Here is a 72,089-nt window from a genome sequence, read left to right on the forward strand (position 1 = left end):
AAGTTGCCTATAAATAAACAAACCGAAACATATGTATCCTTGTTGAGGCAAGTGGTGATAATTCAAAACCAGACGCATCGTAAGTACGGTAGCTATGTAAAACATGTGCAGATGGATTCATCAACAGTGAATACTCTGGTATAAGTTGATCATCTACATAATAAAGTTGTCTGTCTGCCCGTCTGTCTGTCTGTCAGTGTGTCAGTCGTCTATATACGCCCACACTGCCGGTCCGATTGGGCTGAAAATGTGCATGGAGGTGGGTTATCATCCGGGGAAGGACATGGGCAGGCTGGAAAGTCCTGGAACCACCTGGAAAGTCCTGGAAACTACCTGGAAAACACCTCACACCCACACCCCAGTTTGGATTGGGCTGACATTTTGCATGGCTGGGTGTAATGATCTGGCGAAGGTCAAGGGCACGTCATCAAGTCCTGGAAGCAACTAATAATTTAATTTAATTTCCAGCCAAGCAAAAGGCATGGTGGTATTGCACAGAGGGAATATCCGCACTTCCGCTGACTTGCTTTGTGCCTATTTGACCCGGCCAACGCTGAGTACATTGCTAGTTTTACATATATTTGTGCTTCTGTGGTGAATGTCGGCATTAACATGATCATTGGACTGTCATGAAGTCAAATTTCTGCCATAAAACTATACTGATACATATCCTTGCACATTTTAAGTGGGTATGTATACTCAAATGTTTGGGTCAGTTGTGTCTAATGATTTCAACAACAATACATGTTTTGATAACACAAATGTGGCAGAAGATAAATTACCTTCATTGGCCTGGCCTCTGTGAGCTCGAAGTCTGAAGATCCAGGACTATCAGAAAGAATTACTGAGACATCTTGGGCTGGGACAACTTCTTTACCCTGGGAGCAAGTGTATATGCGCAGAATTCGTAGTTTTGTCTGCTCATACAGCTGGTTCACTGTGCTTTCTAATGATATTAGGTTGTGACTAAAATCACGAATATCAAACTTTAGGTTTTCCATCTGTCCTTTGGTAGAACGTCCATTTGGAAAAAACAAGCCTTTCTCAATATCCAGCAGCTCTGCCATAGTAACCGTTTTCTGGACAGTCAGGTGCCGTACTCCACCTCCCTGTCTTGTTCGCACCTGGTGATAATCACCATGATCAAAGTGGAGCCATCCCATTTCAACCCGCCGGTTGTCTTTGGCTGCATGTGTATTGCCAATACCACTAGGTCCTGCTATCTGACCATCGCTGGCAGGAGTGCTCCGGAGTCCTCGTAGTCTGTCTCTTACTTTCTGCATCAGAGTAGACTTTGCTGCTTCACCCGACTTTTCGCTTGTCACAGTTCTTTGCCGACAAAATGATCTGAGTGCAAGTCTGTCACCATATCTCACGATATACTGTCCTAGCTGCTCCTCAGTCATGACATTTATGACGCCGATGTCGATCTGGAGGAGAAAGCAGGGCACATGTCAAAAACGTTTGAAAAACGTACCATAAGTTACCTGGCAACTTAGAGCTAGCAAAAGCAAGCTAACATAGCCTATTGCTATCGTAATTTGGCTAACGTTAAAAACATGTTACCTTCAGAGCATGCAATGAGTTAACCCCGGCGGGATCATTTAACGTACCCCATCATCTGTTAGTTGGTTGATGACACTATCAGGTATATAGCGTTTTCACCAATTACCAGGCAACTTATTTAGAGAAAGCTATTCGGTGTCTATTCGGTGTTGTTGCGGCTGTGCATGCAAGGCTCTATGTCTAGTCTGTCCCTCAAGAGTTGGCATAGAAGAGTGAAGCTTCTATCCACCTTATTTTTGAATGCCCCACTGTAAAAAAAGAAGCGTGGGTACAAGGTCCGGTTTAACGTGACTCATTGTTGCCGCTTGCCATTTCCTTTGTTATACTCTGGCTGCAGACCCGAATTATAAACCGGAAGCTGGAGTCCGTTATAAAAGTAATAAATATAGTCACGTTATAAACAACTAACCAACGCTGGAGGTCCGTATGGAAACTCGAAATGTGTGTTACTCGAAATGGTTAAAAGTTAAATCAATTTGGTGGCGTTTTACTGCCATGTAACATAGCTAGCTAGCCGCTAACATTAGCCACAGTTAGTAGCCGACTACCCACAATGCATTACGTTATCCCAGCACCCGAACGACACGGTTGTAGAGCAGAATGGCTCTGCTGTAAAAGGGTAAAATCCTCATAGACGTTTTTTTTGTCAGGGGCTGGGTTATCTAAATTGGTTACACCGGAAATAGAACCCATACTTAATGTAAGGCAAAATGGCCGCCAAAAATAAGGTGGATAGACCAAATCACCGTGACGTCACCATGTAAACAACATTACTTCCAGGTACCACTTGGGGAAGGCGCCAGGTTTAAATGTGCGTGTTGTCAAATAAATGCTGTCAAAACCTCTCGTTGTTTTCGGCAGACTACTTTCAATTTAACTGTTCAAACGGTTGGTAAACATGCTTTTTCGACGTATCTAGCCTTTCTTCTGTGTTTGTTTTATGTAGTGTTAGCTAGCTAATAACGTTTGTTTACAACTGTCAAACTTGCTGTTTTTTGCAGACTCGTTACAGACAGAGCTACTGACGCCACGTTAATTTAATTTCGCTTCAAGTCTACCCCAGCTAGCAGATCATGGGCGGACCGCCGGCGGCAAGCCGGAGACCAATTCGGCGGGCCACCGTCAGCAGCCGCAGCGGTCGTGCTAGTCGGTGAAACAGCGGTCCGCCGGGGTGGCTCGCTGGCGGTCCGCTGGCGGCACCAGCTTACACAGCCAGCGGCCCTTGCACGGCACGCTGATGGCATGCCGCTGGTATTGCACCTCCCAGCCCCACTATACATTGTTATGCTAATACATGCATGCAGTGCTTATCCACTGGCAGGGCTCCCTTCCTCTCATACTTATAAATATTACTTATCACTAAATATGGTGGTAATTTCTGAGGTACTTGGTTAAAAAAGGTTGAGAACCACTTCAATAATGCACATAATTACAATGATTTAAATGATAACATGTGATTATTAATACAACAATAATAATTTAAAGGAGAACAGATCCGTGAACTTTTTGTTATTTTATTTATGGACATAAGAAATGAATCAAACGATGATGATTTGACAACTGGGCGTTGCAAATAGCAAAAAACTTGACAACTCTGTATATGTTGCATATTATGTGGGCTATATATTTAAAGAAAACATCAAGCCAAAAAATTATGTATAAAAAAAAAAAAAACATTTTGAATCACAAAATCTGCCTTAAATAGTGCAATAGTCAAATAAAACAGTCATAAAGATACAAATAGAAAACAAGCATAAAGTCACGCACAGCAGCACATCATAGATATTCCTACTTTTCCACCGTGTTCCAAAAAGTAAATTTTATATAAAATTGTGTGTCATTATAGGTGGGTAATTATCAAGGACTGTAATTATTGTAAGTCAATACTAGCAGGGGGAGTCCAGTATATAAATAAACAATAGTCTCAAGATTCAAGCTTACTTAATAGCCATAATGAACATGTTACAAATGAGGAATTTGTCTTTGTGCAGTATGCAGTGCAGCAATACAAAGTATCAGGTAGACAGAAAGGCAATTTTCAAATTAATTTGCATTAAAGTGCAAAGTAACAGACCTTGAAAGTGACATAGTGGAGTCCATGTAAAGATCAGGATCAGAGAGTTCAAGCATGAGTCTGTGGATGAGTGAAGTCCCAGCCTCAACTAAACTTGAGGTAGGCTGGCATGGAGTAGTTGAAGAGCAGGAAGTTCATGCGGTAGAGGTTGTACAGATTCTTCTGGTAGAAGGGGCTGATGTTGTGGAAGAACTGGACTGCCATGTCGCCCGTAGTCCTGGTGCTCTTGGAGGAGGCCGGGAAGGCGACCTGCCCCTCCACCCTGGTCAGCTGCAGCACGTAGCGGGAGTCCTGCTCCAGCGTCTCATACTTGCCCACCACGTTGTAGTGGATGAGGCAGGGGTGGCACAGCGAGTGCACCCGCTCCCAGTGCTCGTTGAAGGGCTCCTCTCGCTGGGTGGCCGGGTCCACAAGGTAGTACACAAACTCCTCAAAGGAGACGTCGTCGCCCCGCTCCATGCAATAATCATGCAACTTATAAGATGTATAAAAATAAATATAATCACCTTATAAAAGCAGCCAAAAAAAAGTACTTCAGTAATCAATTTGAAAATTCTGCAAACAACATCAAAGCTACTTGGAAAGTTCTAAATGAATTACTCCAAAAGAAAAAAGTGTCCAATAAGCTTCCCCCTAGCTTCTTAGATGGGAACACTTCCATCACCAATCCTTTTGATATTGCCTGTAAATTCAATGAGTTTTTTGTGAATGTGGGAGTTTCCATATCCAACAAGTCTGGAAATACCAACGTGAATCCAACTGATTATATACAAGGTTCCTTTCCTCCCGTTTGCTCTTTTGAACCTCCCGACAATGAAGAGATAAATGAAATTATAATGGAATTAAAAAATTCTGCTCCAGGTCACGATGGAATTAGTTCATCCCTTGTGAAGGAAGTAAGAAACTCAATTATCAAACCTTTATTGCACATTTTTACAATGTCCATGGAAACGGGTGTTGTTCCATCTGACCTCAAACTTGCAAAAGTCATCCCACTTTTCAAAGCAGGTGATCCTGGATCCTTTACTAACTATCGACCCATTTCTGTTCTCCCATGTTTCTCCAAAATTCTCGAAAAATTAGTTTATAAACGTATTATTAACCATTTGAATAAGCAAAATATCCTGTATGAACACCAGTACGGATTCCGCAAAAACCACTCGGCTTACATGGCCCTTCTACAGTTAGTGGACAGGATTCACACTGCTTTGGAAAAAAAGGAATTTGCTTGTGGTATTTTTTTGGATCTCTCAAAAGCTTTTGATTCGGTTAATCATGACATCTTGGTTTCAAAACTGTATGCATATGGTTTTCATGGCAATATCTTCGGGTGGCTTAATAATTATATTTATAATAGAGAACAATATGTTACTTTTAATGGTATAGAGTCGAACAAGGCTAAAATTCAGTGTGGGGTGCCTCAAGGCTCAATCTTGGGGCCTTTACTTTTTCTTATATTCATAAACGATCTTGCAGCAGTATCGGATACTATGTTTCCAATATTATTCGCAGACGACACAAACTTATTGATATCCAATAAAAATGTAACTGTCCTTATGAATGAGGTAAACATTGGTCTTCTCAGGTATTCCAAATGGTTTCAATCGAATAAATTGGCTTTAAATGTAAAAAAATCAAATTTTATGATATTTGCTGGTAAAATGAATTATAATTCGGAATTATTTAAAATATCTATTGATGGTGTTGAAATTAGTAAAGTCTCATCCACCAGGTTTCTAGGAGTCCTGATCGATGAGAAACTCACCTGGAAAGACCATATCAGCCAGGTCTGTAAGAAGATCACAAAATCCCTTGGAATTATTAGAAGGATTTGTGGACTTCTTAATTTCTCTTGTCTTCTAACTTTATATTACAGTCTAATATTCCCATACCTTTCATACTGTAATATTGTTTGGGCTAGTACCTTCCCCACTCATTTGCATAAACTTTTATTGCTACAAAAACGTTTTGTTAGACTAGCAACATTTTCAAAGCCGTATGCTGAAACTGCCGCGCTCTTTTGTAAATGTGGTGTGATGTCAATTTTTGATATCAACATTTTTCAAACCTGCATTTTCATTTTCAAATTGAAGTATATGAGTACTGACTTACCAGAAAATTGTAAATCATTTTTCATCTGTAATTCACAAATTCATTCTTATCCTACTAGACAAAGCAATAACCTTAATATACCATTGTATCGTACATCCAGAGGTCAATTTTCGTTAAAATATCATGGAGCCAAAATATGGAATTCAAACTTACATTTATTGACTGTTTCTCTATCCCTGTCTGTGTACAAAAAGAAACTAAAAGGTTTTCTAATGTCTGGTAAATTTGGCACTGAGTGAGCTATGGCATTTCTGAGAGAGGTCTAAACCACATTCTCATTTTTATTTCTCTTTTTATTCCTATTTTTTTTATTTTTTTTATTTTTTTTATTTCACTAATCTGAATTATCATTGCATTTAATGTTTGTTCAATGTTAATTGAGTAACTTGTATTATTATGTTTTTCTCTTGAGGTGAGATCTTTATATAAACCCGTAGTGGGTTTCTATCTCACCTGCACATGTTTTTTTCTCCAATGTTGTAAACATTTTTTATTTTGTTCTGTTTTCCTTTAATGTGCAAATAAACATAAACATAAACATAAACAAAGCCTCCGGCCAGGGGTCCGGTCGGTGGCGCCGGACTATCTTCGTGCCGTATCGTTTATGAAACGCCGTGTTGTAGCTGCGCGTTAACTTGTTGCGGTACGCAGACACCAGCCGCTCAAAGGGCTCGCGCACAAAGACGAACTTCAGGTAGGAGCGCAGGCTCTGACAGCGTGCGCAGGTTCCCCGGCACGTGGGCCTCGTTGGCGGGAATGGCCAGCGGATCCTGGTGGGGCCCGGCGACGCCCGTCAGGACCATGAGCACTCTCTTCCAGTTGGTGCAGGCCACCTTGGGCACGTAGCAGTACAGCATGCCATGCTGGTCGTCCACGATGACGTGCTTCAGGTCCTCGGGGATGAGGACTCGGCGTTTGCGGGTGTAGGAGCAGCAGGCCTCCTCTGACAGCTCGGCGTTTGCGGGTGTAGGAGCGGCAGGCTTCCTCTGACAGCTCGCGTCGGCCCTGGTGAATCACCTGTACCGCTGATTCAACCTACAAACAAACAAAAACAGAAAAGATGAAGAATCATCAAAGATCATGAATGAATGATCAACCCTAAAATAACAACTAGTGCACTTGTGGTCAATATTTGGACCACTTCAATGTTTTTACTTCCAAGAGATTCAAAACGGCACTTCACAAGGGTCAGAACTAACCTTAATGCATAAGTTAACCCAAAAATGACCCCTATGCCAGTGGAAGTAGCATAGTATTTTAGTCCACAAAGATTTGTGGAGTTCATCAGGATTATCCGGCATTATCCGGTAGCACCATGCCCTTCTCCCCAATATACTATATTCACAGGTGTGTGTGTGTGTGTGTGTGTGTGACTGACCGTACGAATTGAAGTGCTGCTGATAGCACTGATCAACAAAAACTGCTTGAAAGATATTATGGCGTGTTGTTTTCTAATGCAATCTCAGCACGGAAGGAGACATGATAAAGCAGCTTTGTGTGAGTTTTTAAAATGCCTACTGATGATGTAATCAGTGATATAATGAGGCACACAAACACATACACATGGAGGCATTGTGACATCACTGATGCAATAATATTTAGTGAGAGCAACACACACACACGGGCGTGCCAATAGGGCAGGCGAGGCCAAGCTAAATAATAATTTTCCATAAGAATATTTATTAAAAAATAAAATAGAAACCTTACCTTTAAAACTATCTACGAGGTCTTGAAGTTGCCACTCCGCCAATGTGTCTCTGACAAAGCTGTCCATTGACCCAACCTGAAACAAACAAAGGGAGCTACTTATTTAAAATAAAATAGCTATTTGAATGCCTTTTATGATGCTGCTAGGATGGATTTTTAAGCTGATACATATAACAGACAAATATCTGCTTCTCTTGCCCGATAAGGGATAAATAATTTCACATTTTTTTTATGCAGCTGCTGGACTCATGGCTCATCTCAAGCCTGTTTGGTCCAAAATAGAGCTTGCATCAGTGTGGGGATAAGGAAATAAAATAATACAAACGATTTACAGACTAACAGTCACAGACTGTAACGGTCTGTAACGTTAGTTTTGATCTCATCTTACATGGCCGTGCACGCAAACAGAAGAATATGCACGCAGTAAATTAACGTGAGCAGCAACACACTAACAATGGTCTGTACTCTGTAACGTTAGTTTAATCAATAAGCCGCGAAAGCAAACGGAATTATGTACGTTAACGTTAAACGGCCGAATAACACCGTTAAATGGTGTATTGATATATCCAGAATGAGCACAAAATAGATGTTTGCAACCGATGCCTTTTTACGTTTTACTCCAAGAAACGTGGATGGCCCATGCATTTCTTCACTGGGTAGAGTGGCTAACGCTAGCCTCTGCTACTTGTAGGCCTATGTGTAACACAAACAGCTGTCTACACGTCATTTAACTATTAGCCATCTAACTTGTTGTTATCTGCCTAACCAGCGAAATGGCTAATGGTAAGATCGCAGCAGAGCACAATAGGATTTACAAATATAGCGTTAAATATTCTTACCGATCTGCTTTTCAAAGAGCCCCGAAGTTTTCAGTGTCCTTTGTTGTCGTGCACGTCTTGTTTTTCTTGTGATGAAGTTGCAAGAAGGCAGTGGATGATCGCCACCAACCGGTCTGTTATTGTCCGTATATCGCTTTTATAATCAGTCCTGTGTTTTGTAGATAGGTGAAGACAAGTCATGGTTTAAAACGACTTTTTCAAAGATTGTTGCTATCAGTACTCTGGGCGCATGTTTGCTTCCTGAAATCCCATTCATAAAATGGCGCCAGGACACACTAGCCTCAATGGCCTGGACGCAGACACAACGTCACACTACGGCAACGCAAAAGTGCCAAAATTCTTCACTTCCCATCGTCACTCTCACCCCCCCCCCCTCCCTCCCAATCCCTCCCAATAATCTTTATTTCAAACTGTTCATTACACACAAAAAACAACATCAGACAAATGGATACAGATGAGACATGGGGGGGGGGGGATATATAGACTGCAGACCTGACCAGTGTGAGAGAGAGAGAGAGAGAGAGAGAGAGAGAGAGAGAGAGAGAGAGAGAGAGAGAGAGAGAGAGACAGACATCATCCTGCATCTGGCTGAAAAATATAACACTGCATACCCAGTGAATAAATGACCCACATTTATTCTTCTTGGACATCTACCTATTATTATTTGCACTATATTTATTTATTTATTTATTTATATTCCAGGGACAAAACAATTGTTCCACAGGTTAAATTAGGCTACAACTGGGTAGACACAGCCCTGTTGTGGGCTCACAGGAGAAGTGTAGGTTAGAGCTGACCAAATGTATGGTATGCACTATAAGCAGAGGTTCTCAAAGTGGGGTCCAGGGACCCCCAGGGGTCCTTGAGGGGCTTCCAGGGGCCCCCAGCAAAAAAATCATTTTTACAATAATTCCAATGATAAGTAACACAATGACAGAATGCATGTACGTCCAAGTATGCACACGACATGTGCACCTATGTGCAGTGAATATGCCACTGTCTCTGACTTGTCTTATCGCTCTACTGCCTTATTGCTTGTTGTGTCTTTTGTTGTTTTTGCACTCATATGCCCCGTTATATTTGTACTATGTTGTAAACGGAGTTCACAGCACAAGAATTTCACACGTGATACTTGTACTACGGAGTGACAATAAAAATCTTGAATCTTGAATGTATTTTGATCATGGGTTTCATACACTTTATGTAATAAAACAGTGAAACGTGTGACGACCACACAGTGGGAGGGTTGTCACAAAAGCTATCAGTTGGGAGACCCTGGGACAAAATCTTATCAAATGAGGCTCCGTCTAATTTGTGTCAGTTTAGGGGTCCTTGACCTGAAAAAGTTTGAGAACCACTGCACTTATAAGCTATACACCACTTTGCTTGGTCATTGCAAACAGTGTGCGAACTATACTGTGACTTTCGGGGGAAGTGCGCGTGACCCGGTGCGGACAGCTGCTTGCGCGTGCCTCAGAAAGGACTGCCTCCCTTCAACGTTCACAGTCTGATTCAGGCAGCAGCACATCCGATACAGGCTACAGTATCACATAAGCAGTAGCCGGGTAGCCCAATGACCAGACCACATCCTCCACGCTCTAAAAAGCAAAAACCACAGTAAGATCTCTTCTATAGTTTATCAGCACGCTCAAAGACACGGATACAGCTCTTGTCGTGTTCCACTTTTCTCTCCAAGAGAGAAAAGCGCGCTGCGCACACAGAGGGAGGGAGGGTGAGAGAGCACAGAAAGGCGAAACGGGCTCACTGCTCTCCATATACACTGCATCCACAAGAACATGATATCTCTGCCCAACACTTTTATCCACTCCATAACGCACATGTCCCACTCACTGTGAAGTTCCTGACGCATTCCATCTCACAAACAGTCCTCCATATGCGGGAGGACTCGGAGGTATTCCAGCTTCACGTCGTCGTCACTTTTTCCACATCTGCGTTTGAAGTAGAAGCGACTTGTTGCTGTTCAACTGACGGCTGCTTCCATTTCTTCGTGAATGTAAAGTTTGTCAAACTGCCTTGTTTTCTTTTTGACATCTTGCTGTTGTTTTAAATCTGACCTGCCCGCGTGAGTGACGTTTGATTTGCACCTGCGCCGCCACGCTTCGATGTGGTGATGATAAGAATAACATGCATGTCGGTATAGGGGCTTACAGTGAATTTGACAGTGATTGAGCACACTCTGAATCATACGATTAAAATAGCGTAATTTTAGGCATTATTCACTATGAAGGTACAGAAAAAGAAATAGAAAATACATGGGGTAATATATATTAGTCAATAATTTAGAGACCCCCCCAAATTTCACGTCATGTTTTCAGGGGGTCTACTATTTCTTTAAGGGGAGCCAAAGCCCCCCCCAGCTCCCCCGTAGTTTGCACCCTGATTGCAAAACCATTCAAAGTCCAACATCCATCCAGTTGTATTTTAATTTGCTCTGGTTTACGACTCAGGCATGAACTATTCAAGGAGGTGAATTTATAAGCTATTGACTTGATTTCTGGTATTCAAAGAACATTCCAACACAGGTGATTAGAAATGTTTGTCCACTATCCTAATGTGAGGTGTCTTTAGTCCATTCATAATCACAAGAGAGAGCAAATAACATTTCACTCGGACATGAATAAATAAATAAATGAATAAATAAATGTTTTTTAATTCAAAGACTGTAAATATAAAAATTCGAGAGAACAACAGAAATAAAAAGTAAATGAGAGAAAAAGAGACAGAGTATTGCAGGGACAAAACAATTAGGCTACTACAGAGGTTAAATAGGCTACAATAAACTTCTCAAATACAATGTATAATCTTTGGGCATTTGTGTTTTTCATCCATTTAGTGATTTGGAAAATCTTGCTAAGTTCATTTTTGAATGCTGTAAAGGTATTTTTGCCTTTGTCTAGCATAATAAAAACAGAAATCCATTAAATAGTCTCTTTCAAACAAAATAGAACAGAACTTAGCCCATCGTTTCAAATTAGAGCTATAGTTTCATAATGCTTATGAATGCAGTTTAATGGACGGGGTGGGCCTATCTGCCGACGGCCAGACACCAGCGCCCCTCCAGCGCTGATGTGGTACTTAGAGAGGGAAAATTCTTGGCGGCTTGCCGATGGCCTGCCGCTGCTAGCCCTCCAGCGGCATTCCGCCAGAGTGAAGGTAGCGGCTGAAGGAATGCCACCGCCACTCTGCCGCTCAAAATGCGATTGCGGGCCACCAGAGGCAGCGGCAGATTGCTAGCTGGGTACTCTGGTCTGGTCTGGTCCAACAGGTAAATTAGCTAGTCTGGTCTCCACTAACGTTAGTGAAAGTGTTGTTATGAATGATATTAAACAACAACACAACACGAATGAACCATTTTTGTCTTCTTTGTCTGTTTTTGTCTTCAACACGTCAGTTTAGCCGTTCACCGCCATTATTATGTGTGGACCACAGGGGTAACGTTACAGCCTGACTCACTCTCTCTCTCGTTTATTGTGTTATTAACAACGTGTCACGTAATAGGCTGACCCAAACGCTCAGTTACACTAGCAAAAGCAGGCTAACAGTAGCCTATTGCTAAGATAATGTGGCTAACATTAAGACAACATGTTACAGACCATGCAATGAGTTAAAACCGGCGGGATAATTTAACGTACCCCATCATCTGTTAGTCGGTTGATGACACTATCAGGTATATTTCGCGTTTTCAGAAAACCGAATAAATCCTCCTCTGCTGCCATTCTTTATGAGTTTGCCAGCTCTGGCAGCTGACAGCTGGAGCTATACCTTCTCATGCCGGTCCTGAGTTTGGAGGGAAGGTTTTCTTCCTGGTTTGACTTCCTGGCCATGCAGCCCAAGGCGAAGTGCGCATGTGTGCCATGACGTATTCAATGACGTCTCCCACCCCTCCTACCCATGGATGTATTAAAAGAAGAAAATACACCCGTATATGGCTCTTAGTGGCTTCTGAAGAAAAAACTGCCCCATAAAAAATATTTGATAATTAAAAGAGTTGTTTTATACTTTGAGTGACACCCGGAAAAAAATCCCCTGGGTGACTTGCAATACAGAGCTTCGCCACCATGTTCAAATGGCAGAGGGAGGACCGTGCAGAGAGAGACAGAGAAGGGGCAGACAGACAGACAGACAGACAGATAGAGAAGGGAGCAGACAGAGAGAAGGGGCAGAGAGACAGACAGACAGACAGACAGACAGATAGAGAGGGAGGTCCAGAGAGAGACAGAGAAGGGGCGGGCAGACAGACAGACAGACAGACAGACAGACAGACAGACAGACAGATAGAGAGGGAGGTGCAGAGAGAGACAGAGAAGGGAGCAGACAGACAGACAGAGAGAAGGGACAGACAGACAGATACAGACAGAGAGGGGACAGGGAGAGAGAGGGGCAGACAGACATACATATACACACAGACAGGGAGGGAGATCTCTAGTTCCTTCTCAAATTAGAGAGAGGATCTGATCGTATTCCTCAAATGCAGGTACAAATCCAATGCTTGATAAGCATCGGCCGGAAGATGCAACTGTGACTCCACCATCAGAATGTTGCAGAGGTCGTAGATGTCTGTGTCACATGGCACTGCTGGTCGAAATGTGCAGTCCCTCCGAGACAGCTGTACATCGGCTCTGTCCACTGGGCAAACGCAGTCATCAGTTGTGTAGAGTTCTGGGAACATGTACATGACCCTGGGTCGACCGCTGGGCACTCTGTCATTCTTCGATGGTCTGATGAGATGTGAATCCCACACACAGGTGGTCTCATCTAACTCATCCTGGAAAAACAGTATATTAGAGAGTAAGAAAACAAGTGAACTGATATTCTCATGTGGGCCTTAATTATGGCCTTCAGGATTTTGAGTGATAGATTATGTCTAGTGAATTGACAGACAGGGAGGGAGGGAGAACATGGTGGGGAGGGAGAGGGGGGCAGAGAGACAGACAGTGAGAGAAAAGGGACAGACATACAGACAGAGAGGGAGGGGCAGAGAGAGACAGAAGGGAGCAGACAGACAGACAGATAGAGAGGGTCAGAGAGAGACAGAAGGGAGCAGACAGACAGATAGAGAGGGTCAGAGAGAGACAGAAGGGAGCAGATATACAGAGAGGGTCAGAGAGAGACAGAAGGGAGCAGATAGACAGAGAGGGTCAGAGAGAGACAGAAGGGAGCAGATAGACAGATAGATAGAGAGGGTCAGAGAGAGACAGAAGGGAGCAGATAGACAGAGAGGGTCAGAGAGAGACAGAAGGGAGCAGATATACAGAGAGGGTCAGAGAGAGACAGAAGGGAGCAGATAGACAGAGAGGGTCAGAGAGAGACAGAAGGGAGCAGATAGACAGAGAGGGTCAGAGAGAGACAGAAGGGAGCAGATAGACAGAGAGGGTCAGAGAGAGACAGAAGGGAGCAGATAGACAGAGAGGGTCAGAGAGAGACAGAAGGGAGCAGATAGACAGATAGAGAGGGTCAGAGAGAGACAGAAGGGAGCAGACAGACAGAGAGGGAGGTGCAGAGAGAGACAGATAAGGGAGCAGACAGACAGACAGATAGATAGAGGGAGGTGCAGAGAGACAGAAGGAGCAGACAGGCATATAGACAGAGAGGGGCAGAGAGACAGAGAGAAGGGGGCAGACAGACATACATATACAGACAGGGAGAGAGTGGACAGAGAGACAGACAGGGAGGGAGAGAGGAGGGGCAGACAGACATACATATACAGACAGGGAGAGAGTGGACAGAGAGACAGACAGGGAGGGAGAGAGGAGGGACAGACAGACATACATACATATACAGACAGACTAGTGTGTAGCCTATTTTATACATACACAGACTAGTGTAGCTTTTAGTGTAGGCTATTTTATACAGACAGACTAGTGTAGTGTATTTTATACAGACAGTGCTATTTAAGCAATATCAACTTCTGCCAAATTAAAAGCAATAGTAGGCTAATCTTACCTGGATGATAGCCATGAAGCAGAACTGGATTAGACTTTTGTCCAGATATGCACCGTCGAACAAACCACGGTCCTTCAGATCCACAAACAGAGCGATGTAGAATTCCATTGACTCCTTTCTCAGGAAGCCCCACCAACTTTCTATCCTCTGATTTGCCGTGCTTGCCCCTTCAATGTAGCTGCCAATAGCAGAGCCGTCGTTTATATTGCGACAGAGAAAACGCTGCAAGTCTCGGACTTTGACATTCTCTGTGCCCCGGTCGGCTCTGACGATCCTTGGACAGCCACCTAATTTCTCGACTGCCTCCATGTAGTAGCCTCCAACGATTTTGGGGTCACTGCTTGTAGTAAATGCATTCACCCAGAGGATTTTCCGTGAAAACCCGTCAATGCAGCCGTTGATACAGATACCAAATGGCTTCAGTTTGTCATAGGAGTCCAAGTGCCAGATATAATTGGGCCCTTTTGCAAAATAGTTCCGGCGATGTAGGCGTCTGGTTGCTCTGAGTTGAACACCCCTTGGGTCAAGTTCTTGAAGAATTAAACGGACGTCTTCTTTTCTGACATGTAGTCCATTCTCCATGCATTTCGTGTACATCCACCGATATCCATGTAGTTGGCCAGATGCTTGTAATTGTTCAGAAATGAAAGAAATTACCTGATCATAGCTGGCATATCCCTTGCGCCCAGTGCTGTAGTGGTAAAAAAAAAGGTGGGTAAACTATACTTTTGACTCGAGGCAGCTTTCTCACGCGGCACCGGCAGTGTTATAACGGCGGATAAATAAGCTTCCGTGACCGATATACAAGACAAAATATGAGAGTATATAGAACAACTTAATCTGAATCATATAGCCCTATAAGGTATATCAGGGGGTTCCCCCACATTTCTGAGTAGCCAGCCAGATAGAAAAAGTAGCTGGCTATGGGATGGGCCTTGCCCCTCAAGGGGGGTCCGGGGGGATTCTCCCCCGGAAGATTTTTTTTTTTACATTTTAAAGTAAAATTCATCAACCTGGTGCATTTGAGAGCAAAATGAACTACACACATCTCTAATGTGTTGTGACTTTACAAATAATTAGGCCTAAACAATCAATATAAAATGTATTTAATGAACATTTGTTGAATTTCTCCACTTATGAAAAGTTAAATTATACAGTAGGTAGCCTACTTTAAAGGACCTTGTATGAACCCTGTATATACAGTTTGAAGAGTAATATAGTTCTCTCTCTCACACTGTACCTGTGATTGTCAGCTTCAGCTTTATAGCTAAAAGTATGTAGACAGATTGAATCTGTGATTCTTGAATACCAATATATAATTCAAACTGTCCACAAACACATTGGGCAAGGATAGGTAGACAACATACTGTACATGGAAATAAAAGTGGTTCTGCCACTCTGGCCACTAAATTTTAGTCAGCCAATATTTATTTATACAGATCTCGGCACAACAAACACCAGTATGTTTCTCGATAGTTTTCAACATGGTCGTATTATATTGGCTTTATACAGTAGCACCTGGACTATTCAAGTCGACTCGCACGCACCTAATGTTACAAACTTTACTTGATCAGAGGGAAAACAATCATGTTTCTTACACCAGTGATTCACTCTTCAGTTGTAAAACGGTGAGCCTATATGATTTTCCCCACTCTGGACACACATTTTTAACCAACCTTATATGTTCAGCTCTCCAAATGCGCATTGCGCATCGCTGGCACAATGGCACCGTTAAGTTGTTTGAAGGGAGCGCTGTCTGGGCAGGCAAGCACAGCTCGATAAAGGCACCAACGTGACCGGGGCCGTGTACCTTTCCCGCGGAGCGCTCCACAAAAATAGGCTACGGTTCGCGGAGATCCTGGTCAGTGCCATGCCCATGAGTAATCTTTTTTCTTTTCTTTTGGTGTGTGACGTGCTTGGCGTGGTCTCCGCATCAACGGAGTTTACGCGAACGTGTTAAAACTCGTGCAATAATAAGTGTGCATAAACGATTTAAACATGTGAGTAAACGATCTTAAAAGGTGCCTAAACGCTGCAGAGCATTGAAAAAGGTACGTAAACGCCGTTTACGTGCGTTTAGCCACCACTACAGCCCTGCTTGCGCCGAAACAGACCACATGACTTCAAAATTCGTTTTAAATGTCGTTGGGAGACAATATAACGGTGACGACTTGCAAGCAAAGCAGTAATGTCCTTATAATGAAGTCCAAGGTTAAAATATAGCTCAACTAACTCCTGTACTGTCATTTCTAAAGCAGGTCAAACTTTTACTAGGTCTCATATGCTCTCTCTCCTCTCCAGACTACAGTATGCACCAGATCGTTTCGCGTGCGCACGCGAAACTATCGCGTGCTCACGAGAAAGCAAAAAAAAAAAAAAAAAAAAAACATTTTTTTTTTTTTTTTGCTATCTCGTGAGCACGCGAAACTATCTGGTGCGCATGCGATAGTTTTGCGTGCGCACGCGTTAGTTTCGCGTGCGCACGAGATAGCAATTTTTTTTTTTTTTCATGTCACCTTAGGGGCTCAGTAGTATTGCTCTATTTGAAATCAAATTTTTTCATTTTGAAATTGAATTGCTCTATTTGAATTTGAATTGCTCTATTTGAATTCGAATTTTTTCATTTTGAAATTTAATTGCTGTTTTTTATTTTGAAATTTTTATTTTTTAATGTGAGTTGAAAAACTGAATCTGAATAGCATAATTTTAAACTGAATTTATTTGCTTCGAAATTATTCAGTTTCCACATTCCTATTTCAAAATTCAATTCAAAATTTTCAGAATCTTGTGTTCAAAAATTTCAACATGTGTGTGCGCCATCCGGGTCCTCAAGGAGGAAGAGGAGGAAGGAGGAAGAGCAATCAAGCGCTGATTGCCCTAACTCCTTTTTGGCCGAGGCACCACACACCCACTCCCGCTAGAACTATTTGGTCTTGTTGTATTCAGGTTCGCTACAATCATAGAAGACCACTTTGAGTTGAACAAGGATGTTTATACAGTATATATCATTGAACAGTACATGACAGCGAATCTCGTGAACCCGGAACTGATCCTCCCCCGACCCTGTGACATCATCAACAGGTCAACATCATGTACACCACAGGTCTTTGCTCCCGCGACTTCCAAGCATGGATGTATTAAATTAGCCGCCCGCCAGTCTTTCCATTGTCTGTCGTTAGACTGCTCATCATCATGGACAAGGGAAGGACGCCAAACAAGGTAAATAAATAGCTACGTGGCCGGGGTAGAAGACTACAGCAGAAACCCATGAATAGCTAGCTAATGTTAGCTTGCTAGCTAGCTGGCTAGCGCAGTTTCGCTAGCGGCCTGTATTGTGTATTTCACCACATTTAACTGCTCCTTTGTTATACTTTCGACAGGAAGAAAACCAAAGACAAGTGGTAGATTCGGCAAGGCACCTCCTTAATTTGATCACCAATCTAACCCTGGCCCTGTGGGTCCCAGTGACCATTCTGGCCAACAACAAACTGCTCCAGCGTTTCCCAGGTGTTTCAGAACACACACCCAGTTAACATTAAACTAGGGCTGTCAGCATTAACGCGTTAAAAACACTCTACTGGGCTTTGGAATGCTTGGTTTCACTGCCACACTGCTCAGTTTACAAACCAAAAGTCATATGTATCTTGCGTCAGACGGAATTTCATATGACCAAAGTGCTAACGTTATTAGCGTCCGAGCTAACGTTAACGCTACCTCCGACACAAACATGCAGGTCCCGCTGTCAATAATTCAGGCTGCACTCGCTCAAGCCGAAGCAAAGCAATGTTTTAGAACGTGTAAGTCGCCACAGACCTGTGAGACTAACTAACGTTACATCTAGAAACAACGTTTACATGGGTGGCAATGACTGCAGACTGCTAACGCTACTACCTTCTGTCTCAAAGCCAGCAGACTCAGACAGGCAAGCACTTTGAAGGAATGAACAGGCTTTTAGGCTGCAACCCTGAAATCCGTTCAAAAAAAACATTGCATCTCGGATAGGGTACAGTATGCAAAACATAAAGTTGAAGTTTTGAAGAAGACATTGTATTACTGGGTCTTAAATTAAATTTCTATTGGTTTGAAAGAAATAATATAAAAGATCATGTAATTATTTTCTTTGTGTTCATTTGATCCCAATGGTGGAACGTGGTAAGAATGTCTTTACATTGTTAATATGGACACAAAAACTCTTGAAATGCAAAATAATGGAATTTTAAACATGTGATTAAATTGCGATTAACTATGGAACTCAAGCGATTAATCACGATTAAAAAATGAATTGTTTGACAGCCCTACGTTCAACATATATCTAGTGCTACAAATCCATATGAATATCGACTAGCGTCACTCGGCATCAAATGAACTAATGCGTTTCCTCCAACATGTTATTCTAGCATACAGGGAAGGAGTCAGGACAGAGGCAGAGATGGCCAGGAGAGAGGCAGAGATGACCGACCCAGTGTCCGCACAGAAATGACCAGGTCCTAACTGTTTGGTTTGTTTGTCAGCCTGCAACTCGTCGTTGTTTCCTTCTTCTTCCTAAAGAAACCTGAAAAGATGGACTGTCATTGAATAATGTAGATAGTAGGGGCATAACAAATATTATACCAGGCTTGTAAACATTTTGTATTTGTTCAATAGCCCCATCTAGTGAGTCTAGCAGGTATTGTTAATAGCGAATAGCGTCAGCATTTTTAGTTGCCACAGGACTGGAGACATTCACAGATGTCTGCTAATGAAACAAAACAATACAAATGTCAACTTAAAACATTCTCATCATAGGTCCTTTCCTGCCATGTTTGGAGCCAAGGGAAAGCGACGGTGCCTCAGAGCGCCTTCTACCAACTGCACACCAGTCAAAGAGATGCAGATCACATTGTATCTCCTGCCCAAGCTTGTTGAGCGCACTCCAAAAGCTACTGAAGAAGTCATTCATCTGCAAGCTGGTTTGGGACGCAGGTCCACACAGATTACTGAGAACTGCACTCACGATGAGGTAAGGCCTGTTCCAGATTTGCAGTCATCTGATAACTCTATCCAATGCTTTCATTTTATTAATTTTATGTTGTTTCATATTACTCCTGAAGATATCTTCAACACTGAAAGGTCTTTATCCAAAATTGGAAAGTGTGTCTGGGGGCTGGTTGATTTTCAAACCATCAGGTAGGTTAAATAGATATCCAATCCCACTGTATATTTACTTGGATCAGTACGTTATAAAATTGTAATGAGTACTGTCACCTTCATTTAAGTGAAACTATTGCGTAACATTTCTTGTTAGGGGGATGGGGTGCTCGGAAACTCCATATGGTGTCCCCTGAAGATGGATATACTGGGCTAAGGCTGAAGACTGCAAGTACAGGTGGAAAGTGTGTCCTGTACATTGCTCCAATCCAAGAAGAACTAGACACTAAACCACTGCCCCCTGATTCTGAGTCATTCTCCAATATGGCAAGGGCAATGTGCCAATCCTGCCACACCAGCTATCCATTACAAATGCTTGCACTCCATGTTGAAACATGCGAAGGTAAAGATGCTTACGCACAGGAGGTATGTATAGACCATTCTACAACAGGTAGTTCCGGCCACCCATTGCAGAGACAGAGGCAAATTAGTGATATATTAATTCCACATTATCGTAACTCGTACCTTTTCGCAGCTACCTCAACAAAAGCAATTCACCGAATCACAGCAGTGCTGATACAAGTGCAGTTGGGGAACTAGTCTGGGCAGAATAAAACGAATCATTGTCGCCTTTATTGACAACCTTTATTGACAGCGTGGACCTGTTGTATAAAAGCAATACAACACAAGCTCGTACCTACGACAGAATCACAGCAGTGCTGTTATCCGCCAATATCGCACTCCTGCTCGTGTTCTATTGCATGAATGTCATGTTTGGTACTTGAGAAGTTTTAATCTGTACATCTCAGAAACATGCTAGGGACTCTAGAAATAGGGCTTAAAGTGTTAATCGGTGAATTTATCCTGCTGCTACAGATTATTAATTTCCACCCAACATGATGAATGACACTTGTACACTACTTACTTGGGAAACTGTCACTTTTGTAACAGAATGTCCTACTCTCCTTTATCAGATTAGTGATGATGAGCTGTGTACCAGTTACCTTGAGTCAGATGTGGAAGGCGGGAGGGGAAGGAACTAATCAGGTACTAGCATGTCGGGCCAGTTACCCTTTTTGTGTATAATCATGTTTCCATCGGCATAAGCAGTAGCATGTCAATTCAATCATTTAGACATCCTCAAATAGTTATTAATTTGGGGTATATGCATAATCCAATGGTATATTGGAGTAGGCTACTTATTGGGACATAAAACTTAAAAAAATGTTATTCACAAATATATATTTAAGCTTAAATAGTGAACAAATGTTCATTGTTAGACAGCTTTTGAGTTTAGTGAGCTATGTATTGGAACCAATATTGAAAGTGTTTTCAACCGAAGACCGACATATTTGTAATTGAACAGTATCTGCAGAAACATTGTTGCATCCGCTTCACATCTAAATACCATTAATCTTTAAAACTGCCCCCCACTCACCCCATTCCATTCCCCTTTCCTCTTGACAGCTTATGATGATGATGTGGTGCCCATGTCTTGGGATGATGTGGCCGTGTCTTCGAACACAGAGGTTTGTTATGTTTTGTGTATATTTCAAGACGTTATTGTGTCCACCTGACATGTTTTTTTTAGCACTGCTGCCTCACTACAGGACGTTTCTGGGTTCAGACCTTACTGCGTGCGATTTTGTTCTCACCATGTTTGCATGGCGTTCCGCCAGGTGCTCCGGTTTCCTCCCCCACCATAAAGACATGTGCATTTTAAAGCTAAAGGGGTGGGGAGGGGGAGCTATGTGTGACTCCAGCCGCGAGGGACTGCAGCTTTAAGATTAATAATAAGACATGTATGTTAGGGTTCATCCTCCTGTCAGTGTTCTTGACCATGTTCCAGGCAGAGGGTTATTGATCTCTTTGGCAATTCCAGATGAGTCGTTGGATTCATATCCATCCACATAGAGCCTCAAGGGTGCTTTTCTCATGCCAGCCATGGTCTGAACTTCTCTGTGCCATAGCCTTTATTTTTATTTGCATCACAGCAAACAACTGTGATTGACACACACACATGGGCTGGACATGCAGTCTCAAACAGCTTTTTGATTGGTTTCGGTGGAAAACAACCAGAACCAATCAAATGCCGATTGCAGTTTAGCGAGTCATTCCAGCCAGGTAGGATGGGTCAAACGTAGAGGCAAAGTTGATTAATTAAATTGTTTTTATTACCGGTATTCAACATTTCTGTGGTTCCGGTTACAGACCGTGTGCCCAATATGTGGACGGATGTTTCCTCAGCACGAGCTAGAGATCCATGCAAGCATGTGCGGAGAGAGGTAATGGAATATTTTAGCTCAATTTCACAAATGCTGTATGGCATTGTAGCGCCTGAGTTTGAGATCTTACTTGAAATTCATATTCACTTTGTCATTTCAGCAATGAAAAAAAAAACGTCCTTACTTCAAATGACAGCATTTCAGTGCCTGAGTTTGGGATCTTATTCGAACCATCCGTCATCCCTCCAATGGATTAATATATTGATCGGTTAGATTTGATGCTTTGATATGGACCGAGTTATCCTAAATACTGACTGCTATAAGACCGGTCTGCTATATTTCATATATTATGTTGTATGTCATGTATATAGTGGCTTTTAACACTACTCTTCATATTCACTTTGTCATTTCAGCAATGAAAAAAACGTCCTTACTTCAAATGACAGCATTTCAAGGTGTGTATGCTTTGTGTTCTTCTCTTCCTTTCTGAGTGATTTGTTATTTTGATTAAAAAAGTAAGGTCCCACACGTTTTAATCGGTTTTTCAAATGGTTTTATTAAAAAGGCTGGTGTTGTCACTCTTAAGCAAGACAACACTCACTCACAAACTACCGACATAAATAAACACAATACGTTTTTTTCCTTTTTTTTCATTCAATAATTTCTCCTTCAGCGTTGCTGATGTCCTTCAGACCATCTCTGCTGCTGTGAACAAAGAGGGAGAATTTCCCATCACTGTGTCAAGATCCCAGTTATTGGAGCGCGGTCTTGCTCAATGGAAGCGCCAAAAGAAGTCCGGCCCTACCAACCAGCTGACGGTCCAGTTCATAGGAGAGGCAGGTGTCGATACAGGGGCACTCCGGAAGGAATTCCTCACAGGTACACACATTATAATATGTGACTGAAATTATGTTGTAAAACAGCAGTTAAAGTTACTGTAGTTATTATTACATCAATGGATTGATTCTTTGCGTTAACAGACATGGTTGCTGGCATGGAACGGAGGCTGTTTGAGGGTGACCCGACTGGAAAATGTCCAAAATATACTGTATTAGATCTGGACCAAGCCAACTTCAGGTATGTCATGTGGATATACTACATAGTGGGATCTGTGAGACCTCAAACATAATATTCGTTACATATTATCATGCCAATGACTGTTAAGAAAGCTTTGCCAAATTGCCAATGATCTTTTCAGTTTTTACAGTATGCCTATGTGACTGCTATGTATATTGCATCTCTTTCAGGAGTGCTGGTGAAATATGGGCTGCTAGTCTTGCACAAGGTGGACCACCACCCTGCTGCCTCAAACCGTGGTGTTACAAGTACCTCTGTACTGGAGAGGTGCAGTTGGAGCACCTTTCAAAAGAGGATGTCTGTGACTCTCACTATACAGCACTTATCTCCAAGGTAAAGACTATTTTGTTTTACTGCTGTAAATGTTTGGCATCACATCACGGTAATGCGTCATGCATCAGCCATAGACATATCACTAGACTGGCCAAGCCCCGATAATCGTCTGAGCAAAACGACCATGTTTTTTTGCCCTGCTATCTGAGTTCCACGCGTAGCTTCTACGGCGGATTAGGTGTATTACCGCCACCTACTGATCATGTCTATGGTAATGTCTATGCGGGGATCAAAAAACCGAAGGAAAGAAAACCGCAGGGCAAAAAAACATGGCCATTTCCGTCGGACGTGGACTTCCTGGAATTCAGACAGTCCATGACACTTCTACTCTTTAATTCTGTGATTATAGCAATAGGCTCTGTGCACCAGCTCCACTACTTCCTGAAAGGAAGTGGGCATGAATATTTCCTGTCTCACTTTATTGGATTAATTGATTAATCAGTTGTGCAGCACACTTTTGGAACACCCAGTGCACAGCTGATTAATCAATTAATCCAATAGTCTGAGACAGGAAATATTCATGCCAACTTCCTTTCAGGAAGTATGGACCTGGTGCACAGAGCTTATTGTGAGAATTTACTTAAATGTCACTGGACATGGGGGAGGTCAGGGGCTTTCACAGTGAATGTTAGATGGTAAACCCATGAGTTTTTGCATTTTGTCTTAAAAGAGTTTGCAGTTATACATTGAGTATTTAGGATACCTTAATGCTTAAAGAGAGATGGGTTCACTTTGGGATGTTTGTGTGTGTCCGTCTGTCTGTCTGTCTGGCTTTAAGGTCGAGTCGGCCACAGAAGATGCAATGCTTGAACTGGTTGAAGATATTTCTACCTGCGGCTACCATGGACCTGTTACCGTAGCAAAGAGAGAAGAAATTGTTTGGTATAATTCTTGCCTTTACACTGTGGTGTGTTACTATTGAGATTTTTATTTTTAACTTTACTCACCCACCCCTAATTTTCTCCATGCTCACCCCAAATTTTCAGCGCTGTTGTTCTTCATGCCACACTCCGACTGGTGGCCCTTCTCTCCCAGCTACATGATGGTCTTAACCTTTATGGTCTTGCTGATCTTATGAGCCGATACCCAGACATTTGCCAACCACTCTTTGTTCCTGGAATGGAGGTGAAGGTGAGTTAATCATGTAAGGATGGACTGGTATCACATTTAACTGTTTACAGTGTGTAATTTAAGGTGTCTCCCTGTGATATTTATATATGTATTTTTAATCCACATAAGCAACATAAAGCCTGATTTATACCTCACGTCTCAGGTCTCATGGCTCACGGCTCAAGTCACTTTCAATTGGGCTTGAGCCATGAGAGTTACAAATCAGGCTAAACGCAAGCCATGTAAGCTCCAGATGTGCATGCCTCCTCGTATGTCACAAATACATCGCCTGTCCAGCAGGGGGCCAAATAGATCAATCGACGAAACCCATGCATTTGATGTGCGCCCCGTTTGGAAACACAAGGAATTACACTTGTGCCTGCGTCAAGTTACAAGTTTTGACATGACACACGCAAGGTTGCAAGGAAGGTTCGTGGAGCCTTGCAGAGCTTAGTCGCTTGCAACTATGTAGCTTGCGTCAAGCATGAATCTAGCCTGTAGCACTACTTTCTCTCAGACAAGCCTGCACAAATCATTGGCAAGCTTTTCAATGTGCAAACAAGAACTGTGGGCCGTTCGGGCATAAGCCCTCGTCCGCCAACCTACGGATGGTGTATGGTGCGGAGCCAGGCAGCGCCTGCGTTTTTTGTTTGGAGTGTCCATCTCCTAGATGAATTGCCTACCATGGCTTATATGAGCCCCATCTGCCCATGTGACCGGGAACTATGTTGGGCAGGGGCGTTCAACTCCCCTGAGGACAAACCCACTTACTAAGGTAGAAAAGTCTGTGTGAATCTACCAATTTATCTGTCCTGTCCGTGTACACGCGTAAATGTCTCTTTCTCACTCTTTCGGTCCGCGTGTGAAAGAAGCCTGAATTGTGGAAAGGGGCATTGAATCCTCTCTCCTGCTCCTGCGGTGTCCGGAGAATTAGATTAACCAAGTATAACGTTCACTTTCTGAAACAGGTGTCTTTAGTCTTATAGTCTACCATATGGCATCTGGTTTCTTCCCAATATGCACCAATAGCTCCCACTACAGGAACCTAGAATAATATATTTTTCTCTCACCAGGCCGATGGCGACTTCGTTTTTGCAGCGTGCCACCCTCAGTTCAGCGAGAAGGGCTCCAACAACCTTCAGATGGAGGTCAAACTCATGAACCATCTGCAGGACTTCTTGCAGGAGCTGGATGACTGTAATTGCTTGTTTCTTCTTGCAAACTCTCTGTACTTGGTGTCTCTCATCATACACGTCATGTTTCCATGTAGTTAACACTATCATTATCAAGCTTATTTGGAGTGAATGCTTCAATTATGTGTGTAGGCTTTGTATAATCGTCATCGTCCATGTAACCCTGTCTTAGATAATTGAAATTGTATCACAATGACATAATTTGGACTCTTTTTGGTGTGATACAATTTCAATTATCTAAGAAAGGGTCACACAGACGACAATTATACAAAGTTTACACACATTTCCACATTACACAAATAAGTTTATGGTTGTCACTCTTAAAGTGTGTTGAATGAAGTGATTAATCAGGTGTGACTTTTGATCAGACACATCTGATTAATCACTTCAACTCAATACTGTAGGACATGAAATAAAATGGCAGTTCTGATTTCAGAAAGTAGTGGACTTGTGTAAGTATTCTATTGTGCTTTCTGTCTCTGAAAAGGTGACCATCCAAAAGGTGAAGTAGAAGTGGATGATTGTCCAGGTCCCCTCACGCCCAGTACCTTTCTGCAGTGGCTGACAGGACAGGGCCACATTCCCATCTTACGAGAAGAGAAATTGAAAGTCTATGTGGAGTTCAACCACACATGCCATGTGACATATGGTGCTCACAGGGTTTGCTACCCAACAGTTGCTGCCTGTACAAATACCATCTGCCTGCCTGTTCCTCATTTATTAACCTATACAGAGTTCAAAGAAGTAATGACAGAGGCCTTCTATGGCGGAGCAGGTTTTCTTAAAGTTTGACCTCACACTCATCCCATGGCGTAGGAGGCTGTAGGGGTGTCACGGCAGATGCTTGCCTGTTCTTACTACAGATATAGTGTAACAGCCCTCAAATGTCAGCTTTTATGTTTCTTTATTGAACATTATGTTTGCAGGGTCTCCACAGCTGTTGCTGCACACTTTGAAACTCTTAACCGGTATTTGTGGTCTTCAATGAGTCATTGATTTTCTTTAAATTACGTTGTTTGCAGGCTCTCCACTCCACAGCTGTTATAATAAGAACTAGATGATAGGTTTCCTGTTTTCAATGTGTTTTCTGTTAAGTGACAAATGCTGTCTCGCAGTGTCCAATCACCCTTGTTTTATGTTTGACCCTGTTGCTGTATCCACTTTTCATTATACGGTTCAAGTGACAGCATGTTTTGTGCTGACGAGACCAATAAATGTTCCCCGTTAAAGGGGTTTTCTACCTTGCCACCATCACCTAGTGCTTGCTTTTGTTGGGTCATTGTTTCAATTGCCACATGACCTCACAGTAAAATCGTCGGTCCATGTGAGACTTGTTTCAATTGTTGGGTCTGAAATAAAGAGCCTGGTCTTCTACCTACTCTATTTGTAAAGCGCCTTGAGATAACTTGAGATAAACATAAATATGATTGATCATCCTGGCCTTGCTTTATGAGAAGCTCTCCCAGCTGGGCATGCCAAACTCCATCTGCAGATGGTCCAAAGACTTCCTAATGAACAGAATGAATTGACACAACCCAGCCAACATGTCCATATGGGGCCCATGTGGGCTACAAGGGTACCGAGTGGGTATGGGCTTGAAGTGAGCTGCCTATACGGGACCCATTAGGGATATACATGGGCCAAGTAGGCATGGGCTTTAATTGGGCAGATTATGTGGGCCCCATATGGGTTCAGTAGTGTTGGCCCCACATGGCAACCCCATATGGGCCTCCTATATGGGCCCCATATGGGATCTATGCGGGCTAAGTAAACATAGGCTGGAAATGGGGACACTATGTAGGACCTATATGGGTTCAGGAACATGGGTCCCACATGGGAACCCCATATGGGCCTCCTATATGGGCCCCATATGGGATCTATGTGGGCTAAGTAAGCATGGACTGGAGATGGGGACACTATGTAGGGCCTATATTGGTTCAGTAGTGTTGGCCCCACATGGTAACCCCATGTGGGCCTCCTATATGGGCCCCATATGGGATCTATGCGGGCTAAGTAAACATGGGCTGGAAATGGGGACACTATGTAGGATCTATATAGGTTCAGTAGTGTTGGCCCCACATGGTAACCCCATATGGACCTCCTATATGGGCCCCATATGGGATCTATGCGGGCTAAGTACACATAGGCTGGAAATGGGGAGACTATGTAGGACCTATATGGGTTCAGGAACATGGGTCCCACATGGGATCCCCGTATGGGCCTCCTATATGGGCCCCATATGGGATCTATGTGGGCTAAGTACACATGGGCTGGAGATGGGGACACTATGTAGGGCCTATATTAGTTCAGTAGTGTTGGCCCCACATGGTAACCCCATGTAGGCCTCCTATATGGGCCCCATATGGGATCTATGCGGGCTAAGTACACATGGGCTGGAAATGGGGACACTATGTAGGACCTATACGGGTTCAGTAGTGTTGGCCCCACATGGTAACCCCATATGGGCCTCCTATATGGGCCACATATGGGATCTATGTGGGCTAAGTACACATAGGCTGGAAATGGGGACACTATGTAGGACCTATATGGGTTCAGGAACATGGTTCCCACATGGGAACCCCATATGGGCCTCCTATATGGGCCCCATATAGGATCTATGTGGGCTAAGTACACATGGGCTGGAGATGGGGACACTATGTAGGGCCTATATTGGTTCAGTAGTGTTGGCCCCGCATGGTAACCCCATGTGGGCCTCCTATATGGGCCCCATATGGGATCTATGCGGGCTAAGTACACATGGGCTGGAAATGGGGACACTATGTAGGACCTATATGGGTTCAGTAGTGTTGGCCCCACATGGTAACCCCATGTTGGCCTCCCATTTGGGCCCCATATGGGCTATATGCGGGCTAAGTACACATGGGCTGGAAATGGTGACACTATGTAGGACCTATATGGGTTCAGTAGTGTTGGCCCCACATGGTAACCCCATGTGGGCCTCCAATATGGGCTCCATATGGGATCTATGTGGGCTAAGTACACATGGGCTGGAGATGGGGACACTATGTAGGGCCTATATTGGTTCAGTAGTGTTGGCCCCGCATGGTAACCCCATGTGGGCCTCCTATATGGGCCCCATATGGGATCTATGCGGGCTAAGTACACATGGGCTGGAAATGGTGACACTATGTAGGACCTATACGGGTTCAGTAGTGTTGGCCCCACATGGTAACCCCATATGGGCCTCCTATATGGGCCCCATATGGGATCTATGCGGGCTAAGTAAATATGGGCTGGAAATGGGGACACTATGTAGGACCTATATGGGTTCAGTAGTGTTGGCCCCACATGGTAACCCCATGTTGGCCTCTTATTTGGGCCCCATATGGGCTATATGCGGGCTAAGTACACATGGGCTGGAAATGGTGACACTATGTAGGACCTATATGGGTTCAGTAGTGTTGGCCCCACATGGTAACCCCATGTGGGCCTCCAATATGGGCCCCATATGGGATCTATGTGGGCTAAGTACACATGGGCTGGAGATGGGGACACTATGTAGGGCCTATATTGGTTCAGTAGTGTTGGCCCCACATGGTAACCCCATGTGGGCCTCCTATATGGGCCCCATATGGGATCTATGCGGGCTAAGTACACATAGGCTGGAAATGGGGACACTATGTAGGACCTATATGGGTTCAGAAACATGGGTCCCACATGGTAACCCCATGTTGGCTGACTATATGGGCCCCATACAGGATATATGTGGGCTAATTAGACATGGGCTGGAAATGGTGACATATGTGGGAGATATATGGGTTCAGTAGTGTTGGCCCCACATGGTAACCCCATGTTGGCCTCCAATATGGGCCCCATACAGGATATATGTGGGCTAATTAGACATGGGCTGGAAATGGTGACAATATGTGGGAGCTATATGGGTTCAGTAGTGTTGGCCCCACATGGTAACCCCATGTTGGCCTCCTATATGGGCCCCATACAGGATATATGTGGGCTAATTAGACATGGGCTGGAAATGGTGACAATATGTGGGAGCTATATGGGTTCAGTGGTGTTGTCCCCACATGGTAACCGCATGTTGGCCTCCTATATGGGCCCCATAAAGGATATATGTGGGCTAATTAGACATGGGCTGGAAATGGTGACACTATGTAGGACCTATACGGGTTCAGTAGTGTTGGCCCCACATGGTAACCCCATATGGGCCTCCTATATGGGCCCCATATGGGATCTATGCGGGCTAAGTAAATATGGGCTGGAAATGGGGACACTATGTAGGACCTATATGGGTTCAGTAGTGTTGGCCCCACATGGTAACCCCATGTTGGCCTCTTATTTGGGCCCCATATGGGCTATATGCGGGCTAAGTACACATGGGCTGGAAATGGTGACACTATGTAGGACCTATATGGGTTCAGTAGTGTTGGCCCCACATGGTAACCCCATGTGGGCCTCCAATATGGGCCCCATATGGGATCTATGTGGGCTAAGTACACATGGGCTGGAGATGGGGACACTATGTAGGGCCTATATTGGTTCAGTAGTGTTGGCCCCACATGGTAACCCCATGTGGGCCTCCTATATGGGCCCCATATGGGATCTATGCGGGCTAAGTACACATAGGCTGGAAATGGGGACACTATGTAGGACCTATATGGGTTCAGAAACATGGGTCCCACATGGTAACCCCATGTTGGCCTCCTATATGGGCCCCATACAGGATATATGTGGGCTAATTAGACATGGGCTGGAAATGGTGACAATATGTGGGAGCTATATGGGTTCAGTGGTGTTGTCCCCACATGGTAACCGCATGTTGGCCTCCTATATGGGCCCCATACAGGATATATGTGGGCTAATTAGACATGGGCTGGAAATGGTGACAATATGTGGGAGCTATATGGGTTCAGTGGTGTTGTCCCCACATGGTAACCGCATGTTGGCCTCCTATATGGGCCCCATAAAGGATATATGTGGGCTAATTAGACATGGGCTGGAAATGGTGACAATATGTGGGAGCTATATGGGTTCAGTAGTGTTGGCCCCACATGGTAACCCCATGTTGGCCTCCTATATGGGCCCCATACAGGATATATGTGGGCTAATTAGACATTGGCTGGAAATGGTGACAATATGTGGGAGCTATATGGGTTCAGTAGTGTTGTCCCCACATGGTAACCCCATGTTGGCCTCCTATATGGGCCCCATACAGGATATATGTGGGCTAATTAGACATGGGCTGGAAATGGTGACAATACTGATGACATCACCACCAGCGGGGACTGATGACATCACTGATGATGACATCACACATCACTGCAGCCCGCCAGGGGTGCACCGAAGTCTGGGCAGAGAGAGGCTCTTGTCCTGGGTAATGGATGGGTGGTGGTAGGGGGTGGCTGGCATGGGTATCTGCGGCCAGGAGTGAGGCACCCTAGGCTGGGTGAGTGGCTGAGGTTGGCTGCCTGGAGCAAGTGAGAAATGTGGAAATTGGATTACCAGAGGCAAAGTCCCAAAGACCAAGTCTTACTGTTTCATTCTGAAACGGTAAAAGCGATTGGCACCAAACAACACAAATCTACTCATATGGTGCCCATCTACGACATATTAAAAGGGCGGAGCGCTACTATGTTCAGAATACCTTTTTTTATGATGATTATTATGACATAAAAAAAGTTGTAATTTTTTTGCTTTTTTACCACTCTATTTAGTGTAGAATTTGACGAGGAATCCAACGCGACCAATCGCGACTCTCTACGACCTTTCCTTCCCGAGATACAGCCATTTAAACTTTTTTGGTGGAACATTGGACATTTAGGAAGCGGTTTCGACCACTTCCCGTTGTCGGAGAGACTCGAGCAAGGGCCCATTCGAACCGTCTTGGAAAAGTACGTCGGGTGAAGCTTTTCTGTTTCCCGGTCAGGGTTAGGGTTAGGGAGAAAATCGCAATTTTATGGATATCCACATTTCTGCTGAAATAGGCCCTAAGGAAACGTTTTAGAGGAAAGGGGCGGGCCACTCGCGACGTACTTTTCGACAAGGAATCCAACGGTGTCAGTATCATTTCTGTGCGACCTTCCGTTCCGGAGATAGAAATACTGTTTATTTTATTTATTTTTTTATTTTTTTAATTATTTTTTGGCGGGATTTTTTTTTATAGCCGTGTAGGTACTCTACAAACTCGAAATTTGGCGAGAAGCCCGAAAAACCACTTTTTACCTCGATCTGAGCAAGGGAAATGGCCCAAACGCGACTTCCGGTATGTGGGAGTGGTTTTGACTTCCGGTTTTTTGTGGGCGGAATCCATAATTTGAGAGGAGTTCCCACAAGAAATTTCAGCCGCCTAGGACTTATAACCTAGGAGCTATAAGCAACCCTAATTTCAAGATTTTTAAACGATTGCACCTCCCGACTGCCTAGGGGGAGGGGACCCCCGGTCCCATTTTCACAGGGTGCACTCTCCTATAGAGGGGCTACAAGCTGGAACCGAAATTGGAGCACCATGACCTCCAGGGGAGTTAATTGATAGCGAGGGCTTCAAACTGATGGAAGGTCTTAGGATTGTATAGGCTGACAGGATACCCATGGGATTGTGGAAGTTGGGAAAAAGTTGAGTTAGACACTTATTCATATGTGAAATTGGACAAGGAATCCAATGCAAGTGGTCTCAAGTATATGCGGTTTTTCAATGGCGAGATATGAGCAATTAACCATTTTGCAACATGCCATCAGGGCTACTTACTATCTTGATCTCAGAAGGGTGGGGGGTGACGCCCCTTGGCCTCGCCCACTTCCATTTAAGGTTATTATTGTATTGTGCCAAGGGCCAACATCACCCGCCATGGGGCGGGGCCAAGGAAGGCGTCGCCCGCCCCCTTAGCCTGGTTATAGGCAGATAAAACAATGCTTTTTGACTGCCATTTTGGAATTGCTTAACTTCATGACACCACATTGTACACACTAGTGTACACGTGTATCCTCAACACATGTGCAAAAGATGAAGTGGTTTGGGCATTGTGAGCCCGTGTTATCCTAAAAAAGCAACCCTATTGGGCGTCCATTTAGGTTTCGCTGAACGATATGACACCACATCCCCCAGACTAGTTGAGTACGTTCCCCTGAACACGTGTGCAAAAGGTTTGGCCATTGTATCCAGCGTAGCCGAAGTTATGGTTACAAAGGTGTTTTTGGGCCTTCAGGCTTTAATAAAACAACCCTATTTAGCCGCCATTTTGGTTTCGCTGAACGATATGACACCACATCCCCCAGAACTGTTGAGAAGGGCATACTAAGCATGTCTGCAAAAGATGGGGTCGTTGCGACTTCAGCAGGTCGTTCAGTTGCCAAAAAGCTGTTTTCGCTTCTGTCAAAGTCGTCTTGTGCCATATAAGAAAATGCAGTAAAATTCAGTAATTGAAACTAGCACGAAAACAACTGTTTGACAATGTACTATGGGTTCTCTAGTTACACTGTAGCGAGAATTACTGCTCCATGTTTAGTGGAACTTTGTCCCTTGGCATCTAGGAGTTTGAAACTTTGCTGAATACAATGGAAACAGCTGTCAGATCTGAGTGCTATGTAGTCTAAAAAAGGCTCAAGATGTCAAATATGTTTACAATGGAAACAGCTGTCAGATCTGAGTGCTATGTAGTCTAAAAAAGACTCAAGATGTCAAATATGTTTACAATGGAAACAGCTGTCAGATCTGAGTGCTATGTAGTCTAAAAAAGACTCAAGATGTCAAATATGTTTACAATGGAAACAGCTGTCAGATCTGAGTGCTGTGTAGTCTAAAAAAGACTCAAATATGTGTACAATGGAAATAGTAGTTCTTGTCAGATCTGAGTGTTGTGTAGTCTACAAGACTCAACATGTCAAAATAAGCTAAGGCCAGCAGTTCCTGTCAGGAATCTTACTGCTGTGTAGTCTGTCAAATAAGTTAAGGCAAGCCAAGCAGTTCTTGTCAAACATACAAACAGGAATACTGGATGGGTTGTGTCTAAATCACATATTAGTTTGTTTGAATGTACTGTTAATTTTGTTTTTGGCATTTACCTGTAGTCCTGTACAGTAGGTTCAAAGAGTCCTGCACAGTTTAATTTTGTTAATACAATGCTGTTTGGAGGGATTGTCAAATTAATATAATAAATGCTGAAGAATAAGCACACAGTGTTTTCTATCATTTAATCTAGTGATGAAATGAGACTCAAGTTACGGCATGACAAAATGTGTGCGGCCCTCGGCAACAATCTGGGTTTCTCATGTGGCCCCCCAGGAAAAATAATTGCCCACCCCTGATCTAACCCTTTTACATCTTCTATATAAATATGGGAGCCACCGAACGTGTACAACCCATTCCACCGACCCACTAAGTGGCGACAGTCCTCTCCAGACTAGAAAAAGCAGAGCCAAAACTGCAGGGGAACGCGCGATGAAACCATTTTCATACTGTAAAATGGATTGGCGAAAACGCTTTCGTTTTTGCGCTGGTTGCTGGCGGTGGGGGATTGCAAATTTGCATAATAGATTATGGGTGCAACACACTTTGAAACACGCAGCATAAATAAGACCAGAATTGCAAAAGCTTCATCAAAGCTCTCAGCCGAAACCCCAAGAAACGAGCGAGCCCATCCAGACTTGCCCAAAGAGCGGCTGCCAGCAGACAGGAGCAGCAGCAGCAGCAACTCGCTTGTGACACGCCCGCTGCAGCCAAGAAGAACACACACGGAGGGAGGAGTTTGAAGTAGAGGGGGATTTCCTGCTGTTATGGAGGAAATTACTGTTCAAAACTATTGTTTAGATGTCTGACGTCTTACTGATGCCAAAAATGAATGGTTAAAGTGACTGTTCTATCGAATTTCACAAAAAGCTATTTATCTCAGCTTAAATTTTCAGATGCTGAAACCATGCTGTATTCAAGTGCTAATGCCTACATAACTACTAACTCTACAAACTAACTCTTTTAGACAGAGAAAGCACACATTCTATTAGTTCTTTTGAGACATTTTGTGTTCACAAAATCTTAGCAGAAAAGAATCCTCGGGTCTTGAAAGATGAGCCAGAATCCTCAAAAATACCCTCTGGCAGAAGCTACCTACAGTAAAAAAAAATGGCTGGCAGTGAATGTGTTAACTGTGCCATTGTCTCATTATTAGTGGCCAATCCTGAAAAAAAAAAAAAAAAAAAATCGGTCATAGGTACCCTTTAAAATATACGAGACACGGACATTTGGGATGGAAAGAGCAGCATGTTCAGTGGGCGTGGCATTGCTGACTCGCGCCAGTCAGTCTTGCACCTGTGCTGCACTCAAGAGATGCTGGGAGAGTAAATCTTAACATGGTTGAAAGGGAATACAAATGTGTTTATTATCCAATAGACCTTTCTATTATAGTTGTCTACACTGTATTAGGATAAGTAAACTCTCCCTAAAACTATTTTGTAGTAACAAAAAAATACCGGTTGCGGTTGGAAATGTTGTTTTAGGTACTGATTTTGGAGATTCCCTTTTACCATGAATGCAGCAATCCATTGGAAAACCCTACTGCGCAGATGCAGAGCCCAGACAGACTCACTCACTCAGTCAGAAGCTCATTTTAAGTAGCTGCAGCACGGTATTAAACAAGGTAAGACATTTAATTTGGAATAATTCCATATAAACCTGTTCTAGTTGTCTACTTGTAGACATGTAACTGTGTCCGCGCCGGTGGTCTTGCGGTGTGCCCTGCCTGAAGCAGCGAGGTACCACGCATTCTACTAAACTGAGCTTCGCGCTTCTTTTCAGTTATTTAAAAAAAATTAATGCACTTATTGTGCAGACACAGCAATTCGATTAATGTGAGTCTGGAGTGCAATATTTTGGCAGCTTGCTACAAGTAGCGAAGCTACATAGCTTAACTACATTTCTCAGTAGCTTGGTGGTACAGTAGCTTCACTACTTTTGAACCAACTAGCTTTTTCAGTAGCTAAGCTATTTATACACCCAAGTAGCTTGTAGCTTCCCCCGCAAAAGCCAACTTGCCAGAGAAAATCCATGAGCAAAGCACGCAGTGGAGATTTCTTCTGGGGTTTGGATTAAACAGGAGGAGACATTGCATGTCAAGTGTGCCTGTGTAGCCAATAAAGCACTTCCAGTTCCATTATGACGGACAACAAGTGCCTATTTGTTTGGTGGAAAGTTGTTCTTTGACATGAAGTTGATTCAATGTGAGAAAAAAAAGTAGGCTACCTTTGATGTAGCATGCTGCTTTTGCCATGTTGCTCGTAGCTTAGCTTGCTACATTTCTCTGGGGATAGCTTCAATGTAGTTTAGCTATATTTAATCGAGAGTAACTGATAGCTTAGCTTACTACATTTCCAAGTAGCTTGCCCATCACTGAAGGCTATGTGGTTTATGCATCAAATAAGGTCTGGTCTTGTCACAGTCTGTTTAGTGCTGTAGCTGTAGATCACTGTTTATATATCACTGTGTGTGTGTGTATATATATATATATATATATATATATATATATATATATATATATATATATATATATATAAATAAATATGACCTGAGTGCTCCAGTATTCTCCTCCTTCAGTCTGTTTAGTGGTGTAGCTGATCACTGTTTTACATTTCACAGAGATCTAGGCAGAGAACTGCTGGCACTGACCCCACACTGGCCTCACTCCACCTGCTCAGGTAAACACTGCTTGGGTCATACCTCTTCCAGAGATGAGGCTCTATGTAGGCCTATGTGTATATATATATATGTATGTGTATATATATATATATATATATAAATATGACCTGAGTGCTCCAGTTTTCTCCTCCTTCAGTCTGTTTAGTGGTGTAGCTGATCACTGTTTTACATTTCACAGAGATCTTGGCAGAGAACCGCCGGCACTGACCCCACTGGCCTGCTCAGGTAAACACTGCTTGGGTCATGCCTCTATTCCAGAGAGAGTATAAATATAGCCCATAAATATAACGACTAACCAATGCTGATGGGTCCGTATGGAAACGTTTTTGGCCGAAATGGTTAAAAGTTAGATCAATTTGGTCATTCAGTGGCGTTTTACTGCCATGTAACATAACTAACTAGCTGCTAACATTAGCCACAGTAGGCGATTGCCCATGCATTGCGCTCTTTATCCCATTTTATCCCCCGTTTAGTGCTCATTTGATTGCTCAATCCTGGTTGCTACTCCATCCTCTGCCGATCTGGGGAGAGCCGAGACTGATTCCATGCTTCCTCCGAGACATGGGCAGTCAGTCAGCCGCTTCTTTTCACCTGCCAGAGGAAGCTTCACCGGTAGGACATAGCACGTGGGAGGTTCACGCTATTCCATCCAGTTCCCCTCCCTCTGAACAGGCGCCCTTAACGATCAGAGGAGGAACCACATTAGCAACCAGGATGTTGCATGTTTTTGTGAAGGGGGTTCCTATATGAAGGAGACCCCCGGGAGGCACGGGGAGAACATGCAAACTCCACACAGAAAGGCCATTTTGCCGACCCCACCCGGGCGGTGGGCACTCGAGGACATGCGGTGTGTGGACGGGCACGCATTCCTTCAGCGTTCACCTCGTCCCCAGGTGGGAATCGAACCCACGACCTTCGAGCTGTGAGGCGATAGTGCTAACCACTGCACCACCGTACCTCCCTGCATTGCGCTCTTAAAGGGCTCTTGCTAAAAACGTTTCCATTGGAGTGAATGGAGATGTTGCAACTCTCCTGCCGTAATAATCACATCAAAAAACATTTTTCACATGAGTGGGGAAGGCGGGAGTTGGCTGTGACGTAGGATGCAACCACATTTGGGGCATTTTGAAGGGCAAAAGAAAAAGCAGGTTTGAACCCATAGAGGGCACGTATGCTGTTGAAAATGATAAAGATTGTAGAATATTATCAATTTCGTCTCAAATGTGGAAATAATGTGGCTAGTAAGTAACGTTGGCTAGCGGCCTAAGCTATGACAGCTGTCAGTCACTTTTAAACAGCGCGCGTCAACATGTGTTGAACAATATAACAATGTCAACAATATTGCAGCGGTGCGCCTGCCCGTACATGAGTTACGTCATTCCAATAAGGTCTATAGTGCACTCAGTAGTCGGTACACTGCACCAAATAAGAAAACGTACACTGCAAAAAAAAATACAAAAGTATACTGCAATTTTCTTTTTATATATATTTTTTTAGTCGGAGCTGTGGTGGATTTCTGGTCGACCAGGATAATCTTTGGTCGGTGGCAGCCCTAGTCTGTCTGTGTGTCTTCCATGCACACCCACATCGCAGGTCGGATTGGGCGGAAATGTTGCATGGCGGGGGTTATGATCTGGGGAAGATCATGGGCACGTCAACAAGTCATGGAACCACCTGGAAAATCCTGGAAATTCCTGGAAACCACCTAGAAACCACTTCACTCCCACCACTCGTGGGCAGTTGTCTTCTTTCAAATGTGACAGGATAAGTGTTGCTAATGGAGACAGTTGACTCAAACGACATCGCTGTGGTTGCAACTTTCAGTGAGGCTATCACTTCTCCTCTGCTCCACATCTCAGTAACATCAGTCTGGACGGACATGCATCTCGACGGCTCACTTGTTGGCGGAAGCATATATCTGCGGTGCGGTCATTTTAGTTTCTGCTTGCCGTGCGTCGCAAGGCTTCCTCCTAAACGTTGAGCTGATGGTGGGTTGCTCCAGGTGAGACGAGGAGGAGCCAGGCAATCGGAATGAATGAACATTGATAAAGTGATCGAGCATCGTTGTTGTCGACGTGTTGTCGTGTACACCAAATCACAGTAATTGCATGTGGCACTATCTTCTCCTTTCTTTTCAAAATGCTCCCACACAATGCTTCTCTTCGCCTGCTTCATCTTTGCAACGGTGTGTTTTCCTCTTCTTCCAGACCGCGATATGGCTGCTATCCATGTAAAGTTTTTTTCAGGAGTTCAGTCAGAGTTCACTGCGTGGCGTGTCTGAAAAGGGCTATAGCGATGTCATCGTGCCCTCTGGGGGATTATTGAAACATGATTTGAAAACACTGTTCTATTGACAGAAGCATATAGGAGCATGTTGTTTTGATCGAGTAAATTTCATGTGCGTCTTTAAGTAAGTCCTTAATGACAAATTCATTAATCTCCAATTAATCGTTGGCATCCATAGTACCCACGAGTTTGCCCTTTTTGACATGCCCACTGTATACTAATAATAGTAATAATGCAGTTGCTCCAACTTTGCCAGCCGTGGGAATGCATTAGGCTATAAAATAGTACATTTTAATCTTGTCGAATAACGGTTAATGATTGGTTAATGAGTGTCGGTTGTGCTACCTTGAGTCAGAGTCCACTGTATAGCTGCGTGTGAGGGAGAGAGTGTGTGAGACGTCACCTTATTAACATTATATATTGAATTTCAGCCCAATTATGGCAAATTCTGCAGTATTCCCCGTTTTACAGTAGATTCCATTTTTATTGGTCAATTCCGTGATTCCGTCCGCGATTCTGTTAACGCGGATTTCATATGGCTCTACTAGAGATCCCCCATCAGTTTCATAAAATTCTGTGGGAAACACTAGATTATACTTATTGTCTCTGTGTCTTTTAGTGAGATGGATTACCTTGGCAATTCACGGACGAGGAGGAGGAGAATAAAACGCAGAGTGCAGCAGCATTTAATGAGCATTGACATGGAGGCTGTGGAAAGGGCAGATCAGGCTGTGGACCAGGCAGCGCAAAGTTTCGAAGATGACTTGGAGAGCAATGCTGAGGAAGCTGTAAATCAGAATTTTGACAATGATGACATGGACCAGGCAGCGCTAAGTTTTGAAGATGTGGAGAGCAATGCTGATGAAGCTGTAAATCAGAATTTTGACAATGATGATGTGGACCAGGCAGCGCAAAATACTGAAGATGTGGAGAACAATGCTGAAGAATCAGTATTTTTGGATTTTGATAGTGAAGTTGAAGACTACATTGCTAGTGACCCTGATGAAGGTCCTAGCTATGACTTTGCTGAAGAGCAACCCCATTCTGACGCTAAGAGGAAACTGGCTGAATGGGCAGCTAACCGAAATGTGTCTCATGCTGCGCTGTCGGAGCTATTGGGTATACTTTTGGAGCTAGGTCTGGATTTACCCAAAGATCCCAGAACTCTCCTTGGTACAGTGAAAGACTGTGAGGTCAACGAGATGGGACAGGGAAGCTACTACCATTTTGGGCTTGCAAGTGCAATCATTTCAGAACTGAAAATGCTAAATGAGCATGAGCTGACCACCGATACATTGACTGTGCGTGTGAATGTTGATGGATTGCCTCTCTGTAGGAGCTCTAATATGCAGCTATGGCCTGTTTTAGGTAAAATAGTAGAACTACCAAAAGCAAATGTATTTATGATAGGTGTATATGCAGGTTCCAGGAAACCTGAATCAGTAAACGACTACATGCATGATTTTATTGAAGATTTAAAACAAATAACAACAACTGGTCTAACTTTTAATGGCAAACAGTACAAAGTACCACTTCCAGATGCTTTTATCTGTGACACGCCAGCAAGAGCTTTTTTAAAATGTATCAAAGGTCATGGTGGCTACAGTTCTTGTGAGCGTTGCACGCAGTATGGCATTTATGTTGAGAGTAGAGTTGTGTTTCCAGACATGGATTCCAGCCCAAGGACAGATACTCAGTTTGAACAAATGTCTGATGAAGACCACCATCACTCTAAATCACCTCTCCAGGGGCTAGGCATTGGCATGGTTTCTGCTTTTCCTCTGGACTATATGCATTTAGTTTGCTTGGGCATTGTCCGTAATTTGATTAAACTGTGGTTTAAGGGACCATTGCAGTGTCGGGTTCCAGCCTCTGTTCTATCCACCATCTCTGATCACTTGAAACAGTGTAGACAAAGCTTACCACGGAGCTTCTCCAGAAAGCCACGATCTTTGTCTGAGTACAGCCAATGGAAGGCAACCGAATTCAGGCAGTTTTTATTATATACAGGGCCAGTTGTGCTTTTTCAAAGATTGCCCCATCAACAGTACAAAAACTTCCTGGTTTTATCATCTGCTATGAGAATACTTTTGTCTCCTCTCTGTCGAGATTATTCTGGTTATGCTAAAAAATTGTTAAGATGCTTCGTTACCAACTTTGAAAAGATATATGGAACAAAATATATGGTTAACAACACACACAATCTTTTACATTTAGCAGACGATGCTGAAAAGTATGGCCCTCTGGATTCGGTTTCATGTTTTCCATTTGAGAATTATTTGGGACAGTTGAAAAAAATGGTAAGAAGACCACAATATCCTGTGCAACAAATTGTCAGACGTGTCTATGAAAGGCAATTATATCCACGCAAGTCTCAAGAAATGCCTGAATGTGTTGAACTGAAACAGCCCCATGCATCTGGACCAATGCTGCCACAATTGTCGATGCATCAGCATGTTCAATACAAGATGTATAAACACAAAGACAGAATCATCTCTAACTCCAGTGGGACCAATTGTTTTGAACTTGATGGCAGAGTTGCCATTGTGCGGAACATTGTTAAATCCACTGGAGAAACACATGTGGTGTTTGAACTTTTTGAGATGGGGGCATGTTTTTTCAACTATCCCATTAAGTCAACATCTCTGGGAGTCAGTTTGATCTCAAAACTGTCGGGTCAGCTTGCCAGTGCTCCAGTGACAAACTTCACAAAACCACTGCTTTTATTGCCTTTTCGGGATATGTTTGTGGCTTTGCCTCAGCTACACAGTACATTACTTGAACTTTGCAGGATGTCCTTCAGTGTGGTGGAGTTTGTGGATGAAGTGGACCAACATGGCTACAATAACATGGACATCGTTCCATTAGAGTGGTTCCAGGACACTGACAAGAGCGTGTGCTTGTGGCCGCCACCATCTATTAAAGATGTCAGCAAACATGTGAGACAGAACACACCACCAGCCAAGAACTGGGTCTTGTGTAATGTGCGTGTGCTGCAAAATGCAGGTAAGTCCAACATATTGTTTTTGTGTCAATTTCTCTCTAGACCATGGTTGCCTAAACTAATCCATAAAGGGTTGGTGTAGCTGCAGGTTTTCATTTCAACCGAACAGGATCACACCAGACTCGACTCATTAATTCTACAGATCTGTCTTCACACAGTTTATTAGTCATATCAGGTGTGCTCTTGGTTGGAAGTAAAACATGCTCCCACACTAGCCCTTTGCAGATAAGATTTGACAAATCTGCTTTATAAATTTATATCATGTATGTGCATGTATTCTGCAATTAATGCTGATTTCACGGTTGTAAACGCTTATTTAATTCAATTTAAAGCGGCTACGAGCAAGATTTTCGATTGTTATTAAACAGTCGAAATTTAATATCGATGCCTCACATCTTACCTCTAATAGTAGACGAGACCAACGCCGAGTAGTCTCGCTTGAACGCCGAGTGAATCGGCGAGTGTTGTCTTGATGATTATAGTCTGTGCTGGCCGGGGCAGATCAGGAAGTGAAATGAAACGGTTTGCGGCAGCCACTTCGGCCATAACCACAAAATTACTTTCAAACAAACTGTTAGAATATAACGAGAGATGTTCGCAAGAGCAGAAAGTAGCGAGGACAGCTGTTTTGGGTCTGTTGCTACGGCCGTAAACCGTTTCGCTCGGCCTAGCAACTGTTTACAGCTGCCGTAAATCGTTTTGCTCTGCCTAGCAACAGAGCCAAAACAAGAAGGACGGCTTTCCTCGCTACATCAAAGGGCTTTCTACTCTCGCGAACAGCTCTCATTATATCCTAACAGTTTGTTTGAAAGTAATTTTGTGCTTATGGCCGAAGTGGCTGCCGTAAGCGGTTTCGTTTCATTTCCTGATCTGCCCGGCCTGCACGCAGACTATAATCATCAAGACAGCACTTGCCGATTCACTCGGCGTTGGTCTCATCTACTATTAGAGGTAAGATGTGAGGCATCAATATTAAGTTTCGACTGTTTAATAACAATCGAAAATCTTGCTCGTAGCTGCTTTAAATCTGCTTCACTCATGTTATGTGTCATTGTATTTTACAGCCACTTACGAAGATGCCAGGGCCAAGCTACCAGCATCTCAGTATTCATCAGATCAGACAGACAAAGAAGATGGCACGAGCGGGAAGAGAAAGAGAAAGTAGGTGTTTGTGGGGGAAGGCAGGTTAAAGGTAATTTCCTCTTAAATAAATTGAAACAGTTGGGGCTGGTTGATATGGCAATATGATCATAATAATTTAGCCATATATATTTCACTATAATTTGATAATGCTGCCAGTTTGAAGGCTATACTGATAATGACTAATGAAGCTGGGAAAAAACAGAGGGTTCATTAGTTAAACTTTAGAATATAGTTTATTAACATAACAAATGAAATAAATCAACAGAAGGGAGGCAAACCGGAAATTTTACATGAATCCTGAATACTGTTATTTTTAAATGCATACAGGAGCTCTCCCGGCTAGTTTGATGTCCATTGCTGTCAAGATGCATGTCTAAAAGTGGCAGTGCTTACTCTCTGGCAATTAATCCCTACGGGGGACGGTGGAGCAGTGGTAGCGCTGTCGCCTCACAGCAAGAAGGCCCTGGGTTTAATTTCAGCCTGGGATGTTGTGGGTGTGTCCTCAGTGCCTACTTCCCAGCTGGGCTTGTCAGAAGGGGCTTTCTGTGTGGAGTTTGCATTTTCTCCCAATGCTCTCCTGGGGTTGCCTCCTGATAGGATCCCCCCGCTAAAAAAACATGCATAAAAATAATAATCCCCTCTCGTCCGGTGGTTTCACTACATTCCTACACCGGACAAAGCCGGTTACATGTCCCGGTGGCAGACGGTCACTGTCATGCATGCACAGTCTGTGCTGTCTAATGTTAGCTTCCACTGTCACTTTGGTTACTATCTGATGTAGGACTGCACCTATTATTTTTTTCTATCAAATCTATAATTTGGGGGGATTATTCCAACTATATCTTTTTAACCGATTAAAGCTGCATTCAGCTGTGTTTTTGTGTTCAAATAAGTGTTAAATGGCTCTATATTCTGACGGCAATCACTGAAATAGAGTGTTTGGTCAGTGTCTTGAAACCCCCAACCCCCCACTGTGGTACAGACTCACTGATGGCGGCATTGGATTCGGGATGAAAAAATACATATAGTCCTTTACAGGGATCGCGATTCGACCTTCCATTTCTTAGAAAATGTCAACTTTTCTCTGATTGGATAGTTTAGCAAGTTACAGTTGCGGAGATACGTCCGCCTAGCCTGCAGGACTACAGGAGAGAGATAGAGGACAGTGGGGGGTGGGGGGTTTCAAGTCACTGACCAAACACTCTATTTCAGTGATTGCTGTCAGAATATAGAGCCATTTAACACTTATTTGAACACAAAAACATCACTGAATGCAGCTTTAATCGAACAATTCATTTACCCTAAATTTTTTCTCTTAAAAACAGTATCTAACATAAAATCTCTCCAAAATAGTAATAAAAGAAGTGCTTGTTCAATTCAAGTCAAAAGGATCTCATGTGTCTGATGATCATCTGGAATATGTCAGAAAGCTGAGTAGCCACCTGGGTGTGCATGGATTTGGGTTCCTTTCGTGGAAAAATTCCTTTTGCCTCATTCTGAAAAAGAGACATAAAGCACACTAGAATAATGTTAATAGTGCCATATTTTAAAATGTGTCTAATTTCCATGTCACTGCTGTGTTATGATATTTAAGGAGAATTTAAAAAAATTACAACCTGGACCTTATTTCCATTCCAATATGATTTTTAAGTCACCCTGATGACCGGTTTGATCTACATGCGCTGAAAAGATAATCTGTTTTGAACTGCCGTTCCTCTGCTGCTCAGTCGTAATCCGATATGCAGTTCTTCCAGCTCAAATAAATACGGGCGGGCATCAAATTCAACTGGATCGTCCATGATCTTGAAATCAAATCAATATCACCTCGTTTTTATGCATGCTAGGCTACTGAGCTACAGCTAGCTACTGTCATTCAACTCTGCCCTGCCTCGGATATGTTTCACAAACAGGGTGTGTTGAAAGCACATCCGGGGCAGAGTAAGTTAAACAACAGTAACTAGCTGGTGTAGCTCAGCTTAGCATGCATAAAAACACCACCAATATTTATTTGATTTCGAGATCATGGATGATGCAGTTGAATTCGATGGCCATCAATATTTATTTGAGTTGGAAGAACAGCATATGGCTTAGAACTGAGCAGCGGGGAAGCGGAAGATTGCTTCTACCAATGTGACAGACAGCAGAGCGAGCAGGCTCCCAATGCACTACAGAGGTACATAGATCGTTAATTTTCTCCTTGTCTCTATGATATGAAATGTATATGATCGCTGCGTGTCAAAAAATATGCTACTTAATACAGGACATAAATACAAGGATTTCACATCCCCCGTATTCCTCATTTTCAGGTCACAGTTCAAAACAATTATCTTTTTGGCGCACGTAGATCAAACCAAACTCGTCAGGGTGACTTAAAAATCATATTTAAAGTTGGAATTAAGGTCCAGGTTGTAAAAAAATGTATTCTCCTTTTAATGAGCCATATTTGTCACATGCCTGATCTGAAATGTACTGGACCTTAAATTCAAAATTATTGCTGAACATAGCTAGATTGATCGTCACTGTATGAATCCTTTCCCTAAACTCGAGAATTACTTCACTTAAAACTTCAAATGGCTATGACATGGATTTATTTATTCACTGGATTAAGTTAAGATAATCACTGGTAAATGCATTTTAGCATTATATGGGGCAAGGAAAATAATTGAAATGATTTTCAGAATTAACAACAGTCACAGACTGTAACAACAGGCTGTAACTTTAGCTTAGGCAATTCTCTCACTTTTACATTGCCGTTAAAGTAAACAGAAAATATAAAACGGATGAATCACAACGTTAAATGATGGATGGTGGAACGTTAATGTTAAAGCAGCGGTGCCGAAATCACTTGCAACATGCGTGGGGGCGATGAAGAAACATGTACAAAATCAATTAGAAGTGATTACTGCACACATTTTATCAAACACCTTCCACGTGTTGATGATCTTAATATGCTAATATGCTTGGACACAAAGTAAACAGGACTTACAATGTTGTTTGCTGCCATGTTGATAAAGTGCTCCGGGATGTTTTAACTTGAAGTGGTTTTATCGCCCAGCCCTAGACGCAATTGGTATGGTGTGCATTAATATGTTTATGTTATCCTCTCTAGGCCAAGTAAACGCCAGAGTGCTGTTATATCTGATTCGAGTGGCCAATCTGCTTCAGAAGAGGAAGAGGAACACCCACCCACTCCCCCAGAAGAACTCATTGGGCCAGGACCGAAGAAACGCCCTAGTATTAATACTTCACCACTTGCCAGCCCTGCTACCTCAGGACTTGGCAGCCCCACTACACCACGACTTGGCAGCTCCACTACACCACGACTTGGCAGCTCCACTACACCACGACTTGGCAGCTCCACTACCTCAGGACTTGGCAGCCCCACTACACCACGACTTGGCAGCCCCACTACACCACGGCTTGGCAGCTCCACTACCTCAGGACTTGGCAGCCCCACTACGCCAGGACTTGGCAGCTCCACTGCCCAAGTTACCAGGCAGCGATCCCAGGTTGACAGCCCCACTCTCCCCATGTTCACTAAATTGATTACACTTGCAGAAGAAATGAAGGATACCCAGCGGGTTCATGGCAAGATGTTAGCTGCCGTGCTGAAGAAGCTAGATCAATCGTCGGTAGTAGAGGTCCCTGAAGGAGTGGTCCTACCTGTAAAAAACCAAGCTGAAGTTGATGAGCTCGAGGAGAAGCTGGCAGACCGTAGTGTCATGTCTGCTGTTGTAAGTTTACATTTATTATTTTCTATATTCAGCAGACACTTCTATCCAAAGCGGCACATAGGCTACAAAGCAGAGATAGGCACTTTGGAACTTGGACTCCGAGTCACACTTAAATCATACACACAGAGACTTGACTCGAGACTCAACTCGGACTCAAAAACACGTGCTTCCTAATTTTAAATGTAACGTTACGTTCATCGCTTCGGCTAGAATGTACACAGTCATAAAAATTAATAAAAAAAAAAAAAATTCGTTCATTTAATCGGATGTGTGTATTTAACCTATTTTAATATATTTCAAATTGTGCTTAGATGGAATTATTTCCACTGGATCTTGTGACTGAAGAGATTTAAATGTGTCAGACTTTAACAGTGTGTCAGCGGAAGCTGGTTCGTTGATGCAGCGCCAGTAAAAACCCAACAATTACCAGATAATAGAAAACCTGGTGGTCATCTCTTTGAGTTGCATCAGTGTCCTTGTGGCAATATTTTTTCTCTCTCCACAACGTCAATAGCATTAGCCATAGGGCTGTGAATCTTCACTGGCCTCACGATTCAGAGGGCTACGATTCGATTACGATTACCGATGCATCTTAAATCGATGCATCACTTTTTTCCGCAATACATCATTTATTTTTTCTCACTTTCTTTTTTCTTACTGTGTGGCTACTTTTAAAATAAAAGTGCATTTGGAATTGCATTGTATTATGATCCAAAATTAAAATAAACAACTGCATGTACCGTACTTCCATTATATTTTATTTGATTGTTACATTTTTTTCTCTTTTTTTTTTAATATACCGGTAATCGATTTTTGACATTTTGTGAATCGATGCAGAATCGTGCACATCCGCATCGCGATGCATCTTATAATCGATTATTTTTGACACCCCTAATTAGCCATCACATTTGAATCTCCCTCATGCTTTCTTTTCAAAGCTGCTGAGAAACGTCATCGACTGGGGTCTTAAAGTTTACATTTTTAAACATAGGCTGGTAGAAGTTGCACCACCGTACAGTTTACAGTGTACAGTTAACATAACATGTCTTCGGACTGCTGCAATATCTACTTGAACTAGATCTACATTAACTTTTACATCACTGGAGTACTGCCATTTTCAATAGTCCTTTCAGGGTCCGTTATTTGTTTTATGTTTAGCGGGCAGTTCATTTGTGCATGCCTTCAAATTGAAACCTGTCTGTATGCTAGTGTTACAGTTAGCCCAGCCCAATCTTATGTAATCCTATATTACCGTTGTCTAGGGGCGTACCGGCACCGACTCGCAACACACTGAACACAACAACATTGAGGCTGGGTTTACAATGGACAAGCGAGTGTACTCCCCAAAGCTAGCTTTAGACGTTGGCTTAAAGGAGAATTTCTGTTTTTTACACCACAGTCCTTATTTCCAGCTTAAAATATTATGTTTTACTCACCCAAATAACTTTGGTTTAATTCGGATGCCTACAGAAGATATTGAGCTCGGAGTAGTATCCTCCAAGCTAGGCTGCTAAACTAACAACACAACAGAGAACGAGTCAACTCTGACCTGCCCCGGATGGGCTTACAGTGCTTATGTTCTTCTTCTGTGGTTTATCTTCTTCTTCTGTTACCAAACAGAAGCGCTTCTCACTGCTTCTTCTGGAGCACATCCGGGGCAGGTCAGAGTTGACTCGGTCTCTGTTGTGTTGTTGTTAGCTTAGCAACCTGGCATATAGATATGATCTGATGTCAAGATTATGGACGATTCAATTAAATTGCAGCTCGAGTGGAATAAGGCCACGTATTGATTACAAACTGCAGCGGGAGATAAAGCAGCTGGCCCTGTTTGCACCCGTTATAGCTTGTTTGAGGATACTTCTCCGAGCTCAATATCTTCTGTAGGCATCCGAATGAAACCAAAGTTATTTGGGTGAGTAAAACATAATATTTTAAGCTGGAAATAAGGACCGTGGTGTAAAAAACTTGAAATTCTCCTTTAACATTTTTAGACATTGCTGTAAATGTGTGCGGGAAATTTCACAATAGATTTGCGGTAATCAGTTAAATTATGTGCAATACCTGCAATGTATTGCATTACACTAAATTACATAAAGGCTACAACTTGAAATGTTTAGTCGACTTTGAGGCTGATTGTTGAATCTTGAAAATTATTGTCTTTGCATGTAAGCCTCTCCCCCCTCCTCCTTTTGGTTCTCATCCTTAGGTTGCCATGGTGGCAGATGTAGGAGGCACGAGCGTGGATGATGCAACAAGGAGGATGATGAAATATGTCCTAACAAATGAGCTGGCAATGGAGTACAATATGTTTGGGCGTCACGGGAAAAAGATGTTTAAAGGCTTGCGTCTTTTCAACGTTGTGTATGGTACGTAAATTAAGTTAGTGCAACTCTAGTTAATACTGTGAGTTCAGTCAAGTCATCCTGGAATTTGAATAATTGCCCACACCTCTGTGTGTGTGTGTGTGTGTCCTGGAATTTGAATAATTGCCCACACATACGCATGTGTGGGCAATTATTCAAATTCCAGAACTTGAGTTTGTGTGAGAGAATTTAATCAATTCTGTTTCTGCTTATCGGTTCAGGTTCTTATCTATTCCGTTTAGATTAAATGACAGATTGTTAATTTTTATAGTCCACCGAAATTGCAAGAATATTCAATTTCATCCCTTAACGTACTTGTTTGACTTGCTAAAAAAACGTCTCTATATTGTTGTAATTGTGATTTATTATAGTCAGTAATCTTCATTTATCTGTGTTGGCATGCCTAACGTGGAACCTTATAACATACTGATTCAGGCCAGAACACAATTCATGCATTATTACTGGACGTTTCAGAACTTAAAATGAGTGTCATATGTACACACTGTCCACCATTTAAAAAAAAAGAAAGAAAACCTATGGGAAGCGACCACAGGACGGGGAAAAAAGTGAGCACTCTAAAAATCCCGAAATAGCTAAAATAGGCCTGGGAACATTTTCAGTCAAAACATTTTTTTTTGCTTTAATACCTGTAGTGGCATCTAGTGGCTGAATCTCATAGCCACTTTAACCTTTGTCCAATTTCCTTACTGTAGGTGGGGGCAATATGGTCACACCTTCCTGTCAAATTTTCAACTCTCCCATTCTTTTCAAACTTGTTTACAGAGGCTCTTAAGACGAACGCACTGACATCAAAGGTCAACCTGCAAGAAGCCGAGAAGGCGCTGTCCAAATGGTTCACCGGGGCAAGGGACAGAGGAGGACAGAGGGCATCCCGAAGGTCAGGCGTGTCTGACTCTGCACACACTGAGGAGGATTAGGAATCGGAAGTGATCTGGCTCAACATGGCTTCCTTGTTGAGCTTGCTTTTGTTTTAGGAAATCGCCGTAGGATTTTTTATTTTATCTTTTATTTTTAAGGCGGATACAAAGAAAATCCTGAATGAAAGGCAAAACTCAAATCTTCAAATCTGGCTGCTTTTTATTAAGAAATTTCAACTGTTACACAATATCGTTAGATTGTTAGAGATTACTGTTACTCAGTATTGTTAGACTTTCTAGATGTGTGCTTGTTTGTGTATCTCTGAGTTAAAATAACGGGTTTAGTTATAGTTTTATATTTTGTTTATGCAAAAGCTGTTTCATAAGCTATTTTATTTATTAATGTTTTATTGTTAGATTTTCTACATGTATGCTTGTTTGATTAGAGCTTTGTGAGGTTTCACAACCTAGTTGACTACCTAACTAGTTTTATTGTTGGAATCGTCATCCTTTCAGAAAGAGTACTTTTTTCCTCCACCAAGTTGACTACGGTAAATATGGTGTTCAAATAATTTTATTTGATTTATTCTTTTTATACTTGATGACAAAGTAACATTTCTTATTTTTATGACATTTTGTACTTTAAAGATTTTATGCACTTTACAGCAGAGGAATCTATATGGAGAATATTTTTTTTTTAATGCCGTCTTCGTGAGCAACTGATAAAGATTGAAATGTTTACCGTAATTCAGATTAAAGTGGGGATTCATACATTTTCTTAATTTGAAGAGTATTTAATGCTGTGTCAAGTTAGTACATAGTAGTATATATATCTGTGAGTGAGGGAGGCATTTATCAGCTACATGTAGCGGAGACCAATGGGCAATACAGCCCACAAAGGGCCAGTGTGTACAGTATACTAAAATCACAAGAATTTTTCGTAGTCTATTCCAGGGGCCAGTTTTGCTGCAGGTTTTCATTACAACCAAGCAAGAGCACAGCACACCCAATCTGGGAACCTAGAGTCTATCAGTCTGATGACTAATATGATTGGGACAGACGGCCGATGTTTCGGGGTTTCCAATATAGAGGTAAAGGTAAAGTCCCACTGATTGTCACACAATAGCCCTTTTCCCACATGCGCTTTGTACCGCAAAATGACCGGAACGTGGTCTAATGCCTGCATGTGAGAAAGTAGTCGTGCCGGTATAAGTGCAACCCCGTCATCGTGGAGATTTCACCAGTTTTGAGCCAGTCAGAAGAGCGGTATGCGCTATAGCGGATACAAGTGAGAAACGTTTCCAGTCATTTTCCGCGACACCGGTCCTTCTCTCATGTGGGCGAGGTGTACACACGTTGCTTAACGTTCACTTCCAGCGTGCATCATCTAATCATTCGCGCACATCAAAGCAAACTACTTCCTTATTTCGCTTCATGCATTTGCTTTCTCTACATACATACAAGCGTTGGGCTGGGCAGCTTGCAAGCCACTGCTATTCTCGCTGTCTGTCCTGTGTGGCTGCTCCCCTCTCTCGAGCAGAGGGGAAGGGGGAAATCGGCTGTGTTTATTTTACGCTGGCTTGACGCTGCTCTTGAGTCAAACGAGTGTGATTTTATTGTGTGGCAAGTTTTGCCGACCCCCCAAATAAGCTCCCCCCTCCCCCGCCCCCCAACATACCGGCTATTTGACGACAAGATTCCCACATGCGCGCGCTAAGGTGTGAAGGGAAATTCAGGGAAATGTCCGATATTGACTTGCAGGTAATTTTCCGGTATGCATGTGGGAAAACGGCTAATGTGTGAAATTTGTTGTCCGCATTTGACCCATCCCCTGGGGAAGCGGTGAGCGGCAGCGTGCGCCGCGCTCGGGAATCATATGGTGATCTAACCCCCCAATTCCAACCCTTTAATGCTGAGTGCCAAGCAGGGAGGCAAAAATCCGTTTAGATTAAATGACAGATTGTTAATTTTTATAGTCCACCGAAATTGCAAGAATATTCAATTTCATCCCTTAACGTACTTGTTTGACTTGCTAAAAAAACGTCTCTATATTGTTGTAATTGTGATTTATTATAGTCAGTAATCTTCATTTATCTGTGTTGGCATGCCTAACGTGGAACCTTATAACATACTGATTCAGGCCAGAACACAATTCATGCATTATTACTGGACGTTTCAGAACTTAAAATGAGTGTCATATGTACACACTGTCCACCATTTAAAAAAAAAGAAAGAAAACCTATGGGAAGCGACCACAGGACGGGGAAAAAAGTGAGCACTCTAAAAATCCCGAAATAGCTAAAATAGGCCTGGGAACATTTTCAGTCAAAACATTTTTTTTTGCTTTAATACCTGTAGTGGCATCTAGTGGCTGAATCTCATAGCCACTTTAACCTTTGTCCAATTTCCTTACTGTAGGTGGGGGCAATATGGTCACACCTTCCTGTCAAATTTTCAACTCTCCCATTCTTTTCAAACTTGTTTACAGAGGCTCTTAAGACGAACGCACTGACATCAAAGGTCAACCTGCAAGAAGCCGAGAAGGCGCTGTCCAAATGGTTCACCGGGGCAAGGGACAGAGGAGGACAGAGGGCATCCCGAAGGTCAGGCGTGTCTGACTCTGCACACACTGAGGAGGATTAGGAATCGGAAGTGATCTGGCTCAACATGGCTTCCTTGTTGAGCTTGCTTTTGTTTTAGGAAATCGCCGTAGGATTTTTTATTTTATCTTTTATTTTTAAGGCGGATACAAAGAAAATCCTGAATGAAAGGCAAAACTCAAATCTTCAAATCTGGCTGCTTTTTATTAAGAAATTTCAACTGTTACACAATATCGTTAGATTGTTAGAGATTACTGTTACTCAGTATTGTTAGACTTTCTAGATGTGTGCTTGTTTGTGTATCTCTGAGTTAAAATAACGGGTTTAGTTATAGTTTTATATTTTGTTTATGCAAAAGCTGTTTCATAAGCTATTTTATTTATTAATGTTTTATTGTTAGATTTTCTACATGTATGCTTGTTTGATTAGAGCTTTGTGAGGTTTCACAACCTAGTTGACTACCTAACTAGTTTTATTGTTGGAATCGTCATCCTTTCAGAAAGAGTACTTTTTTCCTCCACCAAGTTGACTACGGTAAATATGGTGTTCAAATAATTTTATTTGATTTATTCTTTTTATACTTGATGACAAAGTAACATTTCTTATTTTTATGACATTTTGTACTTTAAAGATTTTATGCACTTTACAGCAGAGGAATCTATATGGAGAATATTTTTTTTTTAATGCCGTCTTCGTGAGCAACTGATAAAGATTGAAATGTTTACCGTAATTCAGATTAAAGTGGGGATTCATACATTTTCTTAATTTGAAGAGTATTTAATGCTGTGTCAAGTTAGTACATAGTAGTATATATATCTGTGAGTGAGGGAGGCATTTATCAGCTACATGTAGCGGAGACCAATGGGCAATACAGCCCACAAAGGGCCAGTGTGTACAGTATACTAAAATCACAAGAATTTTTCGTAGTCTATTCCAGGGGCCAGTTTTGCTGCAGGTTTTCATTACAACCAAGCAAGAGCACAGCACACCCAATCTGGGAACCTAGAGTCTATCAGTCTGATGACTAATATGATTGGGACAGACGGCCGATGTTTCGGGGTTTCCAATATAGAGGTAAAGGTAAAGTCCCACTGATTGTCACACAATAGCCCTTTTCCCACATGCGCTTTGTACCGCAAAATGACCGGAACGTGGTCTAATGCCTGCATGTGAGAAAGTAGTCGTGCCGGTATAAGTGCAACCCCGTCATCGTGGAGATTTCACCAGTTTTGAGCCAGTCAGAAGAGCGGTATGCGCTATAGCGGATACAAGTGAGAAACGTTTCCAGTCATTTTCCGCGACACCGGTCCTTCTCTCATGTGGGCGAGGTGTACACACGTTGCTTAACGTTCACTTCCAGCGTGCATCATCTAATCATTCGCGCACATCAAAGCAAACTACTTCCTTATTTCGCTTCATGCATTTGCTTTCTCTACATACATACAAGCGTTGGGCTGGGCAGCTTGCAAGCCACTGCTATTCTCGCTGTCTGTCCTGTGTGGCTGCTCCCCTCTCTCGAGCAGAGGGGAAGGGGGAAATCGGCTGTGTTTATTTTACGCTGGCTTGACGCTGCTCTTGAGTCAAACGAGTGTGATTTTATTGTGTGGCAAGTTTTGCCGACCCCCCAAATAAGCTCCCCCCTCCCCCGCCCCCCAACATACCGGCTATTTGACGACAAGATTCCCACATGCGCGCGCTAAGGTGTGAAGGGAAATTCAGGGAAATGTCCGATATTGACTTGCAGGTAATTTTCCGGTATGCATGTGGGAAAACGGCTAATGTGTGAAATTTGTTGTCCGCATTTGACCCATCCCCTGGGGAAGCGGTGAGCGGCAGCGTGCGCCGCGCTCGGGAATCATATGGTGATCTAACCCCCCAATTCCAACCCTTTAATGCTGAGTGCCAAGCAGGGAGGCAAATGGGTCCCATTTTTATAGTCTTTGGTATGACTCGGCCGGGGATCGAACTAGAGCGGACGTCCTGCCCCTTCCGCCATTGTCCGATGACATCTCTCATGCAGCTATTTATATATTTATGATTACTATTAGCCGAAATGTCCTAAAACACAATCGATCAGCTCCAACTCCATTCTCGCGTCAATTGGACTGAAAACGATAGCCGCGGGGCACGGAAGTGGAAGTTTTGACGCGGCTGCATTAGTATTTACAATAAAGCAGTGGTTCCCAAGCTGAGGTATGCATGCTCCTATGGTATGTGCCGTGGTATGGGTATGTGGAGGTACTACAGGGGGTACTTGAGAGAAAGGGGGAAATGGAAAAATTTAAGAAACAATCATCAAAATAAATAAAATGTTAAAATAAATCTGCTCAGGAGGTAACGAATTGCAACTCTTACACTATTTGTTTTATGTTGTAATGATATATTCTTCAAAAGGTGGGTTATCAGTTTTACAGTTTTCAAGGCCAAATCTTGTCAGGTAAAGGAGGGTACTAGGATTCAGAAATCAGTGAAAGGGGGTACTGACGCCAAACAATTGAGACCCACTGCCTTAAAGGATGTTAACCCAAAAATAAAAAATTCAGTTATACTCACCCCAAAACACCTTTCATCGGTGGGGTGAGTAGTTAATGACTGAATTTTCATTTTTGCGTCAACTTACCATTTAAACAATCTAGTTATAATGTATACATCTAAGTCCAGTGTGAAACCCATGTGTGTGCAATCTGCATGTGGTCAGCATGGAACCCATGGTCAAAGCTGCTTGCAACCTAGATTTTAGCCCATGTTGTACCCACACAAAGCTTGTCTGAAGATGCGACCCATATGGGTCTTTTGTATGTTGCTCAGCTTGGCCCCACCTAACACCCAGTGTAAACCCGTATCGGCAATTGGCATGGGGCCGACATGGAATGGAACCTTTAGATGAACGCATTTACATTTGTATATGTTGGGCCAGGACAAGGAGAGAAGACTGCAGCTGTTCCTCCCTCCTGGGACGGCCACGCACCCTCCACCCCTCGGTAAGTGTCATCTTCCTGTTGTTTACACATGTACAACAGCTTGTAACCCATCTTGTTTTTCTTCTGTATTGAAGCTGCATCTGTGGACCCTGCTGAGCCACTGGACAGGGTGCTCCTCAGCACCGCCATGGAGGTCGCCTCTTAGCGTGAGTACACACACACACACACACAGTAATGGAGAAACCCCTTTAAACACATGCAGTTTTTGACTGCTTCTAATATAATAGACATTTTAGGAAACAAGAACCTGAAGAGCCTGAGCCAGCAGATCGAGCAGATCCCCAGCCCCAAGGGCACCTGCAAGAACCCCACCAGAACCTGCCGTGACCTCAAGATGTGCCACCCCGACTGAAAGAGCAGTGACTCTCAAGGTAGATTTGTACGGTGCAGCAGTGGGATGGTGGGACGGTGGCGGTACTGATCATAGATATAGGTTGTTTGGTCTTGTGAAAAGTTGGTTGGATGGAAACACCAAGGGTTAGAGGAAGAACCTGCAAGAACCTGCCATGATATCAAGATATGATAGCCAGTCTAGAAGAGCAATGAGTCTCTGAGGGGTTTAGGACGGTGGAACTGTAGGACAGTAGAGTCTTGCTGATCCCACGATGGTTTGTTTGTGCTGAGTTTGTAGGGCAGAAATACTGAAGTCAAACCAGCAGTGAGTCTCCAAGGGGATTTTTCCGGTAGAGCAGTAGGATACTGCTTGTCGAGGAACACATTACATCATTTACGTCATAAATACAGGCGGTTTGTTTCGTTTATTTGGATTCCCATTCTCCATTAGAGGTTTAGACTAGTGAAATGTTTTAAAGCTTCTGGAATAAAGGTTGACTTTCGTGTTTTTTAGAATGTTGAGCAGTATTTTGGGAATGGTCGCTCCAGAACGTGTTCAGAGAAGGGATCAAAACCTTTTTCTCCTCTTCCAGGCGAGCACTGGATCGACCCTGACCATCAAGGTCTACTGCAACATGGATATTTGAGAGACCTGCCCACCCAGACCGAGGTCGAACTGGTACACCAGCAAGAACATCACGAAGAAGAAGCATGTCTGTATCAGCATGGCTATGACTGACAGCTTCCAGGTAAACACATCCTCCTTCTCATCCACTCCCCTCCTCTCTTCTCTCAGTACCAGCTGCTAACTCCACCCTCCTTCTCCTCTCTCCTCCCATGGCAGCAAGCGCTCCTAGCCTGTGGATGTCAACCTCCAGCTGACCTTCCTTCATGTGCACCAATGCATCAAGAATGTGCTACTGTGCCAGGGTTCCAAGGAGATCAAGATCTTAGCCGAGGGCAACAGCCACTTCACTATTCCTGGAGGATGGATGCATGGTAAGGACAGTACACACACACACACACACACACATGAAGTATGATACGCTGTCATAGGAGTAGGGGCTATCCTCATCCTGACTATTCTGTTCAGAGTAGAACAAGATCCAGGTGACCGTTACTTATACTAGATCAGTGGTTCTCAACGTGGGGTCCAGGGACTACCAGGGGGTCTTGGTTCCAGGGGGTCCCCAGCAAACTGATGTTAAACTTCACCATTATTCAATTCACAAGAAGTTATAAGGATGAAATTAGAGGTTCTTGATTTGAAAAGTTGAGAATCACTAATGGAATACCAAAATGCATTGCATTTCTGTGCGGCCGTTCTTACTTTCACTTACATTTTAAAACAGATGGATTCAATATTTATTAAGTGTCCCAAAAGGGCAATTTGTGTTGCAAAAAGCGTAATACAAAGTACATACATAAAAACTAATAAGACAATAAAAACATTATAAGAACAGTCTAGAGCAGCAGTTTAAAGTGCAACACAACAGTTAAAGTGCAAATATGACAACTGTAGCAACGATCTAAAGTGCACAGTAGAGATCTAAAGTGCATAGTAGCAAAGTGCAGTGTGGCGAGTGACTGCCTTCACTCTCGGCACATTTAGATTACAAAAAAGAGCTCCAATGTATCATTGTATCAAATAGGGCTGTTAAAAAAATGTATATATCGATATTGAATCGATATTCATGTATACATAAATCCCAGTATCGATCTTTTAAAATGCATTTTACAATTATTATTATTTTCTTTTTTAATAAACATAGGCTATAATGTTATAGGCTGTGTGTGGTAGTTAAAACATAGTTTCAAGTTGACGTGTATTTATGTTTGTAGTTGAAAGAAAAACTTAAATACTGTAGGCTACATGTGCATTGTGCATGCACCATGAGCCAGATGTACAGAGCTCAAATCTGTTTGCACTATAATGTTTGTGAACTGGAAATGTTCATGAGCTGTATTTTATTTTATTTTATTTACAAAGCATTTATACTTTATGAAACATTGTTTACAACATGCTGCTGTTCAATGATTCTGTTGTATAGTGGAAATCTAAATTTGTTTGGCTTCTCACAGAAGACTAAAGAAATAGACCGAAGACTGTAAAGAAAGATAAGATGTTGAATGACTATGTTGGTCATGTTTAAATAAAAAATAATTACATGATGTAACTGCTTGCCTTATGGTCAATTCTTAATGTAAATATTAATATTTTTTAATAATGCACCAGGTTAGAGGGTTCCTTGTACAATTTACAGCATTAGTTCTTTGAGAATATCTTCCATTATCAAAGCAAAACTGGTATTGTAACTAAAATATCGATATCGTATCGGAAATTGTATCGACTTGGGACCTTGTGTATCGGAATCGTATCGGGAAGTCAGTGGCGATACCCAGCCCTAGTATCAAATCATAATGAAAAACCACGGTCCAGACCAAAGGGCAGAGAAAGTATATAAATATACAGATTGAAAAACCATGGTCCAGACCAAAGGGCAGAGAAAGTATATAAATATACAGATGTACTGTACCGTACCCCTAAGAATAAATAAGGATAAAATGATAAAATAAATAAAATTGAGATTAAACATAGATTAAATTTAGATTGCTCCTCGTGAAGCAACAAGCATCCTCATCAGCGGCCATTCCGCTGCCCTGCCCTTCTGTAGATCAGTGGTTCTCAACCTGAAGGTCGCAAGATTATTTTGGGTGGTCGTGGGATGATTGTCCAAAAATAAAGGAAAATAAATTATCCCATGATGATTAAATCTCAGATATCAATGGTTTAATGTAAAGCTATATATAAACTATAAAAATGATTTCAGTGAGTGAGTGAAATCAGTTTGTGAATGCGTGCACACTGTCATTGGGTTGGGTAGCGGCGGGAGGGGGGGTCGTGAACCCCAGCCTAAAGTTTTTTTTAGGTCGCGGCTCAAAAAGGTTGAGAACCATTGCTCTAGATGACAGAAAAGCGAAAATATATCGCTATTGCAGACAATCTATGACATCAAACATAATACATAAGACTAATGTCAAATTCAAGTGGATTTTGAAGTGTGAGAAGCACTGCAGTAGCGGACTGTCACACTGTCTAAAATAATGGTCGCATATGCCGTGTGAAACCCCAAATCCAATGCGCATGTCTTTTTTTGGTAATTAACCGATTTAAGGGTGTCAGTTAATCAAAGGTAAAATTAACCGGAAATTCACATCCCTAATTGCAATAATCAAACTATTGACCTTAATCTAAATCCGACAATATTTCGATTAAGGTGTTTGCATGAGTTGCTTTAGAATATTCCATTCATATTCCTGTTTACATGCGACATACATAGTTAATGGACTTCTTTTTATACCGTGGCAGCCATCTTTCCTTGTGCAAGCTGCAAGCTAGAGGTGTTGTCGAGCAGTTTGACTTAAAATGCTGTGAAAACTCAGATAGGGCGTCATAAGGTGTTTACATGCCTACAATGCACTTCAATAATGAGACTAAGATCAGAATACTCCACATGGCTTAATTCAATTGCTTACTATGACCTTATTCAGGTTAAGGTAATCAGAAAGTGCTGTTTACACAGCACAGTGTCTTATTCAGAGTATTGTCTTCAAAGTAGTAGTTATGTATATAGATATGGTGTTAGCTAGTGTCACTAGATCAACTTAAATAATAAATGTACCAATGTATAATAAATGTACCATCTAGTCCTCCCACAAACTTCCAGTGTTTATTGTTTATTAAATAGGATCCCCATTAGCTGATGCCTAGGCGTCAGCTAGTCTTCCTGGGGTCCAAGACAACAAATACATTACATGTCAGACAAACATTGAATGTCTAGAAACATGTCACATAGAGTAAGAGAAAGTGTCACAGTGTCACTGTGCAGCAGCCATATTGAATGTGGGCCCTAACCCTATCTTCTTCTCCTTCCAGTCGCACACGGCACATGGGGTAAGACAGTCATCGACTCCAAGACAACGGAAATATCTCGCCTGCCCATCATTGACAGCGTCAGTTGCTTCAGGCCTTGGAAATCATCAAGTCCTGAACAGCAGTGAACTGTGGTAATGTTTGAGTCTGTAGTACTGTCTCTGTCTGTGAGTTTTATACAATTTCCTGATAAAGACAAGAGTTTAGGGGATAAGCCAACTCTATTCACCTATTTGCCATAATTGTCCATAGATAAACAAGATAAACAATGCCTTTACCATTACTCTCCGTACAGTACACTGAGGTACAGCCATGAATGGGAATTACCGGTACAGCTCCATACCCCTGTTCAAGTCACCAAAAACACATTCCAACAGCGCTAAAACGCTCTATGTACATGTTGTGACTTGTGTACTCACCACGCGATGAAATATTAATCCAAAGTTACTGCAAACGGCCATTTTCGAAGTAAATCCACACACCGAGATCTAACAAAGATTAACCATGCGCTGCCTACTCTGTTAATTCGGTTACTTTGTTTTCGGCTTTTGAGGCGCTGTGTGAAATCACTGCACCTGGTGGCCATGTTTGGTAAGTAGTAAGTAGTTCTGGCTATCTATCTATTTCTGACTTTATCCACATTTTGGATTAATATTTCATCGTGTGGTGAGTACACAAGTCACAACATGTACAGTGCTTTTTGGCGCTGTTGGAATGTCTGTTTTTGGTAACTTTAATGGGGGTATGGAGCTGTGCCGGTAACTCCCATTCATTTGTGAATCTAACTAACTGGTAGGGGTGTCACAATTTCGATTCTGAATCGAAAATGTATCAAAATGAGCAGTCAATTTCAATCATCAAACTTACAAACGTGAATAGTTTACTATTTATCAGTTAGGACATCCCTTTTTGCCGTTTTGCTACAAGTGCTTTTGGTGTGCCTGTAATAATAGTAAAAGTATACAATAAAACATAAAAGTACAATACAATGTTGTGATGGCATAGTGAGCTCAACCCTGTGGTAGTCACATGACTGCAGTAATGCGGTAACCATCACAAACCTATTCCAGGCTATTCTCTTGGCACTTAAGAGCTGTAAAAAAGATGTCTATACGGTATTATATATAGGTTGTGTACATGTGGTAGCATTTGTGGTTTATACCTGTACATGTAGTGACACTTCCATTGTGCCAATTTCAAGTAATGCAAATACAATCTTATGGCTTTTTCTAATAAACTGTGAAAAGATATATTGTCTGCTATTGTATTTTCAACCTGGTAAAACTTAATACAATGTTTTTATTATTATTATTTATTTGTATTATTATTATTATTGTGTTTACAGGAGTTACATAGCAATATACTGCTTAGTTGGTCTCCCATTTAAATTTGAGGATGACCCACTTGGAACCCGTGGGCATAATATTTAAGGGGCCCAGATGTTACCCACTTGGGCTGCTAGAAGTGGGACATACATGGGTCTCAAATAAATCACCCACTTTTGTCCCACAAGACCCAGTTAGATTCCACTTCAAGCTCACATGGGCAAACAGGTAGGGCCACTGTGGAACCCATAGGCAAACCCATTTACGGCTTCCACAGTGGCCCCACCTGAGTTTGCCCATGTGGGTTTGAAGTGGAATCTAACTAGGTCTTACATGTGGGGCTAAAGTGGGTGATTTATGAGACCTATGTAGGTCCCACTTCTAGCAGCCCAAGTGGTTAACATCTGGGCCCCTTAAATATTATACCCAGGGCCCAGATGGGTGTTGTGTATGTTACCCAGTTGGGCCACACATCAGACCAAGAGTAATCCTGCATGAAACCCATATGGGCAATTGACATGGGGCTATTATGGGACCTGTGGACGATCCCACTTATAGCCCATATTACAGCCCATGTAGTACCCATATATAACTTTAAGCTGGGACCGAGTTGGGTGTTGTGTATGTTACCCAGTTGGGCCCCACCTAAGACCAAGTGTAATCCTGCATGGAACCCATATGGGCAATTGACATGTGGCCATTATGGAACCCGTGGACAATCCCACTTATAGCCCATATTTGAGCCCATGTACGACCCATGTAGGACCCACATAGAACTTTAAACTGGGACCGAGTTGGGTGTTGTGTATGTTACCCAGTTGGGCCCCATCTAAGACCAAGAGTAATCCTGCATGAAACCCATATGGGCAATTGACATGGGGCCATTATGGAACCCGTGGACAATCCCACTTATAGCCCATATTTCAGCCCATGTAGGACCCATGTAGTACCCACATAGAACTTTAGGGTGGGACCGAGTTGGGTGTTGTGTATGTTACCCAGTTGGGCCCCACCTAAGACCAAGTGTAATCCTGCATGAAACCCATATGGGCAATTGACATGGGGCCATTATGGAACCCGTAGACAACCCCACTTATAGCCCATATGTCAGCCCATGTAGGACCCATGTAGTACCCACATAGAACTTTAAGCTGGGACCAAGTTGGGTGTTGTGTATGTTACCCAGTTGGGCCCCACCTAAGACCAAGTGGAATCCTGCATGAAACCCATATGGGCAATTGACATGGGGCCATTATTTAACCCGCGGACAATCCCACTTATAGCCCATATTAAGATGGGACCGAGCTGGGTGTTGTGTATGTTACCCAGTTGGGCCCCACCTAAGACCAAGTGTAATCCTGCATGAAACCCATATGGGCAATTGACATGGGGCCATTATGGAACCCGTGGACAACCCCACTTATAGCCCATATGTCAGCCCATGTAGGACCCATGTAGTACCCACATAGAACTTTAAGCTGGGACCAAGTTGGGTGTTGTGTATGTTACCCAGTTGGGCCCCACCTAAGACCAAGTGTAATCCTGCATGAAACCCATATGGGCAATTGACATGGGGCCATTATTTAACCCGCGGACAATCCCAGATAAGACCCATTTTACATACCCATGTGGGCCCCATTTTTCAGCCCATGTAGGGCCCACATGGGCCCCACATACAAATGTTGGCTGGGAATGAACCACCACGCTCTTAAAGAATGCGTTGTTTGCTACATTATGAGATGGCTGTCATTTTTGTATCAAGAGAAATTGATTTGCAGGCATCCTTTAGCAAAAATATGATAAATACTAAGATTATCTGAGATATGTCTGACACTTACAAACTACAACTGTAGTTGAAAAGTTGTATTTATTTGACTTCCGAAGGAAAACTCCGCACATCTCTCTTGGGGCAGGTGCGTAGGACAAGGATATAATTCACACAAAAATAAAGAGAGTCCCGCACACTGTCCAAACTTGCAAAAATAAATTTAATTGTAACGTTTCGGTCTCAGACCTTTTTCAAACAAATGGTTATGGGCATTTAGAAGCCATCTTAAATAAGGAGTGGCTGTTTTGGCTGAGCCAATCACAGCCCCACATGAGAGACAGGCTGAGAGGCATCACAATTTACACATCATCAATTAGCACACAGTGAAATACATTAACAATCATGTTTAGAAAATACTTAGATAGTCTATAAATAAGGTGAGGTTCACACAGAGTACTCGGCTATGAGTCTGTATCAGGTGGGTCCCTGTGAGCCTCACAGGAGGAGTCAAAAAAGAGATCAACATTTACATTCAAGAGAATATTATAATAGTCTACAAAAATCAACAACAAATTACGGCTGATGTGTCGTTCCAGAGATTCCTAAGGCAAAAAACAAACCCTGCAAGGACAAAATTAGTAAAAGTTATTAGAATACATAGTTCAATATAGAAAAATAGAATAATAGAAATTTTTTAAAAAATTTATAAAAGTAAGGAATAGAAGGGGATCATAGAAACATGTTAAGTAACAGTTCATCGTTTAGTCCTTTTGGTGCCAGTGTTTGAAGTGTGTGGATCCAGTGGGATTCACGCTGTTTTAACAGTCTATCAAGGTCACCGCCTCTGAGTGGCAAGGTGACCTGTTCCATACCACAAAAACGTAACGTGGAAATGTCATGGTGAGAGTCGTTGAAATGGATTGCAATTGGATAGTCCCGATCATTTCTACGTATTGTGCTTTTATGTTCACTGATCCTCTGTTTTAGTTTCCTGGTGGTCTTACCAATATAAGCCAGTCCACAGGGGCAGCGTATCATGTAGATCACGTGTGTGGATGCACACGTGATGACGCTGTTGATGGGAAAAGTTTTACCTGTGTGAGGATGGGAGAAATGATTAATTTTCACGGTGTTATTGCACTGTGCACAACTGCCACATCGGTAGTTGCCGTTGGGAAGAGGTTGCAATCTTGTTTGTGTAAATCCACTGGATCGTTTTTTGGGGTTAAAATCGGCACGGACCAGGAGATCCCTAATATTTTTCCCCCTTTTACTCACAAACAGTGGTGGGTCCACAAAAATGGGGGAAAGTTCGGGGTCGGACTTCAATATATGCCAATGTTTATTGAATATGGATCGTATAGCCATAGAGTGGACAGAATACTGAGTGACACATGTAACAGAGAATTTCTTTTGTTTTTTCGTGCTCTTTTTTAGGAGATCAGAGCGTGTCTTTTTGAGGGCCAGATCATAGGCTTGGTCGATCCAGAGGGGTGGATATCCCCGCTGAAGGAATCTGTTTTTCATGTCACCTGCCTTCTCTTTGAAGTCCTCCGTGGAGTAGCAGATCCTTCTCAGCCGAAAAAATTGGCTGATAGGGAGACCCTTCTTTAAGGGAGTAGGGTGAAAACTTGATGCCAACAAGAGTGTGTTTTTGTCAGTCTCTTTCCTATACAATGTTGTTAAAACGGAGCCGTTATTATTTGAAACCCACATATCCAGAAAACTCACTTTGTTATTGCTGTAATTGGACGTAAATTGTAGGTTATTGTCAAAACTGTTAAGTAAAGTGACAAATTCTGACAACTCATCAGGGCTTCCATTATAAATACAGAAGACATCATCTATATATCTATACCACTTAATAATTTTGGGCAGATGTGTATTCATATCAAGGTTAAAGACATACTTTTTTTCAAAAAGACCAACAAATAAATTTGCGTAATTTGGTGCACAAATAGTGCCCATGCTCGTGCCTGAGACCTGTAAATAGAACTCATTTTCAAAACTGAAAAAATTGCATTTCATAACAAATGTCGCCAGGTCAATTATGAGCTGGTTAGGGGGGTTTATTGTGCTGTCACGGTCTTGTAAATAGAAACCCAAAGCCTCCAGACCACCTTCATGGGGTATATTAGTATAGAGGCTCGTGACATCAAGGGTTAGCAGGAGGATATCTTCTGGTAAATTATTGAGACATGACATTTTATCAATGAAGTCAGTAGAGTCCTTTATGTAGGCAGGCAGGGTTTGGACAAACGGCTTAATGAAAAAATCCACAAATTTAGACAATGGAGACCACAGTGAGTCTGTCTGTGCCACAATTGGACGGCCTGGGGGATTGGTGAGTGACTTATGTATTTTAGGCAAAGTGTACATTACAGGTCGTATAGGATGTTTGCAGTATAAGAACTTGTATTCAGATTCAGCAATCCAGCCCTTCATTTTGGCGTCCTCCGGGTAAGTGAGGATTTCTTGTTGAAAGGAGAAGGTGGGATCATGATTTAATTTTTTGTAGAATTTTGTGTTTGACAATTGAGCAACAATTTCATCTAGATATTTTTCGGCATCCTGCACACAAATGCCACCACCCTTATCCGCCAGTTTAATAACAATGTCTTTGTCGTTGATCAGTTCGTTTAGGGCGGTTCTTTCGTTATTAGTTAAATTGGGTGGGCTGGTGTGTGGTATGGCAACTCTCTGCATAATCTCCTGCTCCACAATTCTGCAAAAAGTATTTATAGACGCATTATTAGTATTTGGGCAGAATGTGCTTTTGGCTTTAAAAACAGGAGCACTGGTGTCAACGGTGGAATCTTTATTCTTGCAAAAAAGGTGACGTAACTTGATCTTTCTAAAACACTTGAATAAGTCCACCTTTAGGCCAAAAGGATTAATCCCACTGTTAGGCACAAAAGAAAGCCCTTTTGACAAGAGGGAAAACTGGTCATCAGATAATTCCTTTGAGGAAATGTTTATTACCGTGTCCCTGTGTAGCTGCGCGTCCACGGCCGGTGTTGGATGCTTGGATGCGCGCTTGCCGCGCCTGCATTTTGTCTTCCGCGGCCTTTCCCGCGATTGCCTAAAAAAGGGGGATTGCTTGGTGGGATCTCGGAATCACTGTCGAATGTAAAATCACTCTCCATGGATGAATCGTTGTATCTGGCCGACTTTCTCTGCCGATGTCGCGTTTGCCTCCTTGGTGCGGTTGTGCGTAAATGCGCAGTGGGTGCTGCAGTGGCGGCCGTGCCAGATGACACAGTCCAGCAGTACAAGGAGAAGCTTCTCAGCATTAAACTGCAAAAATACAAGAGAGATACCGACGACTACCAGGAAAATGAAGTCTACAACTGGGAATTGAAAGAACCTTCATCTGGCACGGCCGCCACTGCAGCACCCACTGCGCATTTACGCACAACCGCACCAAGGAGGCAAACGCGACATCGGCAGAGAAAGTCGGCCAGATACAACGATTCATCCATGAAGAGTGATTTTACATTCGACAGTGATTCCGAGATCCCACCAAGCAATCCCCCTTTTTTAGGCAATCGCGGGAAAGGCCGCGGAAGACAAAATGCAGGCGCGGCAAGCGCGCATCCAAGCATCCAACACCGGCCGTGGACGCGCAGCTACACAGGGACACGGTAATAAACATTTCCTCAAAGGAATTATCTGATGACCAGTTTTCCCTCTTGTCAAAAGGGCTTTCTTTTGTGCCTAACAGTGGGATTAATCCTTTTGGCCTAAAGGTGGACTTATTCAAGTGTTTTAGAAAGATCAAGTTACGTCACCTTTTTTGCAAGAATAAAGATTCCACCGTTGACACCAGTGCTCCTGTTTTTAAAGCCAAAAGCACATTCTGCCCAAATACTAATAATGCGTCTATAAATACTTTTTGCAGAATTGTGGAGCAGGAGATTATGCAGAGAGTTGCCATACCACACACCAGCCCACCCAATTTAACTAATAACGAAAGAACCGCCCTAAACGAACTGATCAACGACAAAGACATTGTTATTAAACCGGCGGATAAGGGTGGTGGCATTTGTGTGCAGGATGCCGAAAAATATCGAGATGAAATTGTTGCTCAATTGTCAAACACAAAATTCTACAAAAAATTAAATCATGATCCCACCTTCTCCTTTCAACAAGAAATCCTCACTTACCTGGAGGACGCCAAAATGAAGGGCTGGATTGCTGAATCTGAATACAAGTTCTTATACTGCAAACATCCTATACGACCTGTAATGTACACTTTGCCTAAAATACATAAGTCACTCACCAATCCCCCAGGCCGTCCAATTGTGGCACAGACAGACTCACTGTGGTCTCCATTGTCTAAATTTGTGGATTTTTTCATTAAGCCGTTTGTCCAAACCCTGCCTGCCTACATAAAGGACTCTACTGACTTCATTGATAAAATGTCATGTCTCAATAATTTACCAGAAGATATCCTCCTGCTAACCCTTGATGTCACGAGCCTCTATACTAATAGGGGTTCCTCTGCCTTTCCGACATGCTGCCACTCCGAACGTTAACTTCCATTATTCGGACTGGCGGTCGTTCACCTTAGAAGCCGCAATGCCGACCTTAGGTTTAGGCGTGGGGGTGGGAGAGGTTAGGTTTTGGGTTAGGGTCTGGGGGAGGTTAGGTTTAGGCATGGGGGGAGGTTAGGTTTGGCGTGGGGGCTGGGAGAGGTTAGTGAAAAACGGGGAATATAGACCCCCTTTCTGAGTGCCGATATTTCGGAGTGGCAGAACGTCGGAGTGGCAGCATGTAACCATACTAATATACCCCATGAAGGTGGTCTGGAGGCTTTGGGTTTCTATTTACAAGACCGTGACAGCACAATAAACCCCCCTAACCAGCTCATAATTGACCTGGCGACATTTGTTATGAAATGCAATTTTTTCAGTTTTGAAAATGAGTTCTATTTACAGGTCTCAGGCACGAGCATGGGCACTATTTGTGCACCAAATTACGCAAATTTATTTGTTGGTCTTTTTGAAAAAAAGTATGTCTTTAACCTTGATATGAATACACATCTGCCCAAAATTATTAAGTGGTATAGATATATAGATGATGTCTTCTGTATTTATAATGGAAGCCCTGATGAGTTGTCAGAATTTGTCACTTTACTTAACAGTTTTGACAATAACCTACAATTTACGTCCAATTACAGCAATAACAAAGTGAGTTTTCTGGATATGTGGGGTTCAAATAATAACGGCTCCGTTTTAACAACATTGTATAGGAAAGAGACTGACAAAAACACACTCTTGTTGGCATCAAGTTTTCACCCTACTCCCTTAAAGAAGGGTCTCCCTATCAGCCAATTTTTTCGGCTGAGAAGGATCTGCTACTCCACGGAGGACTTCAAAGAGAAGGCAGGTGACATGAAAAACAGATTCCTTCAGCGGGGATATCCACCCCTCTGGATCGACCAAGCCTATGATCTGGCCCTCAAAAAGACACGCTCTGATCTCCTAAAAAAGAGCACGAAAAAACAAAAGAAATTCTCTGTTACATGTGTCACTCAGTATTCTGTCCACTCTATGGCTATACGATCCATATTCAATAAACATTGGCATATATTGAAGTCCGACCCCGAACTTTCCCCCATTTTTGTGGACCCACCACTGTTTGTGAGTAAAAGGGGGAAAAATATTAGGGATCTCCTGGTCCGTGCCGATTTTAACCCCAAAAAACGATCCAGTGGATTTACACAAACAAGATTGCAACCTCTTCCCAACGGCAACTACCGATGTGGCAGTTGTGCACAGTGCAATAACACCGTGAAAATTAATCATTTCTCCCATCCTCACACAGGTAAAACTTTTCCCATCAACAGCATCATCACGTGTGCATCCACACACGTGATCTACATGATACGCTGCCCCTGTGGACTGGCTTATATTGGTAAGACCACCAGGAAACTAAAACAGAGGATCAGTGAACATAAAAGCACAATACGTAGAAATGATCGGGACTATCCAATTGCAATCCATTTCAACGACTCTCACCATGACATTTCCACGTTACGTTTTTGTGGTATGGAACAGGTCACCTTGCCACTCAGAGGCGGTGACCTTGATAGACTGTTAAAACAGCGTGAATCCCACTGGATCCACACACTTCAAACACTGGCACCAAAAGGACTAAACGATGAACTGTTACTTAACATGTTTCTATGATCCCCTTCTATTCCTTACTTTTATAAATTTTTTAAAAAATTTCTATTATTCTATTTTTCTATATTGAACTATGTATTCTAATAACTTTTACTAATTTTGTCCTTGCAGGGTTTGTTTTTTGCCTTAGGAATCTCTGGAACGACACATAAGCCGTAATTTGTTGTTGATTTTTGTAGACTATTATAATATTCTCTTGAATGTAAATGTTGATCTCTTTTTTGACTCCTCCTGTGAGGCTCACAGGGACCCACCTGATACAGACTCATAGCCGAGTACTCTGTGTGAACCTCACCTTATTTATAGACTATCTAAGTATTTTCTAAACATGATTGTTAATGTATTTCACTGTGTGCTAATTGATGATGTGTAAATTGTGATGCCTCTCAGCCTGTCTCTCATGTGGGGCTGTGATTGGCTCAGCCAAAACAGCCACTCCTTATTTAAGATGGCTTCTAAATGCCCATAACCATTTGTTTGAAAAAGGTCTGAGACCGAAACGTTACAATTAAATTTATTTTTGCAAGTTTGGACAGTGTGCGGGACTCTCTTTATTTTTGTGTATTTATTTGACTTGCCATTTAGTATAAGAAATCAACATTTGGGACAAAATGTACTACCATAACTTAAATGTATATTTGGGAGATATGAAACATTTGGAAGACTTAGATGTTAAATTAATTTGTTTCTGCATCATATGTTATCATTCCAACTCAACCAAAAAAACGGTGTATAAAAATATATTCCAAATATGAGGAAATGGCTCTATCTTGTGGAAACTAGGGAAAAATCATTGCTCAAAAAGGAAAATTCCAGGCGGTAACTCAAACTGGCGGAGGTTGGTTGAAAACGTTAGGGTTGTGCTACAACCCAGGTTTTACGAGTGAGAACGAGAGCTCTCACTAGTGCCTACAACGCTGCGACGCAGCCCTATGGAAGACTGTCATTTTGCTCCAAAATTACTTTTCATTAAAACCGACCAGCCACCCGTAGGTGGCGTGGTACCCCCTGGGGCTGACACGGATCCATGTGACTACGTCACGTCCTGTCAGCCCAGGGATAATCACTCTAATTTCTTCCAGCCCGCTGAGATCCGACGCACCCCGTGACGCATCGACACAGCAAGGCTGGGTAGTGAGAGCTCTCGTTCTCACTCGTAAAACCTGGGTTGTAGCACAACCCTAACGTTTTACTTAGTTTCGAACTCAAGCTTTCACTAGTGCCTCAATTCAACCGACCTTGCTGCCGGGAGCACCCACAGGGCGACCCGAAAGGCACCGGTGAACCACGGCCATATGGCAACGTTTATGCCTAACCGAATGACATATTAGAGTGGCAATGATACTACTTTCTTGCCACCGACAGCACCGCGTGCGCGAACTGCGAACCGGACACGTCGAGACTGTAGTACCTGACAAAAGTGTGATGAGAGGACCATGAGGCCGCGGCACACATGTCCTCCACCGACACACCACGCAACAACGCAGAGGATGTCGCAACACCTCGCGTTGAATGCGCCTTGATACCCTCCGGGGAACCTTGCCCACGGCAGAGTATGCCAACGCGATCGCCTCCACTATCCAGTGCGATAAGCGATCCTTGGAAAGGGGTCCGCCCTGGGCCCTTTGCCCAAAGCAAACCAACAGCTGATCTGTAATGCGTAATGAACGCGTCCTGGACACATAGGCCGAGAGCGCCCTTACGGGGCACAGCATGTGCAAACGTCTCTCCTCACCCGAACTGAACGGCGGGGGACAGAATGCTGATAAGTCTATAACCATAGACCTATAGCTGGCATTAATATTCTTGGGCTGGTACGCCGGGTTAGGTCGCAACCAGAGGAGGTTTTTCCAGTGAGGCATAGGAGGATGGTCCTCCTCTATTAGATTGGGGATTTTATATAAAAAAAAAATATATTAAAAAAATATATTTTTTATTTTTATTTTTATATTTTTCATTTTTCATATTTTTTTTTTATAATAAAATATCAATCAAATGTGTTTTTTCTTATGTGCAGACGCTCATTTTTTCATTCATTATATAGCTCCATGCAGACGAGTCACTCTGGCCCTGGTCCCAGCATGGGGGAGGGGATAAAAAAACACCCGCCCTGTGGGCTTGATTTATTTGGTAATTTATCTAATGAAAAAATAAGATTGGTTGAAAAAGACTTGCAATTCACAGAAAACAGTGAGAGTGATGTGTTTTCCAACGAATCAGATTGAGGAGGAGGGGAGCTCTCCCTTAGCCCGTGAAACCAGGTGAAACCCTAATTGGTTGTTGTTTGATTGATAGATTGCTTGACATTGATTGACATTCTGTATTGTCCAATGCTGAATACGTCTGAAAATCGGCAACGTTGTTCCACTGCCTGGTCTGTGGTCACGCTGAATCAAGGAGGTGAAATCCACTGCTTGACCTGACAGGAAGGATTTACTGAGACAGTTAGCAGCATATCATATTTCCCTCTTATTTTTATTTACTTTTTTATCAATCAGTAAGTGTTCACAAGCCAGACAGTCGTTGATATTGGATTACCACCAAAACGAGTTTCGAGTTGCGGGGAGAATTGAGCTGCGCGATACGGGCTTTTTGCAATGTCAGAAAACTGGAATATTTGCAACGTCTCGACTGCAGCGTTTCCCCTACAGACAGCACGGATATTCAAGTAAGTCAATTGATTTCAAGTTATCCGAACCTTCTATTAAATTCGGCGTGGAAATGGTTCACCGAGCAGCGCTATTTTTGTCGTATTGAAGTTTCATCCTGTAATTTCTTATACTAAAACCCGCGAAGCTTTAATTCACACATTTTTTAACTGAATTTGGCCTGTAAATCGATAGCTGACAGCGGGCTCAATTTTAAAGCTTGAGTGGTGATCTTTATATCATATGAAAGTAGAAGAAATAAGGAATCGATTGGGATGAAGCATGTCAACCTAGGATGTCGGGAAGGGGGGGTAAATAACGCTCCAAAGTTGATAACTAAATGAGTAGTGCAGCACTGTGCACATGAAGACACACTCTCGTTCCAGATGCAATTAAGTGTAATTTAACGCTATTTGACAACAGTTTCGGCCATAGACTTTGTCAAGTATCATACAAACAGTGCAAGACAGCCATTATAAAGACAGGTTAGCTGATTGAATGGACAACACCTGTCTTGTGAAAGCACACCTGAGTGTGAGACATCATAGGATGAATCAAAACATTGATGTCACAGGTAGGCTGTATACCATAATATATCATGAATCTATGTGAATAAATAGATTTATATAAATAGTAATCACAGCCTAATGCATAGAGATAAATCCTGAAACCTTCTCGCAACAGTTCTAGCCTAAGCCAGTGGTTTTCAAAGTGGGGTCCCCAGCAAAAAGGGGGGATAATCTATTTTCACTATAATTCCATGCCATCCATAAGTAACACAATCTAAGATAGTGTAGAAGTGAGTAACTAGGCTAATTATAACCATAACAGCACAAATAATTGACAAAAATCTCGAAATAAATATACAGTATTTACTCTGAGAAATGAAATAATGAGAAAAGGAAAAATTATTG

At 42.7% G+C, this 72,089-nt stretch overlaps 1 pseudogene across 1 annotated transcript; it reads right to left on the bottom strand.

The window, feature by feature from the left end:
* Positions 1-3,724: 3,724 nt before the first annotated feature.
* On the bottom strand, positions 3,725-14,571 carry LOC310780821 (carbohydrate sulfotransferase 11-like; annotated as a pseudogene). Its single transcript has 4 exons — positions 14,263-14,571; positions 12,848-13,084; positions 6,294-6,787; positions 3,725-4,093 (listed from the first exon to the last, which is right to left on the bottom strand). The product of its transcript is annotated as a carbohydrate sulfotransferase 11-like (transcript).
* Positions 14,572-72,089: the final 57,518 nt, after the last annotated feature.

The sequence above is a fragment of the Poromitra crassiceps genome, assembly GCF_964638095.1.
Source record: "Poromitra crassiceps genome assembly, chromosome: 8".
Classification (NCBI taxonomy): domain Eukaryota; kingdom Metazoa; phylum Chordata; class Actinopteri; order Beryciformes; family Melamphaidae; genus Poromitra; species Poromitra crassiceps.